The sequence below is a fragment of the Coturnix japonica genome, chromosome 1 (genome assembly GCF_001577835.2).
Source record: "Coturnix japonica isolate 7356 chromosome 1, Coturnix japonica 2.1, whole genome shotgun sequence".
NCBI classification, from domain to species: domain Eukaryota; kingdom Metazoa; phylum Chordata; class Aves; order Galliformes; family Phasianidae; genus Coturnix; species Coturnix japonica.
Genome location: NC_029516.1, coordinates 94640206 through 94701153, shown reverse-complemented (window position 1 = coordinate 94701153; position 60948 = coordinate 94640206). Strand labels below are relative to the sequence as shown.

The window sequence follows — 60948 nt, the reverse complement described above, 5'->3', positions numbered from 1 at the left end:
AGCATTACTTGGAAGACAGAGGTTTTGGTGTGGGAATTTCCAAAGGTCAGGAGTAGGAGGTTAAAACATATTGGGAAGCACATTAGCTGATGGGATATTAAGCATTATTTCTGGTGATGGAAGGCATGCAGTGCTGGGAGGTGACCTTAAAAGCACTTGTAGAAAACATGAGTATCCCACAACTGTTAGATGTAAATAGCTCCCTTTTTTTCTTGGAGCCCCCTCATTTTGTGGGCACATCCAGGCCATGACCACATTGAAGGGACAGGTAGAGAATCTCTGGCTTCCCTCCTGACCAGAAGGGGGACTCCCCCAGCTCATTGCACAAGGGCAGCCTGCTGACCCAACTGACCTAGCACAACTCTATTCAGGGTTAATTGAACCAGTTCATCCTGATGTCGATTAATTTCTAAATCCAGCATGAGGGAGTGGGGAAGGATCATGAAGCTCCAACCAGCCCCCCCACCACAGGCAGGGCCAACAACCGCCACATTTAATCCAGACCAGGCTGTCCAGGGCCCCATCCAACCTGGCCATAAAACCACCAGCCATGTGGTGTTCAGGCTGGAATCAAAGGCAGACACACAGTTTGTCACCTGGACAGTGTTATGAGATCTGAATACCAACACAATGGGGTCCTTCTGGGGGCCAGCAGAGCCCACTCATGTCCTGCTGTAATTAGATACTTACAAACATCCTTTGGGGACCTTGGGGGAAAACAGTTAAATAAAGCCAGGAAACTACATTGACTTATGTCTTCCAGGTTACTCTTGGAAGTTCTTTAGAGCTGAGGGCTGCAATGCTGATATGGCAGAACTTTGATGCATTAATGAAAACTGATTAAATTTCAGGCGTCCCTGTATGAGGAAGTACTTGCAAGTGAGAAGATGCACAGTATGGGCAGAAATGGGCATCATTTTCTTCCTAGAAGTAAGACCTGAGATCTTAAAAGTGTTCTGTGAAAAGTTTGGTTGAGGAAAATGCTTCATTCCAAGTGCTGGATAATTCTTTTTTATGCAAACAGCAGGTCTTCAGCATTAAACATTTATGGTAGAGAGCATCCTGAAGTACAGCTGATATGGCAATTGCTGATAAGGCAGGCTGAAGGCACAAGGGGAGCCCAGCTTGCTTCCGAAGATGCATACAGACCTCTCATATCTGATTTAGACTTTGCACAGTTTCTCTGCAGTGCGAACAGAGGGTTTCTATGCTTAGAGAAATGGCACTGCTGTATGCATGGGCAATGGCATCCCCATGTGGCCTTTGCCACAGGGGCACAAGGAGCCATTGGCCTCAGGTTAAATCACTGCTGGGGATCAACACAAGCCGGGTGGCTGATTATCATCTCCTGAAGACATTGCAGGCAGAGAGAAAACAGAGTAAAGGTGAGGCAGAATCAGATATCTGATACTGCTGCTGCCGGCAGCATGACTGCAGGCAGCCAGATTTTCCGTTCAGTGTGGTACAGTATGAAGAGCGAGCGGGGGATGAGGGAAAATTGGTCATACCAGAGAAGTGAATAATTGCTTAGGAGCTTATTTAAAAAAAAAAAAGAAAAGAAAAAAGAAGCAACAGCACAGTTTGCGAGGAAGACAAGGGCGGAACTTTGCTATGACTCAGCCAAAAACTCAATGGAACTGAGAGGGAGAGGCATGCAGCTCCTTCCATAACACATTAACATAGGCAAGAATGGCAGAAGCAGCCAGGGTGAGGAGTAACCTATCCAGTATAGCATGCTGTGGGGTGCTCTGTGCATTAACTGCATCAATGCCAGAACAAGATGAAAAAAATATGTACATAAAAAATACACAGTTCCAGTCTTGCAGTATGGGCTACAGTGCCAACATGCAGCTGTTTTCTGAGGCTTCAGTCATAGAATCAGGGCCTGTACGCATATGCATGTATATACAGTACACACATGTACAGGGAGAACCAATGTAGAGAAATCTTCTTGAGCTTTCTAAGGAAATATCTAAGTTTATGTAAAGAAGGCATCATCATTCCCATGGGGGAGAAGACATAAAATGCCACTAAAATCTTCAGCTTCCCAGCTATGATCTTTCCTGTATGTGTGTTTTACTTCAGTGCAGAGATAGGACGTAACTGTACGTTCAGCCTGATCTTTATCGTATGTGGGAAGGAAGAGACGCTCTGCTGTAGCTTTGTGGCTATGGAGCTGTAAGATCACTCCTATTCGTTTTCTTCCTCCTACACGTCTTTACTATACTTAAAAAGTTGTGTAAGTGCACAGAGCCGGGAACACAAAGATGTCATAGAATCATTTGAGCTGAAGGTTCTTTTAAAGGCCATCTGAGCCTACTCCCCTCCTGCAGTGAGCAGGGACACCCACAGCTCCATCAGGTGCTCAGAGCCCCATCCAGCCTGACCTTGAGTGTCTCTAGGGATGGGGCATCCACCACCTCTCTGGGCAACCTGTTCCACTGCCTTACCACCCTTATGGCAAAAAACTTCCTTATATCAAATCTGAATGTCCTCTCTTTTAGATTGAAACCTAATTTCCCCCTGTCCTATCATAACAGACCCTCCCTAAAGGACAGCAGAGATGGCTGGAGGGTATCACCTTAAATTCCACAAGGGCACAAACAAGAATAGTTCACCTACTATAAATTTTTCTGGGAAGTTTTTGCATCCATTTTACATCCAGTGTAAAAGACATTTTGGCTGAAAAGTGCTAATAGGCACATCCCTCTCTTGGGATTTTAGGCTGAATCCTAAGGCGAGATCTTCTCCAATATGCATAGGTGACAATTCCACTCGAACATCCAGATGCTTGGGATCTAACGTAAGACCAGCAGAGGGAGCACAAATCATTAGGTACCAACGCTGCTCACGGGGAGAAATGCCAGGATAAATAATCACTTCCTTGTAGTTGGATGATAAAACCTGGCAGCTTTGGTAATTAAATAGCACTCAATGAAAGGGAATACAGTAACTAGAACCTAAGCAGAGCTGACATCACCACCATTTTCTTTTTAAAAAAACCACAAACATTACTCAAAAAACCCTAAAAACAAAATCCATCCCAGAAGCAGAAACCATGGGAAAGTCACAGCATGACCTGGCATGCAGAAATGGTTACCAGATGCTTGGTTCCTTCCAACTAAAAATCCCATGAGAGGAAGCTTCTGCTGCACTGTCCGTCCTCATTCCAGACTATATTCCAAGTAAACCAGACCATATTCCAAGTATTCCACAGTGTCAACACTGGGTAAGTGCTTCAGGTCTCAAATCCCGTTGTTTTTGCTGAACTTGCCTACATGTGTCAGTGCTGACAAATCCTTCTCTGGAGTCTCCATAAAGTATTTGGCTATTAACAGGGCTGTCTCTGATCCCACTGAATAATTCCAGTGGAGATGGTCAAATGCAATTCCTCTTGGGATTTCTTCCAGACTAAAGATTTAATGATAGTTTTCTCTTGGAAATGTTTTGGACAAGGAAAGAGGACAAACAGTGCCTTATTCCTTAGAAAGAGTTTGGAAACTGGGAGAAAAACCAAACAGAAACCCATCTGAACACAGCTCCTCTCTGCATTTGTGATCAACTCAGCTTAGAAGCAAAGCTGCAGAAATTCCACCAGTTTATTTTCCAATACTTCTGGATGCACACAAAAACAAGAAAGGGAATGAGTCAGACACATAAGAACTTAATTTTTCCTGCTTATTAGATATTGCATAAGCAGAGTGAGCGTTTCCATAATAAAGTTTTGTTTGGACTGCTTCTGGAAACATTAGAAAGACCTGATGCATCTTAGAAGTACTCATCCTTTATAAACGTGTGTACGTAGGCATGTCTCAACATAAACGTACACATCCATCACAGTTCATTTTCTTCTATATTCTCACAATGTTGAACGTAAAGCAGGAACAGTTGCATAAACAAGTCGCATTCTCACAGAGGAAGAGCAAATTTGACTCCGAAGCAAAATTACTTTGAATAGACTGCAGAAAGAGTTAACTTGATACTGCCCTTCATCTGCTACCTTCACAGCCATTCACAGAGAGGAGGCTCTTACCAAAGACCACTAAGGAGGTCTCTAAAAGGAGGTCTCCTCTAAGAGGAGGAGGTGGTGGAGTCACCGACCATGGACGTGTTCAAGGAATGTTTGGATGTTGTGTTGAGGGATATGATTTAACTGGGAAGTATTGGTGATGGTTGGACTGGATGATCTTCTAGGTCTTTTCCAACCTTGATAATTCTGTGATTCTGTAAGGGTGGGATGCTGACATTCCCATTTGCCACTTTAAGCTCTGACTCAGACAGTGGAATTGGCACTTCCATTCTGAACCGCCTAAACAATGCAAGGTTCCCACAGAAGTTCTCATTCAGCTTCTATGTGTTTTTCTGGAAGGACAATAACAGAGAATCATGGGGATTTCCAACATCCTGTAGCTTCAATGCCGCTATTTGGAAACAGACAGAACCGAGGATGGGTTAAAGAAGTAAATGTGCAAAATTTATTAAGTTCTTCAATGAACACTGGCACATGAAAGTTATAAAATTACAACACATTTTTGAAATTAAAAAAATGATAATTAAAAAATAGAAAATCACCAGCAGCTGCTTGCTGTAATACACAATGGCACACATGTAACTCAAACCTGCTTCATTCTACGTCCATTCTGCCATAAAAAATGATCTATAAAAAATAGAAATACTTTGAAAGAAGGAAGTGGTATGCAAACAATAAGTGCAGCATCCTTACAGTCTGTACAAAGAGATTGCTGTTGGCAAGAAAAGACTGACCTGGATAAGCTTTGAAGGACGGTGTCCTCGCCACACTGTTAGAAGGCGTTTTCGAAATACGACTTGGATATTTCTACATACAGAATAAAGATTTGCAAATCCCATTCAGTTACAAGAGTTCTAAACTTCTGGTTGCATATCCATGAGAGAGAGGAGGAAGAAAAGAGCAGGATATTCCTCTCAATACACCTTATCATCAAAGTAATTTTTGAAGTATTTTTCCAAGTATTATTTGGTTATTTTATGTATTCATTGGCTGCCACCCTGAAAGGCAGCACAATGCAATTTGACCATACCTCTATTTACAAAGCGCTTCCACTGTGACAACTGTATTTTCCACAGCGGAGTGCCTTCTCCCACCTGGTACTTGCCCATGTTACTCAGTGCTGTGGGAGACGAGCACCCCGATACACAGCTTCACACGCATGGAAGCGGGCACTGGGAGCACCTGGCAGCCATTTCACAAGGATGCTCGGAGGAGTTGCCTCATTGATTGTCTGCTGTCTTCTTTTCATACTTTGCTCTGGACCTACTGACTTAAAAGACACTGTCTCCAAGGGGGCTGGAAGTTGACAGAGAAGTGCCTGAAATGGTATCTGGCATCAACTTTCTTCTGCCTGTGTAAAAATAATCTAAGGACTCTATCAAAGTACACATTGACACTCAAAATAAACCTGTAAGAGAGAAATCCTTCTCGTGCAACACAGTAGGCTTTCACCAAGGTTATCATGTTCAAGTATACGAAGCATACAGATCTCGTCTGTATTCAGATAGTATTCCTTTTATCATCAGTCATCATCATCGTTCAGTCAACATGGTGTAAGCTACCAGAACTCCAGTGTGCTCTAACTGCAGTTAGCTGGCAGCAGAGAAGGTATGTAACTTTTCAGTAACAAAGTGCAGATTGGGAAACTTCGGAACAAAGATCCCAAAGTCATACAGTCTTCATATGGCCGAAGAGTTTCATAATATAAAAAAATTCAAGTGTTTATTATGCCCCTGCTGGTCCCATATTTGCATTTGGCTTTCATAGAAGTTATAGTATTTCTTTTCCTAGCGTTTCTTCTGACCCTTTGCTCTGTGAGGTATTATCATCGTAAGAATAATTCCCCGAATCTCGACTGCCGTGTTTAAAATGTCTGTCGTCTTTAAGATCAATTTGATTTACTTCTTCTGTGATGCTGCTCTCAATTATGTAACAAATTTCTACTGGTTCCTCTGCAGTAGGCACATACGGACTGCTAAAGAGCTGCCCTCCAAAGCCCTGCAAAAACAGAAGCACAAAGAAAGATGAACATTCACCTATAAAATAACGGTATTAATTATGTTATCAGTATTCTACTGAACAGAAGAGCTAAAACGCTGCCTTACAAATTTAGTTCAGATTAGCCACTGTAAACAATGAGACTAGTGTTAGTTTTCATCTGTATTCAGAAAGCTCTTCACATTACATGTCATAAGAGCCTCAACAAGAAGGAGATACGTTAGGAAGGCCACACAGCCTTCAAGTCAATGGTCTGAGAAACACTGAAGAAAGCTGTGTGAGGAATAGTTCTGGACATGCTTCAAAATATAGAATCACGATTCTGTGATTTACCCACATTCCAAAATGTAGCCACATTTACATGTGACCCCGTGTACTCTAGAATGGGATTAAGTACAATGCAAAGCAGAGCTCGCAAACTGCACAATGACCCTTTTTGAGACTTGAACCATAAGGTCATCATGTCAGGAGATGACAGACATTTGCTACATCAAAATTTCCTCCAAAGATTGGACTTGCATTTTTACTTCCTTTGACTTTTAAAGGGTGGGCAACAACAACAGTTCTTTGATCGCGTAGCCTCTCAGAGGATACAAACACGTGGAAGATGTGTCAGAAATGTAATATGACTTTCATAGAATACACAAAGCTGAAGGATACTTCCAATGTCCAACTCTCACCAGCTTCCTAAGCCGGATTTGGTTTCTCTTTATTTTAGTAATGTTTCATTCAATTCTCTTCCACAAAGATTCCCTTGATCCAAATAACCCATAATAATTCAGAGCCTTGTCTGTGCCAAACAATCCCAGCTCTCAGCATTTCCTCACAGGAGAGGTGCTTCAGGCCTCTGACCTGGCCCTCCTCTAGAGGTGCTCCAACAGCTCCATGGCCCTCCTGCATTGGGAGCCCCAGAGCTGAATGCAGTACTGCAGGTAGAGCCTTATGAGCACTAAAGGAGGCAGTCAACTCCCTCAACATGCTGACTAGGCCTTTTTTGAGGCAGTCCAGGGTTATGACTGCTTTGCTGGGCTGCAAACACACATTGCCGGCTCACAACCAGTATCCCCAGGTCCTTCATTGCAGAGGTGCTCTCAGTCAATTCCCCTCTTGAAGATGCTCATGATTTCCTCCCAAAGAAACACTCAGAGAAACTAGTGAGGTGTAACAACAAAAAACAAACAAACTAGAAGCAATAAAAATCAAGTTCTATGCAGCAAGAAAACAGTCTCAAGCTGGTAAATGAAAGGATGTGAGTAAGACACTGTAACCACCACGTGATATGCATAATTCTAGAAATTGATACTGCCCAATTTTTCCCTTGGGCATTCCTGCATTTTATTAGAAAGGACACAAATCGTCTGTAAGAATACAAGACAACAGAATCACTTCTCTTTTCCCATAATATTTTTTGCTCATTTTTCTAAAAATGCATCTGTTTAATAAATAAGAAAAGTCTCATCTTACCTCTATGTTCAAAGGAGTCCGGCATGAAGGAAAGAACATGTACTTGATTTTATTATAGGCTTGATACAGGAAAAAAATAAGCAGCGATGCCACTATCAAGACAGCAATCAGCGCAACTGCAAATGTTGCTAAAATGATCAGAGGTAAGCTTTTACCTAGAGAAGGAAAAAGAAACAACCAACAAACGCAACATTTAGTCTAGGTATTAATGAACTGTCATGATGAAAACAGATGTTCTCCAAATCTGCTGCAGTGCTTATCGTCGAATTTCACATTCCCACACCCCTATAGTCAGGCACGATGATCATTATGAAAACGACGTCATTCTAATACCTTCAGTAATTTAATTAAAATCAAAGCACAAGAGATTCGTCAAATATGAGAGCACAGGCATCTGCATACAGGATCAGAACCAAAATCCAATGATTCCCTCACTACCTGACAGCAGGACAGAAAGGCTGCCCACAGACAGTTATCATGAAGCACCTGATGTACATAAATCTGGTACTCTGCTGGCTCTAGCCACAGGCAACATAACATGAAACAAATGGGAATACAGGAGTAAAAGTTTCCATGTTACAGAAATTTCCATGGGTTGTGGAAGAAGAATGGACAATTAAAAGAGTGAAGTTGGCCGATGAATTTTTAGCCAGGAAATTATTAGACTGGCCAGGCTTGAAAGACCTCTAGGAGCACAAAAGATTTTCTTTGACAGGAAAAGAACTGCAGTTCTAAGATTCAGATGACTGTGGCCCAGGCAGCAGAGAGGAAAAAAGAGATCTAGCAAGCAACTTATCCATTCCTTTCAGATGAGTATCTAGGAATAAATCAATCAAAAAACATGCTCCACAATCTAGACACCAGCTTGACTTTTTACACTGTCAGTATAGAAACCTCTTTAAGTATAGAAACCTATATACGTATAGAAAGATGAGATAAATCTCACTTCAATGCTCAAACACAGTCCTGTACTCCTGTTTCAACTCAAGAACCTTAGAAAGGCTTCTAACAGGCAAGGCTTAGTTCTAAGGCTTAAATTTTGAACCTCGTGGTAGAAGCACAGAAAGCAGAACGCAGCTTTGGATAGCAAAATACTGTCATCAAATAAACCCTTCAACTGAATAGTTATAGGGTGTTCAGTGATTAAGTTCAGGAGTTCTGCAAGCTTCCTTTTCACCTCCTCTATTCTACTTTGCAATGTACTCTCTGCCTTGATCAAACAAACCAACTGAAGGGAAACTGAACACACTATAATAACAGGAAACACTTTACAAATAATCTAGAGGAGAGAATCAGGTCTTTTTAATCTCTATTTCCAGTTAGTACAAATGATCAGAGAACAAAAGCATTCCACACAGATATAAAAACATCTGGGAATCCATGTGACTTTCTATCCTAATATGGAGGCTGGAGCATACTTCTTGGTCTTAAATAGGTTTAAGCATAATAGAGTAATATGGGGAAATCTAATCTTTAACCAGTCGAACAATTAAAGAATTTATTTTTGAAAATAGAAAAAGGTAACAATTATTTTTAGGCTTAATGAAGACAGGAAGTGAGGATTATATGAATCAATAAATCACAGAAGTTTATTATGTGAGAAAATAATAGTATGATTATTAAATTTTCTTAGTTTTAAGTCAATTTAGACAATTCTTGATTTTTTCTAGCACTAAAAGCTCTTACTAAAAGATAACCAGCCAAATTAAATTCAACAATCTAACATGCCCTGATGTTGACTGAATACAAACCATTCTCAAACCTATTTTCATTTTGCACAGAATGTGCAAACAAGTCAGTAAAGAGTCAGGGTGTTTTCAGAAGTGTCTCTTCACACTTTAGAATAGGATTTCTTTTTAATTTAGTTAATTAAAAAATAATTAAGACGATTCAAGAATACAATGTTCTTAAAAATGTAGTACCTAGGGATTGCCTGCACCCTCCTAACCACATTAAGGAAGTAATGAATATTAAAGTCTGCTCCTAACAAGTTGAAATTAAGTTTAATTCATAATCATTACACTGACTATTCTGAGGCAGTTTCTAAAGTCAGATGTACCATGGAATAACCACACTGCAGTTTTGTCCAGGTCAGAACAGAAGTCGTATCAGTACAGCAATGAGATAGAACAAGCAGCAGTGGCGGACTGCTGATAAGACCTCCGCCCTAATGGGTGCTGACTCGGTAAGGCCATTATGCCATGACGCAAATACTTCCTAACTAGTGAAGACTGCAAAGGCCTGTGAAGTGTTAATAGTTTCGATTTCATATGTGTAACAAGTCCCAAGTTCATCCTACCTCCAGGTGTTCCTACGCATTCCTCTTTGCTGAAATCACTGCTTTTGTTGTAAGCTTTTGAGAATGCTTGTACTTTCACACAGTACAGAGTCGAGGGTGTCAGATCAGAGATTGTCGCTATTGTCTGTTTTGTTTCTTTCGTTTTTACTTCCTGAAAAAGAGCAAAGTAAGGTTCACCTTCATATTACAAGAATCACTCAGCCAATCGAGAGTCTCTGCCTCTGCTGAAGAAGTAATTCTGTAAGTAGCTGGACATCATTCTGCACTCAGACTGAATAAAACAGAAGAACCACGTAACTCTAAAGCAAGCCCATTCAGAAAACATTTGTTACCAAGAAGATACCATTTTCACCATACCAACATTTTGCAATTAAAAACTGACATACTCTGTGCAAAATCAAACTCCTTCCAGTTACTATTTTCCTTCTCCAACAAGTTTATATACACACATTTACCCATTATGATAAAAAACATTTTGCTCTAAGAAGCATTTAAAGACTATGGAGAAATGTATTAATACATGAACTGGAAACATTCAAGGCTTCATTATTTTATGACACGTGGAGGTATAAAACTGAAAATACAGAAATAAGCATTTGAGAGGCAGGAATCTTTATGAAACTCAGAGTGTAGCTCTACAAAATCATTAGAAGCATAGAATTACCCAGGTTGGAAAAAGCCTTGAAGATCATCAAATCCAACCACAGCCTAACCATAGTACCTTAACTCTAACAACCCTCTGCTAAATCATATCCCTGAGCACCACATCCAAGCGGCTCTTAAACACATCCAGGGATGGTGATTCAACAACCTCCCTGGGGAGCCTATTCCAGTTCTTAACTATCCTTTCTGTAAAGAAGTGTTTCCTAACATCTAACCTAAACTTGCCCTGGTGCAACTTGAGGCCATTTCCCCTCGTCCTGTCATCTGTCACCAGTAAGAAGAGACCTGCCCCACTCTCACTGTAAGCACCTTTCAGGTACTGGAAGAGGGCGATAAGGTCTCCCCTCAGCCTACTATTCCCCAGACTAAACTATTACATGGCCACGTGAATGAACAAAGATCAAAATCTCCTCAAGGTGTAGTGCTAGACTTTGTAAAAGAATCTTTCACAAAAATGGGCAAACAAACAGGCAGAATGACTGGCACACCGTGTACGTGCCTCTTCCAAAAATAAGCTTCTTGAGGAGAACTTAAACGTAGTATTTATGGCATAGCAAACTGCACATACTGTTTTAAGCACCTGATGACTTCGTACCTCGTTATCTGATGAATTCTTCCAATACAGAATGTTGTAAGATAAATCGTAAAGGTCACTCATGATTTCATTCGCAGGTCCTCCTGGAGGAGTAATCTTGATATGCAGCAAAACATCACTGATGTCCACCTTTACATCAGGAGGGCCAATTTCATCTTCAGACATCAAACGAAAAAAAAAAAGTTAAAAATAAGATTGACAGAGTAGAAACAACAACATTGAATAAAACACTGCCATTTAAATCTACGAAAATATTTTAAAATGTGTATTTAAAACCCTGACTCGACTAGTAGCTTTACCTATTTGTATCTGCATATACAAGGGCAGCTCTGAAAGTGATGCCTCCTATTTTGTTATGTCGACCCACAACATCAGAGGCGGATGTTGGTGGTGTGGCAGTAGAGACTGAACCTTCCCACCAATATCCCATTTCATTTTTTTGATGTGTGACAGATGGCAGCAGAGAGGCAAACTGACACAATGGTGTTTGACACGGAAGTGCACATAAAGCAAAGGTGTGTCGCTGAATTCCTCTGGATGGAAAAAATAGCACGCAATGACATTCACTGACACTTGCTGAATGGAAACCAAAGAGTGGATGTGAGTACAGCGAGGCAATGGGTGGTGCATTTTAGAAGAGGTAACGGGAGAGATAAGGCACATTCTGGACAGCCATGCATAGCTGTCACACCACAAAGTGAAGTGTGTCTCAATTAGCTCATCCATCATCAGTACCTAAAGGGGAGCTACAGGAAAGAAGGGGACAGAGTCTCTAGCATGATCTGTGGTGATAGAACAAGGGGAAATGGTTCCAGGCTCAAAGAGAGTAGACTTAGGTTAGATATAAGGAAAAAATCCTTTACAGTGAGGGTGGTGAGGCACAGGAACAGGCTGCCCAGTGATGTGGTTGATACCCTGTCCCTGGACACTTTCAAGATAAAGCTGAATAAGACCCTGGGCAACCTGATCTCTTCAGGCCAATGCAGGATGGACCACATGGGCAACATTTTCCTAGCAATGATACCATCACAGCAGCTGTGAAACTGCGGGTCACATTAGCCACCTCCATTGCTGTAGATATTTATAAACGCAGCATGCAAACGCTTGTTCATCACCAATGGAAAATTATAGCTAACCATAGTGACTATGTTGAAAAATATTGTTTTCTAGCTGAGAATCTGCTCTAACAAACAGTGTTACTCTCATCTTTTTATCTGTGTTAGTTTCCATGGAATTAAATAGGAGGCATCGCATCCAGAGCAACTCACATAGCATGAAGTACAAGTTGGCTGAGAAATGAAAAAAATGAAGAAAGAATCTCTCCTTACTTGTTACCAGAGGATCTACTTTTATGTCTTTAGACAAACATGTTTTATTATATTCATTCATGGCCTGCACACGGAAGTAATGAGATGCTGAAGTAGGTTGGATGACAGATGACAAATTGCATTTCATGTCAGCGATGTTCTCACATCCTGATACCTTCTGCCACTTTGAGGAGTAATCATCATAAAGGTTCTTTAGGAACCCACTGCAAGAGATATTTTAATGTTTTTTATGATGTTGGGCCAACAAATTTTAAAAAACAAACAAACAAGAAAACTATTTCATCTATTTATAACTGAAACAATGAAGGCAAGTATATCAGGAAGTAAAAACGAGTGCCTTACTCAGTACTCACTAGAAAAAATACATTTCTACAATTCACATTCAGATTTTTCAACGAGTTCTACAAAGTTATTTTTATGTCACATCAAAGGAATTCCAAAATGCTGCTGCTCTTGGAGTTCTCTCTCATCGTTTTGATGCCAGTCACAGTATTTGTTCCACACACGACTAGCCATTAAGATGCAAGCATATAGCCATGGCATTTTTCTTTTTCAAATGGTGGAATCTGAACAGAAGTAATCAAATATGTTGACAGCCGAAACCTTGAACAACAGCATTTTGCTCATGACTTCTCATTATCTAATTTCCTCACATTTATAAAGGTACAAGGAAATGCAAACTTTGTATCTTAAAAAAATGCTACTTAGAATATACAGAGAAGTCAATTATATCACACGCAATCCTTTTAAAAGGCACTAGATGCATTCAGTGTTTCATAGAATGTGTTAAAACACATTTACAAAGTATTTAACTTCTAGCAAGCATTTATAAATGACAGCATACGATATTTAGAGCTACACTACAGGTTGATAGAGATATGGAAATTGCTTAACTCACGTGAGATACTGCACCGTATAGTTCACGTGTTCTTTATAGTGATTATTCCAAAGCAGATAGAATTTCATGTTCAAAGCAAAAACTCTCACATTCGTTGGACAAAGAAGGTCATTCACTGCTCAAAACAAAAAGCAGAAGTTACTGGGTAGTAATAACCTTTATATAACATACAGCAATTTCTCACACAAATGGTCACGGTACACATTCAGGAACTTTGCAGAACAGTTAAAGAAAACAATCAAAATCATGTTTGAATAAAAAAGATGACAAACTGAAATGCTGTATATACAACAGAATGTAAGCCTTTAGCAATAAAAGCATTAGTTAAATTCGCTACAGTTAAAATTAAGGACAGATGCATAGAGATTTGTAGAAATAAACTTAGTCCAGCAGTGACTTGCCTTGGAAACTACATAAAATATACACAAATAAACACAAAGCAGTTTTGATGTACCATCCACTCAATCTAGCATTTAATTTTTTACATTCCCACACTGTAATTTTTCCCGAAATAAATATTTAGGAATACTTAAAGACTCTTGAACAGCACTCAGAAAAATTTAAATGTAGACATGCAAAACAAGCTATTAATTGCAAGCAAGTTGCACAAAGCAATCCTTCAGAATAAGCAAGAATGAAGTCCAAAAAGCTTGCATAAAAGACATTCTTCTAAGCTTGGCTCCACTTCACATGCACTTATTTATTACCTAATACAAAAAGTATTTTGTCAACACACGCTTCCCCTTCCTCTTGATTCAAAGTCACAAATGCAAAAAAAATCTAGTTTTCCAATACAGTGAAAATAGTTTTTACAGTCCAAATTACTGGACAGAATTTGCCTCCAAGTGAAAACATCTGTGCACTATAAAAACTTCCAAGATCAACAGGCAACATTTTATATTGATTTAAAATATAACATTCTAAATAACTGTATTGATTGCTGCTATGCCAAAGTAGGAACTTGTTTGAACTAAGATGACTTCACACTTTACCTTTACGAGTGGTTTTAATGCAATGAATTGGACTGAACAGGCCTTCTTGATAGTCCAGAGGAATAGTTGCTTGAACTTTCAAACAATAGGTAGTCTCTGGAGCAAGACCTTCTATTACATCAATAGGTAAAATCTTTAGAATTCTGACCTGTAAGAGAGATTTGTGCATAGCATATGAAGATAACGGCCCTACAAGACGAGCTGATTTTTAAGTATCCTTCCCCCCCACCGGGTTTCAGCCTATTTGTATAATGTCACAGAACCATAGAGTGGCTTGGGTTGGAAGGGACCTTTAGGATCACCTCATTCCAACCCCCTGCTATAGGCAGGGACACCTCCCTCTAGACCAGGCTGCTCACAACCCCATCCAGCCTGCCCTTGAATGCCTCCAGGGAGGGGGCATCCACAACCTCACTGGGCAACCAATGCCTGTTCCATGGTCTCATCACCTTCACAGTAAAGAATTTCTTCCTAATATCTAGTCTAAATCTACCGTCTTCCAATTTAAAGCCATTTCTCCTTGTCCAGTCACCGCAGGCCTTTATAAAAAGTCCCTCCCCAGCTCTCCCTAAGCAGTGCCAAAGTAAAGAACAAAGGACAATATGTATAGGCTGATTCAGCACTGAAAGGAAGTTTTTAACTTTGCTCCTTTATGCATGAAACTAAATTTCCAGTTTTAGGAATGCAACACAGCTCTATATGAAACCCAACTTACTGCACTTGAATTCCTCAGTCCACTGAACAAACACTTCCTCCTCTTCCCACATGGCTGAGCAGACATGTCAGACACACAGCTTGTACTTGAATTATAAGAACTCCAGAAGATCAAATTAACCTCTTATCTCGCTCTTCCCCTTTATCTCCTATATCCTACAGTAAGTGTTTCTTCCCACTGCCTTGAACTTTCTTTCCTTTCCCTGTTCTTGCTGGCTGACAGTGGATCCTGCTCCAGCTCATGTGAGTTTCCATCCCTCATGCATTAAAAACTAGCTCCAGGATTTAAGAGAAATACAGCAGTTCTCATAAAATATCTGAAGCAGTCCTCTAGAAATACGAACAAACTAACTAAAAACAACAACTTTTCAGCCACATTGCAACAGTTATACAGTCGTGTAACGAAACAAGCTATATAATTAAACAATTCAAGTTTAGAGCATTAAACAATTAACGCAAAGGTCCAGCAGTTATGGTCAAGAAAAATCAGAATGTAATCATACCTCTTCTGCATTAGATGAATTTTCCCAGATAACTACATTGTATTTAAAAAGCAGAGGATTTAGCCATATTTTCCGGACCTGATTTGCTTCTGGAGGAGAAACCTTAATTTTAATGTCTCCATTTATGGACTGCAACGCTATTTCAGGGGGACCAATCAGAGCTGCGAATGTGAAAACACATGGTAAACGTTTAGAGGGAAACAAACTAACATTTAAGTTACATTAATAATACATAGCTACTGTGACTTAGTATCTTTCAACTCATTCAAGGCTGTAACAAAACTACAGGAATTGGATCTTAGTTTTAATTCTTCTCAGGCAGTAACTCATAGAAATCTAACTTAAAATATATGACAATGTTGCCTGAAATTAAAATGCAATATTACTGATGAATGTCTTCCATAAAGGAATGAAAAAGCTGGATTGGATATTAAAATAAGCAGGGCAAGAAATGTAGCTCAAACAAATCAATCCAATAGTACTGCCCACTAGCCTTCCTTCATTATTCTATAATGAAAAGTCAAGAGGTCAGCAGAAGACCTCCAGGAAAGTCCATTTCAGGGAGGCTTTATGGAATCTAGAAAGACAGAGTGATAGAGTAATCCCTCAGAAGAACAGCACCACTACCAATATTTTTCCCTTTCCAGAAATCGCCTATAAATACCTTACATTACTTTAAGGTTGAGAAAGTCTCTAATTTATGCTGTTGTAAGCAGTAGAAACTACGTATAAGCCACAGTAAAGTGCAGAAGGACACTTAACTAGATATGTTGCAATATGTAAGGAGCTCATACCTATTTCATATGGAACCATTTCAAAAATGCTAGACCATGGTGACTTGTCTTCCCTTCGTTCAGCCCTAATGCGCAGGTGATGCACATCATAGTATGCAGTTATTGCTGAAGAAAAGTCACATTCTGTGTGACTGACATTCTGACAACCAGATAATTCCCTCCATTCCGGTTCATTTGTTTGTAGATCATCAAAGCTGCAAGAAGAGAATAAAAATAAAATAAAATAAAATAAAATAAAATAAAATAAAATAAAATAAAATAAAATAAAATAAAATAAAATAAAATAAAATAAAATCTAAGTCCTCAGTTTTCCTCACCTTCTTCTAAACGCTAGTTGGCATTAGTTTGCCCAGCATTTAGCACCAATTACACTGGTGCTGGTGATATCTGTTTAGTCAGCCTTGATATCACCATTTAATTCAAGCTTCAAGTTGATATCAGCACTTTAATCTACCACATTATTAGTTCAACCTTTTTACCCAATCGTATCAGACTTCGTAGACTGTTAGTTAACCACTTGGTTTATTCAAAGTGTGAACACAGTGGCTGAGAACAGCAACAAAGAACAGTCAAAATCCAGGATAATAAGCCCTCTCAAATGTAGTTTGCATGTGTTGACACAACCTAGCTCAAAAAAGCCAGAGAAGAATCAATACATTTAAAAACTAACTTTCCAAGTGTACCACTTTATTACCCAGCATTGAGAATTACTACAAAGTGTGCTCTGTGTTTATAACACCTCTCTATCAGAAACAATCTAATTTTACACATGAACTAGAAATTGAAGGACAACTCTTGGATTCTACGTCAAGAAATATCTTCCTTGAAGTTTTATGTGGCAGCATCAAGAGGCATAAATCAATCTGTAAACCAATTTACTCTTCCACACAACTACAGGTCTGATATCTGTGGCTTGGAATGAAGTTACTACTTACCACTGGTATTGTGCTGAAAATGTCACATTGGTACCATCCCCAGTGTAGTTCCACCTTAGGGTGAAATTAGTATTTACAGCATAAACCTCAATATCCTGAGGACTCTTCAGATTAGTCTGGCCTATAAAAAAAAGACAGTATCAAGCTACATAAAGATTGCGATAAATAATTTTGACATAATTTAAGGAGAAAATACTTTTGTTAAAAAGAGTACAGAGAAATAATTATCCTCCTATCTCCCTTTTAAAAGCATGCACAGTTGTAACATTCAGCACAAGAAGTTCACTGCTATGGGTGATCATAAGCAATCTGAATGCATTTATGCCTTATTTTATTGGTTAGATCCCACATCTGGAGCTCAGCTGCAAACCACTCGGGATTGACCTAATGCTCTCATTTCACAGCTGTGGAACAGACAGTACGTCAGACTTTGTGCCACACATTACTGCCAACAAATCAATGCACAGCCTTGAACATAAATCCCATCCAGCGTGTTTTCCTCACATAGAATTACCTTAAATGAGATTTTCACTTGTTGTATCACAACAAGACTGCTAAAGAGTCTGTCCCCTACTTTCTTGCAGCCCCTGTACCACAGGCTATGCTTTTACCCTATCTAAAAGTGGAATATAAGAGCATTAAATACATTCAGTAGTTTTGCAGAAGCTCACAATCTTTTTCCACTGTTGGATAAAAGAAGTATCAAATAATCTCCTTTAAAAGCAGCAGGATGGGTAAGGAAGCTCACTGCAATGAGGATATTTGCTTACTTACACAACCTTCTCTCCCTTTCCCCTCACCTCCCATAGGTTCTGTTGTAAGAGAAAAAGTTCAAAAGCTTTTCCAACCATAATGTAGGCAGTGAAGGCTGGTATGACATGGGAAATGGACTTAAGACTATCACAAAAGTTGCCAAGCAATACTTCCTCACAGGAACTGCTGCATTTTGAGGCCTATTTGAATAAGCATGTTCACAGCAGAAGCCATTCTGGTATACATTCTCCAAATCCGGAAGAGAAGGAAATCACTCTGAACTCCATCACAAGCCTTTCTGATGGCTAGACAGTGAATTCAGAAGGAATAGCTTTAGTAACAGGCCCAAAAGCAGACTGTCATGAGCCTCAGGTTTGATTGCCCCTTTTCTCTGAGAACACACAAGCTGGAACAACACTGAGCCCAGCCTGACACTGCTTCTTCTGTAACCCTCACAAACTGCTAAAATCAGGCACTAAGAGCTGCTTTCAGGGGCCAAGAAGCATCAAAACATGCAGCTCTGCTCTGCCCAAATGAAACTGCCGCTTCATCGAGCACTTTGTCTGTGTGGCTTCCTCCCTCAGGACTGCACGTGCTCAGCTCTTGCCTGGTTTATGAAATGAGTCAAACACACAAACTCAGTGCTACAAGCTGCTGTCCCATTAAGCTGAAGGTATCACCACATAGTTGCTGCTGTTTTCTTTCCTGTTCCGCTGCCAGCTGCTGCTGTAAACCAACACTAAACCAGATGGCTTTTTGATTTCAATAGATGCAAAATGTAAATACAGAAGCAAAACACCCACAACCACATAGCACTTATAGATCTGTCCTGAATGTGATTAGGCATCTTCCTCCACTCCCTGGCTGGAAAAAAAACAAACAGATTACTGCTTTATAAAGCTCTCCTGATCCTTAGGGACAACCCTGGGAATTCAATCTAACACCTTCATGAGGAAATCAAATTTCTTACATGAGCTTAAATAACTATTTATTGAAGGTTCCAAGCCCCAGCCATCCTTCTCACTCCATCTCCTGATTTCTTTGTCCCTTGTATGTCAAACTTGCTAGTTTTCTGAATAATTGCCATTCTTGTTTTATGCATTCTCTCCAAATAAACTCTCTTGGAACAATGTAACTCACCGGTCACAGTGCTCCAGCTGAGTTCTATAAATGGAGTTCAGCCTTACAGAAAACATGACCCAACCTTTTCATTCTACTTAGCACTGCTACACCCCAACACTCTTCCGGTTTTCCCCAGTACTTCATGTTGATTTAACATTGTTCTCAATAACACAGATGTGCATAGGCGATACCGCCTAACCTCACACACAGTAATTCCCATTTCCAGTGTTTTGTACTTGCTTCCCTAAATCATTTTCCTAAATTCAAACGAAGAACAACAACCATGCAGTCAAGGAGTGAACTCAGCAGCAGTTAATTCCCAGAGAAGCTTCATGATTTAGCTAGAAACCCAATGTGCAAGGTAATACTTACTCCAAAGGCTCCACTTTCTTTGGCTGGCTCAATGACAAAAAGAATGCACCTCTCCCCAGACCCTCTGATCCTTCACAACCAAATCAGTTCAACTTACATTCCTTATATTCAACTCAGGTTGAATAAATCAACCAAAAAACACCCTCTAAAGGTCATCACAGAATTGTTTGAGTTGGAAGGAACCTTTCAGAAGATATTTGGTCCAACCCCCCACTGCAGTGAGCAGGGACACCCACAGCTCCATCAGGTGCTCAGAGCCCCGTTCAGCCTGACCTTGAGTGTCTGCAGGGATGGGGCACCCACTGCCTCACCACTCTTATGGCAAAAAAACTTCTAATCTATATATCCCTTCTTTTAGTTTGAAATCATTTCTTCTTGTCCTATCGCAACAAACTCTGCTACAGTGTCTGTCCCTTTCTTTCTTACAGACCCTGTAGGTCAGAAACACGGAAACTGTCTCAGCCTTTCAGCGCAGACCCCAGGAAACAGCCTCCGGTCTCCTGTCATGTTACTACCCATGAGATCACCCCCTGAAATCCAGCAGCGCTGCTCCCCCTCTGTTCCCTACTTGAACTTCAGGCTCCGAGGCGCCTTCGCAGTAAGTTAACGGGATCCCAAAGCCCGTTTCCCACAGACAACACCGCCTCACCCTCCACCCCGCCTCCCCCAAAGCCCAGCGACGGCAACCCCCCTCCACTACCGTGCTGCACCGTGCTCACCTACACAGAGCGGGATCACCACAACCAGCACACAGCGCAGCACAGCCGCTACCCGCCCCATAACACACACCATACCGGCCATCAGCCCGCCGCTCCTCTCAGCCCTACCGGAAGCCTGTGGTAAGTGCGCATGCGGCCTGCCGGGATGGGAGCGGTGACGTGAGGGAGTGTCGTAAGGTTTGGGTGAGGCGGGCTGTACCTCAGTCATATAACGAGTGAGATACTATGAAATCAGTATCGTCAGAAATATAAAAACTAGGTTAATAATAAAAAGCCGGTGCCATTTTTTGGTCTAGCTGTGCTTATGAAATCTAGATGCTGTTGTTCCCTGCAAATCAAAGAGCCATAGAATGAGTTGGAAAGGCACTTGAAAACCATCCAGTTCCAACTGGCTGCCATGGGCAAGGCTGCCATCCACTGGGTTATTGAATGAGTGTATAGTGTTAGCCAGTACCACTCATAGGAGCTATCATGGTCACCATATGGCGTGGTGAGCTGCGAGGAGAAACAGTGTTCTAATGGAAGTAACAGAGAAGGACGTGATCTATCAGATATCATCAGCTTCACCACAACTTCCTGAGTAATTCCATGTAAACAGGCGCTCTTTCATACAAGGTCCTCTTCATGTAGCTGAAGAAGAAGGAATCAGTGGAAGACAGCTGCTGTCTGATGGGGTCAGACTGAGCCTGTATCACACAGCTCCTCCCTGTCACGGGGTGGATGTTACTGCATATCAACAGCAGCCCTGACCACAGGGAGTTGTTCAGCTCTTTCCCAGGAGTGCTGATTTTGCTGTATGCATACAGATCATTTGTACAATGTGGGCACACGAAGTTCAGTGTTAGTGGAAGCTCAGCCTTTTCTGACACACATGCACTTATGGAGAGAGTTATACAGACACCTCTGTTCTTCTTTTGTGCATACTGCCTGCTGCTGTGCAGGCAGCTGCTGTCAGAATGGTTCATGCAGCTTCCTACAGCTTCCTGCACAACCAAACACTCTTGAAACATGATGAGTCTGGTTAAAAGCATCCATAAAGCAGAACTATTTAGGTCTGCTCAGCTGCGGAAGCCTTACCAGAAAAAGAAACAAAAACATTTCCTTCTGCAATCAACAGTGGGCAACTACTGAGATAAGTGACAGGTTATGATCTAGCCTGGAGGAGATAAGTGCATGGATATCACATGTTGCTTAGGATAATGTAGATCTTTTCTGACCTTGACCCGGATTTACCTTTTTGATGATTTGATATCTTGTGTGGAGACAGTTTATAGGAAACAATTTTTATGGCACCTTGTATCAGTCACATTTCACAGTAACCACCTTGCAGTCAAAGATCATAAAATGAATTACAGCAGGCTCACTAGTTTCTTACTGTTGGAAATAGTGAGCAGTCTAATATAAAAGCTACAACATTCACAGTTTATGTTCCAGTAAGTTTGAATGCAACTTTCTCACAGGTGTCACAGAAGAAAGAAACAGAAACCGGTGTTGATAAAATCTGTTCTATGAGAAGCTCTATCTCCAGTACGCAGGCAGCCAAACAGAAGGGAAGACAATGGTCATGAATGCCGGTCCTAAAACACATGTGCTATGGAGGAAACCAAGCCGGTCAGGCTCCACTGAATTTATTTCTGTTGGCGGACAGGCAAAGAAGAGATCATTCCCTTGTTTCTTCTCATGTCAGCTCTGGAACAGGATAAAAGAAGCAAATACAGCATTTCATCTTGCTTGAATTGTGTAGAAACATGAGACAAGGAAGGGAGGACTTAGGAAGTCAGCTGCATGTAGTAGAGCTCTGGGGCAGGCTCTTTTGTATCTCTCCCTTTCTCGATGTACTTTTGCTTTTAGAGTCAGGTTTTCTGCCACTTCTCAGGCAGCATCTCCCACACCTTTTCTGTTCTAATCATTAGAAATCTTTTCCTCGTATCTGCCTTGTTTCAGTCTTGTAACTGCTCTCATGTCTGTCATGGACATAGAGATTATTCATTTCCTGTTTTCAGAAGTCTCTCACATATTTGAAGACTGTCATGTCAGCATAAGTCTTCTTTTTGTCAGACCACATTGTGCTGGCTCTTTTCACCATCCTTCACAGAGCATGCTTCTTGTTCTCCTGATTTTTCCCAGCTCTGGGTATAGCTCTCCAGCTCTCACTGGTGCTAGACAGTAGGGAACGTCGTCTCACAAATTACGTGTGCTGTTCTGTGGTCTGTACATTCTCTGTGGCATTTGCCTCTTTCACATCAGTGCTTTGTTGACTCACTTGTAGCCTGACCCAATATAAACTCTGTTTTCACCTTCTTCCACCTAAATTAATTTTCCTAATCTGTGACAGCATCTTGTAAGATGTGGAAAGTCTTACTGAAGTCAGAATATAACCTACTGCTTCTGCCTTGAGCAGAAGTTTGCTGGTGCTGAAAGGAATGAAATCATTTTCCTTTTGTTAGTGCATTGATATTCTCTGGCTGAATGCTAGTTTCTCAACATCATTTTGAAAGCTAAAAGCATAATGGATGAGGTACACACTCAAAAAGCCTGCCTGCTGCCTTCCCAGCACAGCACTCACACATTCAGACCCTATTTCTACTTTTCTTTGAGTGCTGTGCTTACATTAAACCCTTGATCACCCCCCAAAGAAGTAGACTTTTCACCCCCTTCCAGACAGTGGTATGAATTATAGCAGGGCAATAGTTCAGAGGTTTTTCATGAGTAAACTTTTCACAAGTTCTCTCTCTGTGATGCAACTTCTTCCATCACGTGTTACCAGCGACTTGCTTTTAGACTTTGCTGGCATTGAGACCTGGCTGTTTCACATCAGGAAAGGCTATATGCAGTTATATATATATATATATATATATATATATGCAGTTCAAATTTTCCACAATATTTCCATATCCCTTCACACTCACGAAGTTGCAGGATGACTCATAGATTCAGCTCTTGCCCTTCTCTTCTGACCCTCCTCACATACTGAAATCTACAAGGAGAAGGTTGGTTTTGGGGCAGGTGTAATTTTGTGTATCAAAGCTGCTTAGTATTTTAAGTGCATGACAAAGCTCAGGTAAATAAAAACACAGGTATCTGATCAGAAGACTGCATTTTTTTTTTAGGTTTCATAGGTTTTGAAGGGCAGAGGCATCATGATTTGCAACAGCCAGCCTCCAGAATATGAGGTTTGCTGTCAACCTGTTTTTTTTTAACAGTCCTTGAAGACCTACCAAGTGTCTTTACAACACCTAGCCATAATATATCTCCAGCTTCCTTCTTTATAGATAATATAATGATCAACAAGTTGTGCTTGATTAGGATGAGATTCAGAGCCTCATTGTATCAACAGTTACATCAGCATGCCTGAAAATCTAACCGACGTGCAGAGCTCCAGCTGTGATTTACATGGTGTCACCCAAACAGATCTGTAAAGTCCCTGTTTCAATAACCAGCAGTCTGGTCTTACAAGGTGCAATGTAAATAACAGGAGCTGGAAGAAGGGAGTAGAAATGAGAGATGATATATGAGTTACACAGCGTCTGTCAATGGGAAGATGGAAGAGCTGAGGTGTTGAACATTCTTTGGTCTAGTGGTTTTACCAGCGTGTAGTCCTAGCACCAGTGAATGCATGTAAATGCTGCTGCAGCCAGGACTTCCTCTGTAAGGCTTCCCCAACATCATCTCACTTTCTTTTTGATATCAGTATCTTTCTGTATCTTCAACCCTTTGCAGTAATTACTTGAAAGCACTGATATTAACTCAAGGGAATACAAGGGAAAAATAGGAAAAGATTCTGTATTAGGAGTACAAGTGGGTAAGTTCCAGTATATTGACACACCTGATGGTTTTTCAGAGTGCTTCCTGTACCAGTTGTAAAAGAAATAGCTATTTTCACCTTTCTTTCCCATGATAGTGCAATTTAAGGGAAGAAAGTGTGAGTGAAAGCTGAAGGCATGACTGGTTTAGCTTGGCTTTAGTCAGGCTAATTATAAATGAGGTGAACAAACGTGCCAGAGGTGAGAAGTCAGAAGTGAAAAATTGGCTTTCCCTTTTTGAAGTGCTGTGAATTCTTCACATCCTGCTTGCACAGCTCTGTATTTATCCTTTGTATTGTGTGGCTGAAATTTAACTAAAATGTCCTTTGATGTGCACAGGAAGAATGTGGCTTACCCCAGCAGATCCCTCGACTTGTAATCAGTGTTATCTGCCAGAGCTGCACTTGTGAACACTCCACCTTTATCACAGGTGAATTCCCAGTGAGCGCTGTGTGTGGGAGCTGTGAAGTAACAATTAGCACAGCCTACTTAGCCATAAACCCTGGTATGGTGTCAGAAGAAGAATTTAGCAAAGAAACTAGAAGTCATCTTTCTGGAACTCCCCATGAACCAAAGAGATGTAGAATTGAGGAATTTATTCCTATTGCATGTTAAGCAGGGCGCAGCTGGACTATGAATATACTTTTCATTTGGGAGTTAATCACATTAAGGATTTTGATGGTGATACAGACAGCGAGTGAAAGGCAGTCCCATGGGAACTTAAAGCAACTGTTTCTTTGAGGACAGCGTGCTCCATATCAAAGCAAAGTTAACCAAGGTTATCAAGACGACGCTTCCTTTCTCCACTTTGAATTCATTGAAAGAGGAACAATCCCTCTCCTCGTGATACAACAACAACTGGTGTCAGCAGAGACACAAGGGGAAAAACTTCCTCTTTTTAAATGAGGAAAGCCAAACTCTCAAGATTTCAGAGGCAACGTTCTTGAACAGATTCTTGCTGCCTTAATCTAAAGGGACTGTATTTCCGAATAGCCGAGGTTTTTATTTTTCAATTGAGCTTACCAATGAATCTGTGATCAAGTGGCAAACCACAGTGCGTTATCTGTACCATCATCATAATTGTGTTTTCAGCCACTTCTGATAGATGAGAACTTCATTTTCTTCCATGAAAGTCAGCAGTCAGAGAGAGAAAGGGCCTTCCCTGACAGCCTGAGCAAAGGGCAGGGAAATGCCAGTCTTCCTCTGACATCAGCTGGCCAGCCCACTGCTGACATATGCTTTGGTCATAAGAGTGATGCTATGTCATTTTTGCTTTTAAGAAAGCCAAAAAAAACAACCCCAAACAACCCAACCCAACAATGTACAGAAGTTGAAGAAGCTGTTAATATGGAAGAATAGGGAGCATTGCTGCATTTTTACAGAGGCGAGGTGTGCCAGGCGTGCCATGCAAAACACCTGAAAAAACATAGCAAAAATGCCTTCTCATGTTTCCATATCCCCAATGGTTAATTAAAACAAAAGATGATGGAAATTAGGAAGCGCAGGAAAACCTAATCCAAACGACATGGAACTACTCTGTACAAGGAATCAGCGCCTGTTCACATGGCTCTTTCTGCAACAGTTCCTGCAGTGCGTGCTAACAAATCTCAAGACAGTAACCCCAAATGTTGTAATTTCCATGTGAAGTTACACAATTTCATTTGTAACAAATCACTTCTGCTGGCTGCATTTTTTGTCGTCAATTGAATGCAATAACACTTATACAAAAAAATAATAACGTCATCACTCAAAGGGTTAGAGCGCAACACAAAGGTCATTCTTGGTGATACCGTGACAGTGGTGGGGACACAACCTTGGCACAAATGAACAGGTCTATAAATGTCAGATAGCATTATGTAGCATCACAACCAGCTGCCTTTCATTTTATATATTAAAATGAGTGTATGTATCAGTAGGTAAATGAAATGAACCATAGAATCAATCACAAGGTTGGAAAGGACCTACAAGATCATCAGTCCAATCGTCCTCCCATTACTGTTGCTACCACAAGCCACTAAACCATATCTCAGAGCTCCTCATCCAGATATGAACTTTTAAATCTCTCTTAACTATAAAGTTTTCCATGGAGTTCAGTTGATTCCGGATGAGGTCAGCAAACTTCAGTAAGCCATGGAAAGTTCCTTAGCAAGGATGAATACGACCTTGCAATGCAAATCACACTGATCATTCATGTTTGGTTTATTACAATGGTACATTACTCGCTGTGAGTAACTCCACAGTTTTGCATCAGGTTAAAAAAAAACAAAACAAAAACAAAAAAACCCCAAACAATTAAAAGATTACGTTGCTATGGATATCTTAAATATACACACTTTCTCATTAGAAAAATAAGTCTGGTTGGCTCTTTCTTTGCAAAATGTGATCTGTAAAAACCTTATATAGCATGCCATTGTAACTAGCTGCTGTAATAAATAGTTCATCCAAGTTAAATTAGCTAGTATCCCATTTCTGATATTTCCTTTTTAAATTAATGGCATAATATAGCCAGAGTATTGCTACAACTCGCCAGCGAGCCACTAAAAACTGTGGCAAAAAATTATGTATCATTTACTTTCACAGCCATCAGCAAGTGTCTTGGACTTTAAAAAACAACGTCAGAAGTCTGTGCTCAGAGTTTCAAGTATGAATTTCCCTAAGAATGTAGCAATAAGAGAAACTTAACAGCCTTTGCTTTTCTTTCAGTCTACTGAAGTGTGAGGAGTGTTTAGTCCCTTTCCAAAGGTGGTACTATTTCTGAATCAGAAACTTCTTGTTCGGAGTCCTGATGGTGCTCTGTTGTTTCACTGGCCTCTTCCACAGTCTCATCACTTTGACTTTTAGGTTCTTCTGAAATGACAGTGAGCCAATCATGAATATGATGCTCTTCTTCTGGAACTGGAGAAAAAAACTGCGAACTACTAGGAGGCTTGCTCAAAAACTGTGAAGGAAAGAAGAAATGAGAGGTAAGTTGCATTGGTCATCCAATCTTGCTTGCTTAGTTTTATATTGTTTTCTACACAAGCTGACTTTCTTAATCCATAGAAGTCCTTTAGAATGCTGACAACAGAGTAACCCCTTTCCACCCTGCAAACCTGAAGTGCCCTTATTTGTAAGAACCAACCTCGGGGCAACCAACCTTAACGGAACATAAACTTACTTTCTTTATAAAAGACAACTTCCTAGGTCTTGTTTGAGAAGAAAAATAACAATGAGTTTGCTGTAGGTAGAAGAGTCTACAGAGAGATTTGTAGAATAGCTTCAAGAGATGAGAATCATCCAATCCACCTCAGAGAGATGTTAGCTTGATACACTGAATAGTGTTGTTTTAAATGTCAACATAAAACATAACTATTGGGTAAAGGATAGGGAGGTAGATCTACAGATGGCTATGACTTCGCAGCAGCTCAGCTCCAGGTTCAGCAACTGCTGAGTGCTGAGCATATGCTTAACTTAAAGTACAAGGTGATTGCTAAGCCTGCAACAAAGCTTTAGCGTACTAAATCCTGAAGAAGGAAAAATGGAAGGCTGAGGAAAAGACTTCAGGAAATTTAGAGCAAGTTAGCAACTTTTGCAACATGTAACACTCTGCATAACCGTGTTCCTTAGAAAAGATTCTGGTATAGCATAATTGATTTTAAGTTGCTGCATGGGTAACAAGGTGTTGCTCCCCAGAAGCAATGGCTTATTTTATCCCAAGTCTTCAGGTTTCACTAAATTCTTTGCTTGAGTTGAGTTTTAGTACATTTGTGTAAGAACCATTTCAGAACAGGTGTACAATCTGAAGTGTAAAATGAGATAGTGGAGACAGATCTCAGCTGCTCGCCATCTTAAAAGAGGAACCATGGGTTAACACCTGCTATTCTCTGACTTCAAAACACAAGACAACAGCCTGTTTCTAAGCCATAGAAAGCCTCATATTACAGATTATGTAACTGCTTTAGGAATAAAAGTCTATGCCCATTTTTTTAGTTGTCCAGCTTTTAAGTGTTTTGGACTATTCTGATGCAGAGCAATCCAGAATTACAGTATTTTAAAGTTTATTTTACACCAGCATTCTTCAAAAGGAAGTCTGATTTCAGCACTGTGCTTATATCTATGCAGAACTCAATGAAGAAAATGTGGTAAAGTTAATGCAAAGTTTATAACCTTGAAGTGTCAGAAACTAAACACTAAATGAACCCATTTCCACCACCGTGCTCCTGCTGAAAAGTACCTTCTTTTGTCAGCTTTTCCCACCAAAGCTCACAGCTTCATCACTTACACTTAGTTGAATAAATTGTCTTTAGTTCACGTATGGCAGAAGAGCAAGAGCTACCACACACAACAGATATATAGTAGCAGACCACACAACGGGCTCTTCAGAGCACCTACCAATAACCATCACTGATCTTTATCATCTACAAGCCTCCCAGATAGCTGACAAACAGAAGCAAAAGAAGAGTGCAAAATAAAATGGAAAAGTTTGGCTGCAGAGAAGCTTTGAGAAGCAGAAAGTCGTATTGAGAAGGCCGATTTTAGTTATTAAGTAGGGAACAAACCTCTTTCAAGTGTTGCGGTAAAATATAGGAAGGGCAGAAAACATCCTTGGTGAATCGGTATAGACACCAAAAGGAAAAGAAACAAACAGGAACAGATATCATAACAGCCAGCATTGATCCTAGAAGAACAGTCACAACTATCCACACAGGAGTTACACCTGCAAAGAGACAAATACATTAAAACTGGAATTACAAATTCTATACACGCTCATCAAATAATCACCTTCCCAATGGAATCATAAAAACACCCAACCTGCCAGGATTACAAAACTGTAACTGCAAACATGAGTCTTTTTATTCCAGGTGTAAAATACATCTTAGCTCTTGTGTTTCCAGTCTTAATAGGCTGAAAAGGTTCTCAGTAAAGTGCATATAGAAACTATTAGCTTTAGAAATTTACAGTTACACTGCTACATGATTCTACATGCAACACTAAGCAGAAGGCAAGTGTAATCATCCCCTGGATGATATGTAAAAAGAAAGCTCTTGTATGCATTTTTTGGTATTTCTGGGGTTGATACATGATACTACCAGAGTATAAGGTTTCATTTTCCTCTTAAGGATATGTGAAGCAGTGGCAGCAAAGTAAAGACACAGGACAAAAGTCTGTAGGTTTCCAAAATACTGAGACTTTGAATTTGTGTCCATTTATGGATTTCACAACAGGTGATGGGAACGATGCAGCCATACAACACTGAAAATATTTTAAGTAAGGATTGCTAAGTGTTGCTTTAGCCACAGATGACCAAGCAATCCCGCTGCCTAACACCGTCTGCAATTCAACTGCAGTGCAGGTAGATAACACATAGCAAAAATATTTAGGAAATTTTTAAGAGGAACAGGTTAGCTTCCCAAAGATGCCTTCATCTCCTCATTAACTTGTGTCTCTGACTGAAGAGAATGTATAAGTTACTTCATTATGTCTATGAAAAAGACATTATGTAGTGCTCCATCCTCCATTTTAACTGATCGTTTATCCTAAATCTCCCTGCTGAGATGGCAGGGTTCAACAATATGGATTGCTGGACTCCATGGGCAGCAGCTAAAGTGGCACGGTTGGAAATGAATGTGGTTTTGGTGCCTAATGGCCTTAAAAATGAAAAGCAATTTGTTTTTATAATCAATTAATAACTACCGTGCTTTACACAGAAAAAAGCACCGTGACATCATGGTACACATTGGCACCACCATCACAAATGGAGCAGACTGCAATTTGGAGTCCAATTCCTTTCTCAGATTTATGGAACAAAAGCTTTAGTACAAGAGTGAGTACAGCTAATGGTAACTGGAATTCAGAAACACAGTGGTGATGAGTGAAGAGCCTGTATTTCATTTAACTCTTACTTTCAAAGTCTGAGCAATGCAGAAGCCTCTGCAGCAAAGTGACTGTGATCAGAGCCACACTGAATTGTAGCGTTCAGTTAGTTTCTAACCCCTCAGTTCCAAGAGTGCATATGTCACCAAATAATACTAAACTTATCAAGGAAAAAGTTTTTGGAAGGTTTACACATTACGCTGATTTTCACTTTGGATGCGTTTTGACATTTTCTAATTGAACACCATGTTTATAACATTCTGATGCTCCAGACCTTACCATTATGGGTAGTCTGCTCACAAAGCTCTTGACTCAGTTCTCCTGTTTTGTTCCACTCAGGAATAACCCCTTGCACTTGAATACAATACGTCGTCCATGGCTCCAACTGAGATAATATTTCAGAGTTATGCTTAGTATCTATGTGTATTACCTAATAAAAGAGAAGGATACAAAATAAATGCAAAGCATGAGTCCAGTGAATGTACAAAGTAATTTAAATGGCCGTAGGACAAATCCTAGCAGTTACAGCTGCAATGTGAATCGGGCTTTTAAAGGCAGAATGAAACACTTTACCAGTGTCAAATAACTGGTAACTCTCACTGATTTCATCTCTGGTTGGAGTGTGAGATCACTCAGACCACCGTCTTTGTCTGCCTCTAGCTGCATTAGTGAAGCTGTGGCCTAAAGAGCCCTACAGAGACATGATTAACAGGATGCTTGCAGAGAGAAAGAATTGCGTTCTTTCTTTTCCTGTAATAGAATTTATGACCCTAAATAATTAACAAATCATTTATGATCTTTCACCAGGCATTCTCTAAGAAAAGGCCTTTTGAGTCTAGGTTGGATGTTAGGGGGAAGTTCTTCACTAGGAGAGTGGTTAGGCCCTGGAACAGGCTGCCCAGGGAGGTTGTGGATGCCCCGTCCTTGGAGGTGTTCAAGGCCAGGTTGGACGGGGCCCTGGGCAACCTGATCTAGTAAATGTGTATGTTTGGTGGCCCTGCCAGGCAGGGGGGTTGGAACTACATGATCCTTGAGGTCCCTTCCAACCCGGGTCATTCTGTGATTCTGTGAGTTGAGTGACAAACCAGCCTGGGAAAAGGCTGTCTATGTCTATCAGAGAAAGCAGGCAAATAGAAAGCAACGAGGTAAAAAAGAGACTGCAGGAACAGAAGGCCCCAGCCATGGTGTTACTGAAGGCTCAGTGTTCCACTAAGAGCACAAACACCAGAACGGCACAAGATTTGAATCTATGTCAGCTTATCACCACATTCATAGATACCACTGATGTCACAGCTTCTATGTTTACCCTTGACTGTGTGTGTGAAATGCACAGACTTGGTGGGAAGACTGCACCACAAATCAAATCATCACTTCTTGAGGGAATTAAGTCTTATAATGTACTAGTTCTTTCTAATTAAAGAAGGAGCAAATCATCTCTGCACTATTGTTTAGCTACACAACTATCTGCCATTTTGCTCTGAATACCAGTTGCACTCACTAATTAGTACTGATATATTTTTATGCCAGTACAGTTATTTTGTTGAAACTTCATATCAACACAGCATTTTACCATGAAAACCCTATATCAAAGTCACAGAGTCACAACATCCTGGAGGCAGAAATTACCTTCTCATTGCTGCCTTTCTTCCAGTACAGTATTCTGTAATTCCATGAGCCATAATATTGCTTCAGAGACCACTTGTCATGCTCACGGTCAGCAGCAGGGCCTGTGAAGTCCACGTGCAAAGTCCCTGACTCAGACTTCACATTCACACTGGGTGGCCCAATGACCGCTATAGGGAAGAGACCAAAGAGCAGAATTCAGTTTTACGTTGTTTCTGTTTTGAATTTTTATATAACCTGTGACAATTCATGCTCTAAATCTTTTGTATTAGAAGAAAGTAATTTTCTGTCCCGAGTCAGGCATAAATAAACCCTTTCTTAGTAGAAAGGCTCTTCAAAGAGATTTGTTTTTGCAGATCATACGCTCAATTCGCTCAGTTCTCTTTTTCCAGCTGTGGGCACCCCTTGGAGAGGAAGGACTATTTCCATGCGTTATTACTCACTTCTCCTCCTGAGCTGCACTGTTGCAACATCTGTTACCTGAGGTGACCTTCCAGTGAAGCATCTCACTGTGATTGTTTTGACGAACTGAAACACTTTAATTACTTCTGTACATCTTGACTGAGCTCTTTATGTTAAATATTTTTTATATATATATATACACTTTAATATTATTACATATTTTATATGCGGCCCCACGACAATTGCTCTTCACTCAGTGCAGCTCAAGCAAGCTAAGAGCTCGGACACCCACATTAATTTGCAGTGTTGTAGTTTGTTTATTGTGCTGTGTTCCAGCACTTCAGTTCAGGGTAGATTAAGTTACATCAATATTGTGCTTTTGGAGAGATAACTAATAGAAATGTTTAGAACAAGGCTGTAAGATTACTCTGAAATTCAATGAAGCCTTGTCTAGTATTACATGTGAAGTTGGTGGCCCTGCCTGTGGTGGGAGGTGTGGAGCTTCATGATCCTTGAGGCCTTTTCCAACCCAGGCCATTTTGTGATTCTGTGATCTTAGAGGTCTTCTCCAACCTTAAAGGACCCTGTGATTAATATCTCTCACTAAGGGCTGTATTACTTCACTAACAGAAAGACAGTATTGTACATTTAAGATCATTTCTTGATGAAAAATCAAACTTTTGCTGTGAATGCCTCCTTTTAAAAATAGAACAAAATAAAACCTCCCCCAAAAAGGTTTTGAGTCCCACTGCTAATAGGTAAAACAGTGAATCTCCAACATTTTCTGAGAGCAACTTCCCTCTTCAAAAAATGAAAGTGTTACAAGCAACATCTTATTTTTCAACATAATTACATTTAAAATTGATTTCTACACTACAGCTTTTCTTGTGGAGCCACATTCTATAGGTGTATCAACAGCAGATGACATTTTCATGGCAGATTAAAAGAAGGCTTACTGTCAGCCATTGGCTTAAACCTGACAACCGCCCAGTCCGAGTGCTCATCTTCCACCTCCACCCTGACTCGTAGCATGTAGGCTCCATAAACAGACAGAGAAGAGACGTCGCACTCTGTGACATTCAAGTTGGTTTTCACATTGTTAAAGTTCTGCTTAGGGAAAATGCTGTATGGAAGAAGGGGGAAAAGGGAAAAAAGTAAATGATGGGTGAATTATAAAATGGACAAAATATTTTTCCTGACAGAGAACAGGGACAGTGACGTATCTGCTTCTTAATACACCCAGTTATGACTCACAGGCAAGGAAAGGTAGATCAAGTTAGATTATCTCTAGCATATACATGCACATTAAGTACTTTAAAATTACATATACATTCATTATAGTCTTGGAGATTAGAATTATGAGTCAGAAAACAGAGGCCCTTCTCTTGGCAGTGGTTACAAAGATGTGATTCAACAGACACTAGGTATTAGACCAGACTGCAAGTATTGGACAATACCTCTATGTGTGTCTTTGCTCTCTAACTGATTCTGCTGGACCCCTCAGACATACATCTAAGAGAGAGCTGGGGAAACACAGCCTAAGAGCTGACTGGGGACTGTGTAATATGAGATTATGCTGCTGGGGGTGAGAGATCAGAGAAGGCTCCTCAGCAGGATTACAGCTGTCAAACAACAGGTGATGGCTGTGCAGGCAGTGAAGAACATACACACAGCTCATTCATAACAGCCAACTCCAAAATGTGTTTCCAGTTCTGAAAAAGCCAGCCTTACCTTTTGGCCTGGACGGTGTAACTTAGATTGCCTTTGTGAACCCCAGGTGGGTCCCATAGTAAAACACTCCTAAAATTTACTGAATTTATCCTTGCATTTCGAGGCTTGGGCACTATTCCAGACACTGGGGGAGCAATCAGCAACAGACATTTTAGTATGCCTTCCTCATAAATAACATAAATACAACCCTCCCTTCCAATCCCAGCCTTTAAAATGTTTTCTTAAAGAGACTTTAGCATGTGCTAAACAAGTAATAAACCCCTGATACATATCATTAGTCTCAAGATTGCTCAACAAAAACAAATCAGCTGGCATCAATGACTTCCAGTAAGTACTGCCTTCACAATAACATCACTTCCAAGCAATGACTGTTCCCACTTATGATATGTTGCCTATTAAGCTGCCTGCACAAGCTTTCACTGACTGCCAATGCAATCTGTTTCTCAGCGGTGCTGCTGTAGTACTATGGCTAAACATGGATGAGGGGATGATTTGTTTTTTCATGCTGAAGGGGACCACAAACCACAGATCCAGAATGCATTGGGTTGGAGAAGACCTCAAAGCCCACCCACACCAACCCTGCCCTGGGCAGGGCTGTCCCCACCAGCTCAGGCTGCCCAGGGCCCCATCCAACCTGGCCCTGACAGAAGAGCTTCTCTGTACAGAACCAAAAGAATGAATAGAAACCCTACAGATATCATCACTGCGTGGATTAGTGCTGATGCCTATAATGCTTTGTTCATCCCTTTTAATAGTCACCCTTTGGAAAAAGGGAGATAAACGAGAAGTAGCCTTGAAGACAAGAGATGTATGAAGTCTGCCATACAGATAAAGGTGGTATTAATCTGCATTCTTCATAAGCGACGAGAACAAAACTGAAATTAAGTAAAGGAAGTCCTCAAGCAGCACCGTCCGTAGTCCATTACAGCTACGACTTCATCATTATAAAGCAACAGCTGATACCGAAAGGAAATCGAAAAGACCTTGCCCCGCACCGCAGCACACCTGCACCTCGTAAACAAGCCTCACCCCACCGCTGCTCCAATAGCTGAGGAGCGGATCCCCAGCAGCCCGGCTCCCCACACAGGCCGGCTCCCACCGCAGCGGCCCGGCCCGGGGCACGCCGCCTGTCCGGCCTCCAGCACTCACCGCACAGCAGCACGCAGCCCCACAGGGCGCCCCGCACGGCGGCTGCCATGGCGGCTCCCCCCCGCCGTCAGCCGCCGCCTCACGGAGTCGGGCGCTGCCCCAGCAGCGGGGCTGCCCCGCAGCCCTTCCGCACTGCTGCGGGCCGGGGCGGGGCGGCGTGGGGAAGGCGGAACAGCTGTCCTGAGGGAAATTCCCTCTCACAGCGGCACCAGGGCTTGAGGTGAAACGCAAGCGGCACCTGGCGTTCCCCTGGCCTCGCTGTATGGAGGGGCAAAGTCGGTTTGTGTAGATCTGCAACTTACTCACTTGGCATGATCCCACCTGGCGAGGAATTGTACCTGCTCATTTACTTCTTCAGAACTACACGGTATATTTTAGTAGCGTATTTTTAGAAATACAGCTGTTGAGTTGTTGTATTATGTGATTAGTTCTTGCTTGCAAAACTGTGATAGCTTTTAGATGTTGCACTGTGGACTAGAAAGCAGGTTGTAAGGCTGTTCTGTTTTAATGAGAACTTTGGCAAAAGAAACACAGCAATGAGAAGACAAAAGTAGGCTAACAAACATCAAGAGGAGCCGCACAAGGCCAAACTGCCTCATCCATGAGTACAGCGGGATGCAACAAGCAGACGTCAAGATACTCCCCTCTATCCTCCTTATCTTCTACACCCCAGTATATATCATTAAAAGACAGGTTGCCAAACTTATCTCTATCCAAGGATGAGCAGATGTCCAGAAATAATGGCTGAATGGGCAAGTGTTACGATTTTGGTACCCATAAATTACTTATAATAGGCATTCTCCTACTGAGCATGCATCAATGAAGAAAGTTCATCTGGAGAACAAGTGAGGAAGACCACTGGATGAAGTAAAAGACTGTCAATTGGACTGCCATGATGCTAACAGTACATTAGACAAGGGGGTTGGAGCTTCATGAGGTCCCTTCCAACCCGGGCCATTCGTTGATTCAGTGATGTCATCTTTGAAGTGCTTATGGTGGAAATGTCCCCAGTGCCTCTCAGCACCACCAATACAGAATTCCTGACTGGATGCAGCAGTCTCTTAAATGTGGTACAGCACCACAGAGATCGCCCTCAGCTCCCCCAGTCAAAAGAATGACTGTCAGACACACCACCTGCCAGAAAGTGCTGAGAGAAGTGCTGAGCCCATCAGCAGGAAGAGAGAAGAGTTTCTTACCTGGCGAAGTGACACCTACAAATGTAACTTAACAATTGCATGAAGGAATTGCTGTTAAGAATTCACAGACAGAAGTATGAAAAAATTGCTTTTTATCAAGTGTTGGAAGTACAACTTTGTACTCCAGTCATTTTGAAATGTCATATAAACATTAAAAAGTAGTACGCAAATACACAACATTGTATTAAAAAGGTATACATATAATGCCTTGATTCACAGTAAGAACTCTCGAGTGTTCTTTTCTGGGCATTTTCACTTCCCTTCCCCACCCCTCCGTCATTTCATTTGATCAGCTTTCTCTGTGCAAATATAGAAATCAGTTCACTGAGTTGAACCCAGTGAACACAGTCCTTCTAGCTGTGACCCACCCAGCAACAGGTTTCAGAGTAACCCACCAACAGAGCTAAAGAACGGTAGCAGAGCCCTTTCACACTAAAAAACAGGCAGGTTAAAAGGCAGCCCGCTCAAATCTCCCAGCTCTATGAGCTACCTCCTCACTTGGGTTTATAGAAAGTATTTACTATGTTACAGCTAAAAGGTACAATATGGTATTTAACTTCATAACAAAATAACACCTCCCTTTTTCTGCTACATCCTAACAGCGCTCTTCATTCTTCTGTAGGTAACATAACCTGATTAATACCTGGAAAGGTCATAGAAATATTTGTTACAAATAAGTCCTGTGTATTTCTGGTACATGGGTATATGTTTTCAGAATGTTAAAAAGAAATAAAAATGACAAAAAGATCAGATCTGTCTATTCAGTCCAGAAATGGCTAAGCTGGATGATATCTATTGGTATGCTACAAATTATTAGTGGTTCTGTTATTCATCTTCGTATGTATTCACTTTTTGGGTCCATTTCTGAATCTGATGAGTCACTCTCAGTGGAAGAACGAGATGAAATTTGCCACACATCAGAGCTGTTTAGACAATGTGGTTTCTGTGCGCTTTCTGTGTCGTCGAGGAGTTTTGGTTCAACAGCGTGTGTGCATTGCCAGTCAACGGCATCTTCTTGGGAAGAGAGGAGAGCTGCAGAACTATCTGCAGTCTCTTCAGAGATTCCCAGAAGCACAGACTTTAAGTTTATGGTAAAGCAAACATTGTTCCTTGATCTATGAGAATAGGTGCAATTTTCCTCAGACAAAGGACTGAGTAACTCACTATCCGTGTCTTTCTCTTCTTCAGCATCCATCTCGTTTTCTTCAAAGACTTCTGGGTCATCATCTGGATTTTGACTCACCCGGCTGCTACTGTCATCACATGTACTGCTCGTAGAGTGCTGCACAAATACATGAGATGTATCAGAAGATTGAGGTGCTCTACGTACGATATCACGCCTTGTGTAGTCATGATCACTTATGGCATCGCTTTCACTGTCATCGCTGTCATCTTCGTTGCTGACAGCCCCAACAGATCCTTCCACCTTTTTTTTAACCTCTTTATAAATGATCTCTACAGAGGCTATTTCTTCAGATTCAAATGTACATGGTAAATAGGTAAACGTCTTCATCAATACCTAAAAGAACAAAGCGGATCAAAAAACAACAGACTATAAGCCAAACTGGTACACTCACACAGGAAAGTCTGAAAAAATACCCCAACCATGAGGCTGTCAAACAAATGATTCTCTTTGTGCCACACTGTCAGCTTTTCTGCAGAGGTCAAGGCATCTAGGACTTTTCCCTTTTCTCCACTCCTGTAACGTGACAGCCCTCACTTCAAGTCAAGGCACACAGCATCAGACTGTACCCTACCTTAGCTATGGACTTATACAAAACCCTGTCACTGACCGAACTGACTGAAAATAGCTTAGCATTTGGAGGTGATGCAGGTACTGCTTTGTGTTTGACAAACCTCCTCCTTGGGTAAGTTTTCTTCCAGAGCTATTCCTATAGATCCTTCTTTTTGTTTGTCCGTTTGTTTTGGTGTAATTGTCCTGGCTCAGATATACTACAAGAAATGAATATGCTGAACAAAGGACTTACATATACTAGATAATTTTCAAAGGCTAGAAAAGTCTCTTTATGCAGGGTGCTCTGCTGGGGAATCCAGCCTGCTCCTGTGCACCACAAGGTGCTTGTTTAAGTGTGTGTGATTTAGTAGCCTATAGACTATCTATGATACAAACAAACAGCAAACTTAAACACTATACAGACATACATTACTTGTACCTAATACATATACTTAGAAATTTTATATGGCAAGCTTCCTGCTTCCAAGCAGGAAGGTTAAATATGAAAATTACATACCAAGGTATCTGGAAGTGATATCTTTCGAAGTATACAACCTCCTAGATGCAGACATTTCAGGATAGCAGCTAAAATAAATGAGAAACATACAGCACCTGCAATTGTGATGCTGTGATAATCTGCAAGTGAAAACAAACAAACAAACAAGCATGAATGAAGTTTTCAATTATCACATTTCACATTCAGAACAGCTACTCAGAATAATTTTGGATAGAAGGGACACCTACAGGTCAAGACAACAGCAAATTTCAAGTTAGAATCAGAAACTAAAGAAAGAAATTACACCAATCTTTGATAACTACAGTTAGTGAGGATTCCAGTCGTTCATGGGATTAGCAATAGATCTGTAACCCCAAATGGATGAGGTTTTATATTTCACTTATGAATCCCCATAATGTTTATCACTTTTGTAATTACTTTCTCTCTCAGTATTTTTAGAATCAACTTGTAAACCTTCTTAAGTACAAAGAAACCACTGGTACCTAATGGAAACAGAAGGCAATTTCTGCATCACAGCACAGTTACCTTTCTCAGCTACGGAGTCTGCAATTGCACATTTCCAGGCTGATGGGGTGGAATGTTTATTTAGAGATGCAGTGATCATAACAGACACACAGTAATTTCTATTCGGATACAATTCTTCAATGACTGTACTAAAAGACTCTTCGGTGATTTTCTCGGGTGGCCTCTGTTATGAAAGAGAGTGTTTTAAAGTTAACTGTTGACCTAAAAAGAGGGAGTGTGGCACATGAAACTGGAAAAGCTGACATAGTAACTCAGTGTTTTACCTGGACAATTGCTTCATTACTTGTTCTAGCTGTCAAGACGCCTACTTTACACCTACAATATTTCCCATGCAGGCAGTCATCTCTCTGACTAGCCTATTTAGGCCAGTGCTATGCCAGCCCCAGTGCTAACGCCTCCCTTTTTAACCTAAGTTCGGCATAAGTGTCAATTTCAGTTTACTGTTTTTGGTTACAAGGAATGGATTATTTCCTCTGTTTCAAATACAACAAATTTACACACTCAGAGACTGCAGCCTCTCACTGAGCTTTGCCTGCAAAGACCAAGCCATCCCCCATTATACCAGCATCTCCTTATGGGTCATAAGCTAGGCCTTTCAACTGAGGATACAGGACAAATAGGATTCCTTCCTAGGTCTGCGACTCTGCAGTATAATGAAGTCAAGATTATGTTTTCTTCTAAGTATTTTCTGTTCACTTGTGTGAATCTGCTGACCATTAGAGCTATTTTATGCTTTCTATATTTCTTGTCTAAAGAAAGAAATAGAAACAAAAGTTCTTTACCTTATGTTCTTCGTCAACTGTTTTCAGTATTATTTCATAACTGAGATAGTTATATATGTCAAATAAAGACAGCAACTTCCCATTTTTTCTTAAGTGAGTGGATGGCAGCTTCATGGTGATATTTATGCAGCATAGACAGGAACTGACATTAACTTCTGGGGGTCCCAAGTATGCTATTCAAAAAAAGAAAGAAGGAAAAGAGAACGTGGAAAAAATATAGAGTGTGTACTCAGTACCTACGCTATCTCACTTAAAATAAAAGAAAGAAAAAGATAGTTTGTAATGCCTTATTGTAAAGCTAGCAGAACTTTTACACCTAATTGGAACAAAATCCAAAATGAACTTACTATCAGAGAGTGGTGAAAAGCGAAGGAAAGAGGAATTGAATATTTCAGTTCCTACGAAGCTCTGAACAAATGCAAAATAATCATCAGACTCAACTTCAAAATCCTCAGTCAGGTTACAGAAGGGCTGTGCAATTCGTGAGCACTGTTTTGCAATCTTCCATTTCCTGTAAATCAAAACAAAGAGTAATTAAAAATCTACAGCAATCAGTTTGGATCCTCTGTTATATGAAGGCATCTTTGTGGAGTGGAAAAAGCAGAAGGAAAAAAATAACAAGGCTGAGTATTTTGAACTGATAAACATGAGAAGAAAAAAAAAGTGTGTCTTATATGAAGCAAGACTTGCCTGTGGTTATTGTACAGTACACGATAGTAGGTTGGTACAGTTGGATCACTTTGTGCCTGCCAGGACAAAATGTGCTGAAAGTTGTTGGATGTCATTTGTAGATTAGAAAGTGGCCCCCTCCGAGTCTCTTCTAGAAAAGGAAGGAAAAAAAAAAGAAAACACACAATAACCATCATCATCATCAATATGAATGACACAATTTGAGATTGCAACAAATCTAATCAATAAACCTGATTAGAGAAGACCAATATTTGCCCCCAGGTGAAGCAACCATATAGCAGAATAACAAGTTCAGCACAACAGCAACAAAGCAAAGGACTGTCCCCCTGCGTTTCATGTAAGTTCTTTCTTCAAGAAGAATGAAGCTGTAAAATGCTGCTTGGTGAGGACATGCAAGTCTTCTGAACAGTATTAGGAAAGGTGTTGGAAAGACAATAGAAGCATCTTACCAGGCAAGCTGCCGCAACAAGTTGCACACAGAATGCTGACGAATGCTGGAAAATTAAACTATGTATTAGTGGATAATTAGTTTACTATTGGCAATATTAATCCACTATGGTCAGAGACAAAACTCAGTATTCCTTTGGTGGAAGTGTTTCCACAGTCCTTTGACTTAACTTTGTATGTGATGGGGTTCTTTGTTCCACAACTTCTTCCACCTGCTTTTCTCAGTTTACTTCCTTCCTTCCCTTCTATCAGAGTACAGGACGTCACCTTCTCCAACCACTGTAGTTAATTCATACAATTCCTGGCTCCTAGGAGCTGGGGTTATTTAACTAGCTGTGGTTCGTGCTTCAATTGATCCTCAACAAAAGAGATTCAAGACTCAGTTCTAACAAATCTACTTAAGATGCTCTTATCAAATGGTGTCTTTAAGGATTCTAATAGCTTAAGGCCGATTTATCCATAAAACACCATGTTAAGTCAGAATCTTACAACCCTTCTGAAATAAAATGAAGAACATTAAGGACTCATCTTCAGTAATGAAAGGACAGATGTATTTTGCTAAATGTGGGGAATCCTCAAGCCTGTACATATAACTTTGGCATCAGACGTCTGTTTTCAGTCACCTAATTCATGTAACTCACTCTCTAGTTCAGTGGCCTCTCCTTCCCAAATAAGAGCTTGTGCCCTGTTTCTATAACACTACCCTGTGTTTCCAACTCTTTCTACACAATTCTGTTCTCTGCCCGCAAAAGAAAATAAAAACCACAAAAGAAAAGAAAAAAATAAATCAGAAAATGCTGAAACATTTTTTCTCTTCTGTCACAAGGCACAGTTAAAACCATATTCAGCCATTCAACCAGGCCTACTCTCAGAGCAATCTCCTGAACCCAGTCTTCTTGCAGACTCTGACATTCCAGACTACCACATCCTCTTGTATAAGCTCTGCAAAAAGTCATCCTCTCATCTAGATTCTCAAAACCATCACAACATTCCCAAAATATCACTAGCGTGATACCTTGGTTGAACTGTGTTGACTAATACTTTAACATGTATCTTATGCCAACTGCATCCTGGCTTGTATCAGAAACAGTGTTGCTAACAGGAGCAGGGAAGTAACTGTACTTCTCTATTCAGCACTGGAGAAGCCACACCTACATACTGTATTCAGTTTGGGGCCCCTCGCTGCAAGAAAGACATGGAGGTCCTGGAGAGTGTCCAGAGAAGGGCAGTGAAGCTGTGAGGGGCCTGGAGCACAGGCCTTATGAGGAGTGGCTGAGGGAGCTGGGATTGTTCAGCCTGGAGAAGAGGAGGCTCAAGTGAGACCTCACTGCTCTCTACAGCCACCTGAAGGGAGGCTGTGGTGAGATGGGGATGGCCCTCTTCTGTCATGTAACAGTGACAGGACTAGAAGGAATTGCTTCAAGCTGCACATTAGGAAATACTTCTTGGTCAGGCAGTGGAATGGGCTGCCCAGGGAGGTAGTGGAGTCACCAGCCCTAGAAGAATGTGTAATTAAAACTAGAACAATTCATTTCTTCCAAGCTAGCAACAAATCACCTGTCTGGAAAAAGCAACCTGCAGGTATGAATAATAAGGCAATACTTTAATTTTTGTTATTTGTTACCTGAACACAAGCTCAGATTTGTGTTCACACAGCCTTTAGCACACTGAGAACACAGCATCAGTATGCAGGCTCTAGTAATGACACACTTCCAATGAGTACCCTCTTTGGATTAGGAAATGCAAACAGTCATTTGCCTTTCTTCCTTATCCCAGACACCTCATGTCAGCTGTCTTGCTGAAGGAATTCCTGTTGACACAGATGTTTTCCTTTTCTCTCTGTACTTGTGATGTTTGAATACCTCACCCCTTTCAAAACAAACCCAGTTCCTCTAGAATTCAAGCTGCTTCAGTAACTTTGTTTCAACAAACATGATTAACAAAGGTAGTTGGAAACCCCCCATCACTTACTACTTGATTCTTTATAAAAGGGAAACAAAAAGGAAAACATAAGTATTAGAACTCTTTCCCACTCCCATCACATAATAGCCAACAAACTACATTACACTTGCTAACTCCGTGACCTTATAAGGAGTCCTTAGGAAAAAAATAAGGACATGAAAAATAATGTAGTCAATAAAAGCTCACTATTATATATTTAGAGATTCAGTACGCTGTTTCAAAGCAATATTTTTCTAAGGGGAAAATCTGGTTTATTTATAGAATGGTATATGCAGAATATAACATACTAGATATTTGATTCTGTCAGTCAAATTCTAGAGATAATAACATCAAGGCATCTTACTTCAGTAACTCAGGAGGAGTCATAGTGAAAAGCCAGCAGTTCTACCTCTCTCCCAGTGTACAAGTAGAGGAAACTTACCAAGCTGATAAAAACGCAGGGGTCCACCCATCAGTGTTTCCACAGTGATAAGGAAATACATCCTGACTGTAAAATGAACATTTTGCTCCTGTACCTGCAAATATATTTAAAACAGTCACACTCAGCAGACAGTGTTGGTGTATGACTTGTAAGTAAAATGAGGCCCGTGTACAAAGAATTATGCACTGGAGGAAGAGGCACTGGCACTGAAACAATCGCTGCTATCATCAAGGTGGTGTTCCTTAGGACAACCAATTTTCCCATCCTCTCCTCAAAAGGAAAGGGCTCCTATGATTTCAAAGAAAATAAATACCTCCAGCACCGTATGACTATTTGTGCAAAACAAATAGTTCAGTAGAGTAGCTAGAATTTAATACTGTGGCCAAGTAGACCATGCTCTAACTCAACATGCTATTTTAAAGGATTCTTGGTTTTCCTTTTCTTTTCTAATTCGCCTACCTGAGGTGCAACTCTTCCTCTGCTCAAAGGTTTAGTGTGATTACAGGAAGTCACTGGTTAAGTGTCAAGAACCTTAATCTGTGCAACTGATAATCATAATTACAAAGCAATAAACTCTTTCATCGCTGAAGCGAAAGCTCTTTTTCATTTCAGCTTGGTTCATTTCATTTATTTGACTTTCCCATTCAGATCAAGCTTACAGATTTCAGAAGTAGAAAAAATATCTTTTCTGCTTTCAACAAGCTGAGCTAACCAGCTTCATCCAGAAGCTACACAGAAAACAATGTTACCTTCACAGTAACTTTAAGGAATTATGCCATCACTAGCCCACCACAGACCCTTGCAGTATATACCGTCATAAATAACTATCATACTCTTGAATATTTCTTACATATTCTAAAGCTCAGCACCTTAGAACACATAAGAAAACTGCGTCTTGAGTCTGCACAGCTGCTTAAATCTATATGGCCTTGGCAAACTAATCAATTGTAGTGGAAATTCAAAGGGAAAACCATTTCTATCAGAACTGTTACTAGTTTTTGTCACTCCTTACAGCCTCAGCAACCCTGAGAGAGAAGCCAGGGAAACACCTGTGACTCCAGCCCCCCACTCACCTCATAGGCCAGCTCCAACACAGTAACTGGGTTGGGTACTCCTGGGTGCTGCTTGAAGTCTCCAGCACATTGTAAACTCAGCTTCACAATTTCACCTCATTTGCAGAGGCGGTTCATCTTTAACTTGAGCTCAGGCTAGGCTGTCTTGGATTGACTGCTGCCAATCAAGGGAAAATAAATAAATGAATAATGATGATAGCAATTTCTGAAGTTTTGAAAAATCACTGGCTTGTATTTCAGAAATGCCTCATGCCATGGAATTAGGAAAACACAACATATTATTTGAAACAAGCAGACTGCATGCTTATTTATAGAAATCTATGTATTTCAATACTGATGGGCAGATGGACACGGAAGAGATACCTTCTGTATGGAAGTCAGCAAAGGAACGTTACACGGGCAGTATGATATATGAGCCAGTTTTATTACAGAAACCACAGAAGCGAAAGAACTGCTCAATCTGAATAAAAGAAAGCTCAGGGGACACCTCATTCTCTCTACAACCACCTGAAAGGCAGTTGTGGTGAGGCGGGGGTCAGTCTCTTCTCCCAGAATGAGTAGTAATTGGGTATTTGGAACAATTTCTTCTCATCAAGAGCAGTGCTGCAGCGGCACAGGCTGCCCAGGGAGGTGGTGCAGTCACCATCCCTGGAGGTGTTCAAGAGCCGTGTGGATGTGGCACTGAGGGACGTGGGCAGTGGGCATGGTGGGGGTGGGCTGATGGTTGGACTGGGTGATCTGAGAGGTCTTTGCCAACCTTCATGATTCTATGCTCTATGCTGCACAGGTGTGGCATCAACTCAAGTAGTGTGTGCAGTTTTGGGCACTGCAGTACAAAAAGGACACACGAAATTATTAGAGAGCATCCAAGGAACGACTACAAAGATGGTGAGAGGCTTGGAAGGGATAAGAGTGGTCCCTCGGTGTGTCCAGCGCAGAGCAGAGGAGCTGATGGAGGCCTGATGGCGGCTGCAGCTCCTCACAGGGAGCGGAGGGGCAGCGCTGAGCTCTGCTCTGTGTGACAGCGACAGGGCCCGAGGGAACGGCATGGAGATGTGCCAGGGGAGGGGCAGCTGGGGGTCAGGGAAAGGGGCTGCACCACAGGGCGGTGGGCATGGAACGGGATGCACAGGGCTGTGGGCACGGCCCCCAGTGCTGGAGTTCAAGGCGCGTTTGAACAACGTCAGATATGGGATCTGAACGCTGGTGATGCTGCGTGGAGCCCGGAGTTGGGCTCGATGATCCCCAGCGCACAGCCTGCCCTGCAACAAGCTGCTGGGGACGCGGATCTCGACCAATAGGGCGCAAACAGAAAGAAGCGGCCTTTCCAGGAAACACCCGCCCCCAAACCGCACGCGGCCGAGCGAGCCCCGCAGACTCCCCTCCCCACGGCAGAGGCTGGGACGGGACACCACATGCGTTACCCCCAATGCTCGCGCTGTTCCCCCTGCCCCCCCCAGCAGCGCGACTCCGACAGCCAGACCAGAGCCAGCCGTCCCGGCCCCGCCTCTGTCGGGGATCTCCGCGGCCGTACCTCGCGGCGGGTGCCATCCTTACGGTGTACGGAGACCGCGCCCGGCGGCTCCCCGCAGCTCCCTGCCGGCCTCAATCGGAGCCGCGCGTCGAAGCGCCCCGCGGCTCCGCGAAGGGCGAAATGGAGCAGGGGTATACGCCGCACAGCGAGCGCGGCCGGGTCCGCCCCGCCGGAGCGACGCCTGGGGGGCGGCACAGACAGCGCGCTGCCGCCCGCCGGGCTGCCGGCCTCCTCGCTGCCGGACGCTCCGCCCTGCAGCACGGTTGGTTCCTTGGTTCGGCCTTGAATACGTCCGCCAAACGCGTCGCCTCTCCGCTCGTTTCGGTTTCTACACGCAAACGCGTCAGCCATCGCTTTGATTTCTGTGTTTATTTATTTGTTAATCATGAGAGAAGCGTTCTCAGAGAGCTGCCAAAGCCCCTGCCGCTGCCCTTCCTCATGCGTGGCTTCTTTGCCTTTGCGTGCTGCTGCGCCCATCCTTTAACGGGTACGCACATGGGTGAGGTGTCTTCCGGGCGAGTGTGTCCTGACGGCCAAATATATTACATATAACTCTTACCGAGAGTTGTAGGGGTTATTCTTGAGAAGATCTTTGTACTTAGGAGGGCAGTGAGGTGCTGGCACAGCTGCCCATAGAAGCTGTGGTGTCCCATCCCTGCAGGTGCTCATGGCCGGGTTGGATGGGGCCCTGGGCAGTCTGAGCTGGTGGGGGCAGCCCTGCCCACAGCAGATGAATTTATCCCATGGGACAAGTGTTATATATGGCATAATTACTTGATTTTGGATGTCCATTTTTGAAGGGCTCTTGGCGCTGGCCAGGTATTCAAAGTTGAAAAACTCCAGTTCTTCAGAGAGGTTACTTGGAAGCAGCCTCAGGAAAGAAAACTAAAGGACAGAATGAATTTTTTGTCCCAGTCTATTCTGCCCTCATGAGGTCCCACCTGGAGTACTGCGTCCAGGTCTGAGGCCCCCAATACAGGAAAGATGTGGAGCCTTCTGGTCCAGAGGAGGGTCACAAAGATGATCAGAGGGCTGGAGCACCTCCCCTATGAAGATAGGCTGAGGGAGCTGGGCTTGTCTATCCTGAAGAATACTTCAAGGAGAGCTCATTGTAGCCTTCCAGTATTTAAAAGGGGATTATACAGACATTTTACAAGGATTGACAGTGATAGAATAAGAGGGAATGCTTTCAAGCTCAAGGACAGAAGGTTCAGATTGGATGCCAGGGAGAAGTTCCTCACAGTGAGGGTGGTGAGGTGCTGGAGCAAGCTGCCCAGAGAGGCTGCGGATGCTCCATTCCTGGAGGTGTTCAAGACCAGGCTGAATGGAGCCCTGGGCAGCCTGGTCTAATACCAGATCTGGAGGTTGGTGGCCCTACTTCTGGCAGAGTAATTGGAACTTGGGGACCCTTCCAGCCCAAACCATTCTATGATTCTATGATCTTGTAATATTTTGTTCACTGCTTTATCAGCGCTATCTGTACAGAACCCTCTTTCTAATTTCCTATTGTCTTTGCAGAAGCTTCCTGAACCTGCAGCTCTTTCCCACACGTGACATGAATTTACTGGGTGGGTTTCTTGGTCTCTCAGCACTTTATGCTGAAGACTCTAAAATTCATATACAGTTTTTCCCCCTCTATTTATTTCCTTTTCTACCCCCCTCCCTCCCCCTTTTTATTTTTTCCCTGACAATTTCTTGTCTCTCCTCTTCTTCTGAAAACTTGGTGAATCCAAAATTGGGAAATACATCTCCTTAACAAAAAAATAGTGCTCAGTCTAGTACAAAAATGCGTATACTCACACATAGGATCAGAAAGACACAAAAACCATGCAAGGTTTAAGAAGCAATTTTTAAGTCTTTCCCGACTAAACAAATTGGAATGTTGTCTTGTTTGGCCTGAAGGTGATGCTATTTCTCTAGGAAAAAGTGTTGGAAAAGATAACGGAGTACTTCAGAAGTGCTTCCAGAAGCACCTCCGCTAAAATTAGATATAGACCTATGTAGGTTTTCAGACTTAATAAGATTCTAAAGCTGTGTTTCATGAGCAATTTGGAAGGTTGAGACTTCTCTTAGCACAACTCAAATGTATCATTGAACCTGCCAACGTATGATGGACAAACACACTTAAACTAACAGAGATTTCCTTTTTTCTCCTTTTCATTTTTCTTCCCCTCTCCCTTTCCCTTTCCATTCTCTATTACATGAAGAATTGCAAGTGGGAGCATGCTGTCCCTCCTTTGAAAGGGGCGTGTTGAAAAGAAATGGTGACTCCCTGCTCTCTACTCCATACCTTTCACTTCAGATTCTGTCCTGTATGCTTTTTCTGAAAGGAAATGAAGAACTTCAGTTCTTGGAAGCACTTGCTCAGCTTTTATAGGGAGTTGAATGTGTTTTCTAAACTATGGCTCGCGTTTGAAAACAGAGAACCTTTACTTCTGGCTGGCTAATCAGTGTTGGGAGCTCCCACATTGGCTGTGTTGACAAAAGTGTGGTTAAACTGTGTAACTTTAGAAGACAGATAAGAAAGCACTGCTTAGCAGTGCTTGCACGTGACCCCGTGCTTTGGCTACAGGCTTCTGCTGTGTTAAATGAGATGAGACCCTGTGAAGTGAATTGTGGTAGAAACCAGCAGAGAAGGGAAGCAGTGGGAAGGAGAACTGAAACACTCGGAAGTTACAAGTAAAATACTACAAAAATAGGTCATTTCCAGGATATTTTCTTATGTTTAGAGTGATTTTTACGATGGGCTCTTCCAGCACCTAAAGACAATTCTGTATCATCACCCAACAGCACCGAATATAATGAAATCAGCCATGGGAACCTTCATACAGAGCTCCATTGAAACATTCATTTCTAGCCACAGAGTAAGCCATGAAAGAAATTCTGGTACTGTTTGCATGTAAAATACATGTGGCAAATTGGAGTTCACAGTTTTCTCAGACAAATACAAACATAGAAACACGTAATGAGTGTTACTCAAAGCAGAGCATGTATCAGCTGGGATTTGACCGTCTGCAAGTTTAAATTCAGCAGTGTCCCTAGAGGTTAATCAGCGTTGATGGCAATTATTCTTGGTTTACACACCAAACAAAATGAATGTTTATCGTTTCCCTGTTTTGCTTTGTCTCCTGGCTAAGTAACACGGATGTAACATGAAAGTATCAAAACAGTGCAGAGTTGGTGTTGGGGCTGCAGCAGGCTGACAGAGCAGTTACCTTCTATGGTTCTGTGATTCTATGGTTTGTTTGGTGTCAGTAACCATCTCCACTGCCTTAATCCTCAGGGAGAAGGAGGATGTGTAGCAGCTGTCCGTGCTGCACAAGAATGAAGAATCACTACCACCTTGATTGGAAGAACAGTTCAGACCATATCTTGGGATTTTATTTCTGTTTTCCCTTTGGTAAACTTCAACCTCAGGCGTGCCTGGGGCTTAGGTCCATGGGACTATTGTGGTAGGTGCTGCATCCAGCAATGCACACAGAGCACAGTATAGTTGCTAAATAGGGGCAATTAAACTTAGAAATTCCTGTAGCCATGCAGGCATTGACATCCATCTTTGGTCTTTCTTACACAAATTAACTGAGTGAAATAAAGAAGATTGTTAAATAATTACACACGTGAATGTGAGTAAAGAGTCTAAAAAGGCTGGGAAAATTGTGTTAAATTTTCCATTGCCCAGCTGTGGGTTTTTCAGCACTCACATCCTGTCAGAATCTGGACGTTTAATAGCAAATGCCTGTCCCACCTGTTAGTGTGATGCAGAGATTTTCTCTCTTCCCCCAGTTTTTGAACCAGATAAATGCTCACTTTTCCCTCATGGCTGTGTCTGACCAGAAGAGAACAGAGAAAGGGGATGGAGGCAGAAGTTGCACATCTCTGAGGGACTGCAGTCCTCTACTCTGTGTGCTGGGTAAACATGGGCTTCACACATGTGGGCTGAGGTTTCTGCTTCTGTGTTGTCTTGTCCTTCAGAGACCTGTGGTTTCAGCAGTTCAGCCTCGCTGCTTTGCAGTTTCCCTTCCCTCAACACTTTCCTTCTTGTAAGTAATCACTTAATGGCATGGCAGAGCCCAGGAAAATCACTGTTGATATTATAATAACGTAATCTGCAGCTCTGACTGCTATTCTTTTGTTTGGGGAAATAACATGTAGTTTTGCCAAATCTACAATTGGAATGGGAAACACATAAAGCTCCAGTCACTTCATCTTACAGTTTGGAACACCCTGTATTAAAGGCACTGGATTTGTGGCAAGGATGTGTTGTTAATTATCATTAGACCTCTGCTTTTGATTAATGCTGCTAATTAGTTTCTGTCCTTGACTTTTTCCAATTAAGGAGTAGATGCCTTGGTGCTAAACACCTGGGCATATTGTCTAATTATATGAAAGAAACACGTATTCTTTCTGTAGGTGATTATTTTAACTTTCAGTGGTAGTTTTGTACTTAACAGAGGTGGCTCTGTCTCTCTGAACAACGGCACAGGAAGCTTCAAGACACCAGAAAAAAAAACGTGCAGAATGAACAGAGCGCTGGGTGCGAGCTGCTTCCTGCTGGGTATTTTCTTGACATGCACATGAGAGAAAGAATCACACTTCTAATTCTTGCAGATGTAGGGCTCTGGAAGGAGGAAATAGAACAAAATAAAAACCAAAGGAAGGAAATCACATTCAGATGCAGCTGCCTGAATACATCCAAGGGCCTGACACAGCCTGGCTGATGCCAGTATTTGAAGACTCTCTTCTTTCTTATGATAGAGGGTTAGAAGAAGCAGACCCATGTGCAATGGGTTCCAGGGAGACCTCAGGAGAAGGAAAAGGACTGGCTTTGAGGAAACAGCCTGCAGTTCCCTGGTCTCCTTCATGAATGAGCTGCCCAAACCCACCTGAATGTGGCAGCAGTATCTACCAGGGAGACCTGTCTTTATTTTGTGGATCTGGCTGATACTGTACTGGCCACCACGACCCTGTATGGGTTTGACTCCATTACTCCCCTCTGGGATGGGCTAGGTGCAGTTCCTGCCACTCTTTTACTTGCTGCTGTGGCTGGAGATGCTGCTCATACTCTACAGAAATAGAGGGGCTCCTTTTCAGAAGACAGGACTCTGAAGCCACAGGTTTGAAGCCACAGGTTTGGTTCTGTTGTTAGTGTCATAAGGCACATCTTGGGTGAGGCTGAGCCCACATGGTGCAGGTAGTGTGTAAGGCATCCCACAGCCTGCTTATCCAAGTCAGCTCCCAGCCTGCTTTGTGTAAATATAGAAGATAAAGCTTCAGACTCAGCAAGTTTATTTTCTAAATCAAAAAGCTAGGGACTGCCGTATCTGAGCTAAGGAGACACAGGTTATCCTTACTTTGATTTTAGGAAAAACAAAACATAATAAGAAAACAAAATAACACCACCATTATATATATACATATGTCAACCACCAACAACCAAAGCCAGAAGTAGGCACTGAGTTTTGCTTGTGTTGTTGAGGATGGAGAAGGGGCTCACAGATGTCAGTGAGGGATGGGAGGGGAATTGGAGGGAGGACTGTAGCACAGGGAGCCAGAAAGAGATTGAGAAGAATGGAGAGCATTAATGTCACATTTCTGGGACTGAAGAGCTTACTGGTGTACAGGAGGGAAGGCAGAGGATTATTATGTGTGCTGAGGTGAGGCTTCTTTTTTTGCTGTGGGACTTCTGAAGCAGCGGAAGCAGGGTAGGCAGCAAGGCTACGAGGAGGGGAAATCAGTGTCTTGCCACTCAGAGCCATGACATCCTTAATATCTTTTGTCTCAGGGGTAAGGCGCTTTAACTGTGCCAGGCTTTCAGGACTGAGGATGTAAATTCCTTTTCTCTTCATTATCACAGCTTCCCCTACTTCCCCTTCTTATATGTATTGTGTATATGGAGGTGTTAGAGGGTGCTCAGGTCCCAGAGGGAGCTGATGGGAGTCTGATATGGGGCAAGTAACAGTTAATCTCAACTGTGCTTGAAAGTTTCTTGTCCTGTTCTTCTTTTCTGAAATAAATGATGGGGAGCTACATAAGCACTGGTAACAATGCTTTGTCTCCTATTATTAAGTATTTTTTCAGTCACTGAAAATGCTGGCGCATATTGTGAAAAAGTAGTTTCAGAACGCTGCACATCACATTTTATTTATGTATTTACTTATTTGTTAGTTTATTTTTGAGAAAATCAATGAGGTGTGGTCTTTCTACTTGTAATAGTTACTAGAATTTGAGGGAAAAAGGCCTTATTTTAGAAAATGTTCTTTTCACCAGTTGCCTTTTATTGTCCCGACTATTTCTGGTATGAATTTCTTTTTCCTTTTTCTTTTTTCCTTTCTTGAAGGAAAACAGGCCTTAATTCAGAATAGAAGGGAAGAAATAGCTTTCTCCTTACCACTTCTCTCTGTGTTTCATGCACAGCTAGAGACCAAGATCTCTTCAAAAACGTCTCTGACTTCAACTTGGAGGTATGGTTAAACTTCAGAAACTTTACGTTTCCCATGGATAAACGTAATAGCTTTGTGCCAACTTTAATCCACTGAATTTACCAGGAGCGTCCAATGCTGTTAATCTCAAATGCTCAGTGTCAAATCCCCCATATCCAGGATTTAACAATGAGACATCGAGGTGGAAGATAGGAGACAGAAGTACTCGTGTCATCATTTCAAACAAAATGACAGCTTACTAAGCCACTTACTTAACTTATAGAGTTATTTTGTCAGGTGGAAATGGAATATTGCTTTCCTCTGTGCTACAAATCATTTGATTGAAACAATCTGTTGTTATTTCTTTTTTTTTTTCTTTTTTTTTTTTCTCCCCTCAAAGATCACCACAATTCATTTTCTGCTCTATTTGTTCAGTGTGTACATTTCTCTGTGGCATAGAAAAGAGAGAGGTGGCGCTGGGTTTTGTTCCTTGCCAGCTCTGAGGTGGAATGAAATCCTTGAGCATTATGGGTCACTCACGAGAAAACTGCTGAGTGTTTAATTCATAACAGATCTTCAGTGAATCCACTCTAGAAGAAGGGTCAAAAGAAATGTTCTGTGACCTCCACACAGTCTGTCTGCAAGAATTGGCCCCATACACACATGAACGTTGCTACGATCTTTTGCTGGTACCCTCAGTGCTGAGAAGCAGGGAAAACCCAAAGCTTTTGGTGGCTTTTCCTCCAGCCCTCAAATGTGATCATAAGGGCTACACTGGCAAATTAGAGAGAACTGATGGTTGCATGCCTGGGAAAATGATTGTTGGTCGCAGGGTGACTCAACAAGTGTGATGTGATCTGCCCCAGATTAGGTTCAATCTAGGGGTTTGGAAGAGCAGCAAAACAACCTGCTGTCTTCCTGTTGGCTTAGCTGGTTAGTGCTGAAAGTCTCAGCTGATATCAGAGATTGTGAGAGAGTCTGTGAATGCACAAGAGAGGGAAAATCCTGGGGGTCTTTGTCTAGGGTGTCTAAATGCGTTCCCTGAGAATTCACTGAAATCACTATTCCAATGTTTTTATGTTCTAGTAAAAATGACTGAGCTTTATCTACCCCCCAATCTTGTAAAGCCATGTGTGATTTCATGGGCTTGCATATCAGGCAGTAACAATACTAAAGAGAGAAGGTTAGCCCAATTAGCCCAGCTGTTCCTGAAGATGGAGCAAGTAGATGAAACACTGCTGCTCCATTGCTGATGCAGGGCAGTGCCTGGACTTCACAGTGCTAGTAAATTTACACAGTGCTTTGAGGATACCCACTATATTAGCTCAGGGTGAGCAGATTTCTGATGTGCTGTTCCCAGTGCTTTTGAAAAGTCCCCTCGATACTTGGTACATTTAGTGCTATTTCAAGGCCTCTTTGGATGGAAATTCCCATCATGTACATATCTTGCGTCTGTCACACAAGCAATGCTCAGTCCTCAAGGCTTCTTTTGGCTACCAGGCAAAGAACTGCCCTGTCACTGTATGTGATATTTTTGCAGCCTTTGGTGCATTATTCCAGCTGGGTTATCTCTATTCTACTACTACTCCTGCTCAAAAATGCTTCAGCTGGTGATAGACTTTCACTTTTGTCCTATCAAATGAAGCCAACTGACTACCTGATCAAGAATGACATAAAAAACACATTCTATTAAGTTTTCTGGGCTACTAACCATGGAAATGTTAGCACACTGCGCTCTCATTACCATACACAAGGGAATTCAATGTATATTTCCAGGGAGGGGTAATCAGAAGTTTGTGCACAAATCCCCATGAACAATGCTGTGGGATTTGTGCAGACCTCTGAGCTGTCCCCCTTAGTGTATGTGGGAGCATTAACTCGTCATGGATGAATGTGTTATTGACTCTGAGTAAACAGCTCTTTCTAAAGACTCTATACGGTGTTATCGGTCAGTAATACACAGTAAATAGATGGAGAATTACGCTGTGACGGCTTGAACAAAAGAGAGAGAGGGGTGCAGATAATGAATCATTAATAATCCTGAGTTTTTGTGTTGCTCTTTATAAGTCGCCTGAGGGAAGGAAGTGACAGGGCTCCAAACTCCACTATGTGGCACCGACAGCAGACTAAAATACAGTTTCTTTTCCATCAAAATGTGGCTCCACTCTGGTGTTACCAGACCCAGGGTGATCTGCCCAGGGCTTCCAACCACAGTCGTTTGCTATGAACTTGGCTGAAATGCAAGGCTAGTAGAAGAGATCTGAAAGGGTCTCAGAGATAATACAGGTTCTCCTTTCATGGATTTATAATAATAATTATTATTTTTAATATTTTGGCTGATAACAACCTACCAGAATGTGTTTGGCCTACAAATACTGGGTTTGCTTTGCTTAGACAAAGAGCAACTTCATACTGCCCTGCTGTCCATTCCTACATAATGGAAAAGAGAGCTCTGATCAGCTGTATATAGCAGAGGAGGGAATATTCTTGTCCATCAAAATGATATGAAAAAACAGAAGTGGATTAACTTTTATCCAGTATATTAACAATTTCCTGATTTGTTTCAATAGAAAACCCCAGATATTCAGATATTGCTGATACCTTCTTAAATGAGAAAGGTAGCTCATAACCCAATAGTGTGATTTCTTTAGAAAAAAAGAACAAAAAACTGACTGCCTTAAATGACTTTGCTCACTTATGACTGTAGCTGAGCCATCCATGAGAAACATGTATTCTGAAATCATGTACGTTCACGCACTGCACAGGTTAATCCAATAACTACAGAAACTGGTTTTGTTTTGGCTGTGCGGATGCAGGCTTTTCATATTGCTATACAGAGTCTATAGGAAAAGATGCACTCTGACAATTATTGTTTGGGGAACAAAGGCTTCCTGCTGCTTCTGAAGGTGCCACATCAAATGGGATGTGCCCCATTGAATGCGACCAGACGTGGCAGGGAGAAACAGCCCCCACCGAGATGGGCATATGGCCCTGGTGGGACAGCGGCACCTGGTAGGGTGAGGATAGAGAACTGAACCTGCAGTCTGATCTGTGTGCAAGTTAAGCTATAGAGGGCCCGGAACAGCATGGCAAGTACGTTGCTGGCTGAACATAAAGCATAACCAAAGCTGAATCTGCAATCTTTTGTTTTTCAACTTTTTTAAAGTGTACAGTTTAAATCTCCGCTCCAGTTGTGGCACTTCAGCTGGGCCGCTGGCCTCGTTGCCTTCTTGGAAGGTAACTCCTTAATTCCTTTGAAGTGTTTTCTTTGAGTTTCCCTGTTGACTTTTCCTATTGCCGCAACACATACTTGATAACCAGAAACATCTACTATTATGAATGAGGCACACAGGGACTCGCAGTGGTTTTTATCCAAGTGGAAAGAGCTGCTATGGAGGAATCATGTGGGTTGGAAAATGAAGAGGAAATTGTTAATTGGTTAAGTGAGAAAGCATCAAGAACGCCTTTGCATCCATTCCCTTCACCTCTCCCCAGCTGCCTTTGAGTGCTTCCGAATTAACTTTGCAGCTCTTAACTTCTGATAAAACTGTGAAAATAGATGGCACTAGGTCCTGTGGGTGACCGCATCTGAGCAGCTGGGGAGTGGCCATCTTGCTGGCAGACGTTCAGGGCTGGTGTGTGGGATCCAGGCAGGAGTGAGCCACATCCCCTCAGCATCCTGAGCAGGAACGTCCTTGGCCTTTGGGGTCACCACCTTGCCTCCCAAACACCGGCCCTAGGCTGTGGTGTCAGCAGCCATGATATGGAGGAGCAGTGGGGAGAGCAAAGGAAAAGTGACATCTTTGGCTCGCCTGCTCCCTCTGAGCTGCTGTGCTGAGCCCAGGGCTTTTCCTGACTGTGCTTGGCTGCCTGCACAATTGCTTCATGCCATTCCAGCGAGGCCTCGGCACCACGCCTCAGGCTGTGGCTGTTGTGTTGTTGTGTTGGTTAATTAAGGCTGGCTGCCTAGGAAGGCCCATCTGTTCCCAGGTAAATTGTGCTGCTATTTTTCCCTTTGGCAAGCATACAAAAAGCTCCCATCAGTTTGTCCAAAGGATGGACGGGTAGTCCTGTGTGCCAGAGCCTGCATTCCTTCTCTGCTTGCCTGGAGTCACAACAGCAAACACGGTGTCACACTGAGATTGCCATGTGGTAGTATAAAAGACAGGGCAACACCCTCCCCTATGGCTGCCTGCTAAATGCTTGCAAAACATCCGCTCCTCTTGCTCTGCTACTGGCAGCTCCTGTGTCCTTTGCTTTCTCTGATGTCTCCTCTGGCTGTGGCTATATGGACACCTCCTCATCATGACTGCTCTCTGATCTGCTTCAGGTCTCTGATCATCCTCTGCCCAGAGCTCCAGAGAGCCTCACGGGAGGGGAAATCTTTACCTGGTCCACAAGTGTAACTGTGAGCTTGGCACATCACAGCTATTCACACACAGGTCACTGTTGCTGCAAGAATGATGCAGTTATCTTACCACCTTCTACCCTGGCATGTAAGAAATGGAGTTTCCTCCATTTCAGAGGCCAGTTATTATAAAGGCAGATAAACAAGTTACCCCAAATCTATGCTGTATTTTTCTGAATCCTGGAAAAATGCCTGGATTCCCAGCTGCCTTCACTCACAGGTTGGAGTCATGGTAGGAGATGTTAACATAACCATCATGGACAGGGCATCTGTCAGCTGCCCTTCAAGAGAACTGCTACAAGCTCACAATAAGCCCATGTTTCCTCTCTTAGATCCCTTCTCCCATCCTAACCATTACTGCTGTGAACAGCAGTAACTAGTGAAGGAGAGAGCCTTTATGGAGGAACAGCTTGCAAATTTGGTGATACTCAAGAAGGACTTCAGAGCAAAAATCCTCATTTAAAATTTGACTTGATAGTACATGGACACAAGGACCTGTTATCAAACCAAAATAATAAAAAGGAGCTAAGAAGACCAATCTAAGTCATATAGAAGTTGTTTAGGGAGGTAGGACTGACTGCATTTTCCCTGCTTTTCTTCTCCCTGCGAGTAAGTTGGAAACGAAGATAACAATTCTGTCAGAGGTGCTCAGATCACACTGGCAATAATCAGCACATGTTTTGAATGAATAAAATGAGGACATTCTTGCCAAGTAGTTTCACAAATGTTCAAATATAGTCAAACAAAGACTTAATCTAGGCTCAAAGACACGTATCTCAACAGATGTGTGTAAACTAAATCAAATCCCCTGGGAACAGTACTTAGGAGTTATTCTTAGGCACTAGAAGGACAGGGATGGTCCATCTGTGAATTTATTACAGGAGATGAGAAGCATCATATGAAAGTCATTTCTGGGCTGGAGGACAGCGTGGTTGATTTTTTAGGGAGTTGGAGGTCATTCTTAAAATCAATATTTAATTGGAATAGAACCCCTAAAAATTAGAACTGAAAATAACGTGTGAAGACATTGATTTACCAAGGTGTATCTGGTTAGGAGGAAGACGGGTAATTTTGCCACTTCATTCAGTGGGGCCAGAATTTTGTGGAGTATTTGGAATAATATACAGTTTTTTTTACCTGCCCTTCTGACATTTTCTCACTTGTCAGAGTAAATCTCTGGAATTTCAGGAGCAAAAATATCTTAGAAATGTCTGATTTAAAATATGAGAGATTTCTGTAGAAATCTATCCTGTCCTGCAAACAAGTCTTTTCTTCAGTATGCATGCAAATGAGCTTCATTCTGGGTGTAGGAAGGAAATATGAAATAGTTTACACACATCAGAGAAGTTTCGCATGTTGCGTAAATGTAAAAAGTACTATAATTTTAATCTGATTGAAAGAGAAAGTAAAAATAATCTCGTTGATACAATGTCAGTGTGTTCCTTGTGGAGGCTAAACCCATGCTAAGAGTCTGCCTACAGATACGTCCCAAGAAATGAAAACAAAAGTTCCATCCTGAGCAAAGCCAGACAGACAACCTTTGCCACCCAGAGATATGGGCAAGTGAATTGCAGCTTGCTTACTAAGGGAAGTCAGGAAGGCTGCAGAGAAATCAAGAGCGTGATTAGTCTGACTTTTAGTGCAAGTGAACCCATCCTTATGACAAGAGTGCACAAACTGACTGTGAGTAGCCAAGACAGCAAGTATCTGTGCTCAGCCTGAACAGAAGCTCCACTTACAGGTTAGGCAGAAAGGAGCTGCTGAAACTAATTTGTGTGGCAGTTGTTGGCTGTCACCTCCACATTACTGAGATAATTTCTGAGACACATTCACCTGTGGATTCACTTCTAGGAAATATGTCCATGCATTGTTTCAAATTACTGCGTTTCCATCCTCAAAAAGGACTGTTTCGTGTTTCTTCACACCTTCATTGCTAACAAGCAATGATTTCCAAAAATTCCTACTTTTGCATGCACTCATCCAGCTTGAAGTTTCTTTGCTAAATGTGGAATTTGGATCTGAAAACAAGCAGTAGTGGATATTGAGAGCAGAGATGGTGAGCAGGAAGCAGGATGTTGCTGAGCACACTCTGACAGCAAGCTGTGTTTGAGATCTCATCCTTGGAAGTGTTCGGCATTTCCTCCTCAGGTGGAGGAAAGGTTACAGGCAATCTTCCATTTCTGAAATCAGTGGTTAGATTCAACTGTCCAAGTTGATCCTTACAATCTGGAAGCTGTGGTCTCATTGCAGAACATGGGCTGGTTTCAGGAGAACATTACCAACCTTCGCAGTAACATCTGATGTCTCCTCCCAGTGCACACCACTGCTAAACTTCTGTGCAAAAATTAGGAGCAGGATGACTTCAAGAGATGATAAATACTTTAGAAGTTGTAAATGTTTTTCATACCCCTATTCTTAAGGGAATAATGTCTATTTACACCACTCAGGCATCTGTCCCCCCTAGGAGACTTCTAAATGACACTTTGCAGTAATCATACAAAGAATACAATCAAAGCTTTCAACAAAACTTTTATCTGTGTTTTCTTATGATAAACACAAACAACAGGGAATAAAAAAGATACCTTTTTTTTTCTCTCTGAAGAACTTGTTGACGGTGAAAGTGTTAATATATTTAGTTTGCTTTCTTCTTCACAAGATCGCTTTGTAAAACTGATGACTGTGAGTACTTGCCATGCTCATCGTAGTGTCCACAGGCCAGAGACCAGTCTGTGATTGTCTGTGTCACCTGAAGACTTGGACACTAGTTGCTTCCATAAGCTCCCAGATGCTCATCTTAGATGATCAGGATGCCTAACCATGGAGCTGCCTAAATGCCTACTTAGAAATGTGTCTAGTGCTGCTCTGATCCTGATGATGCTGTACCAAAATGTCTGTGCTCAATGTGACATGACCATCAGTCATTCCCTACTAGTCTTGCATTGTAACAATTGTACACCTGGCTTCCTCCAAACACAGCTACTATATTACTTGCAATGTTTTTTCTATAGTAGCCAGCAGTTTGGTTTATCTTCCACCTGTTCCCAAGGGAATTTGAACCTATGCCTTCCATCAGAGCGATGAATGCCCTCGGGACTATACTATAAGGCCTCCCAGGCTTCCAAGTCTGGGGCTGGATATGCAAAAGAAAAAGTGGGTGGTAATATATTTTGTTAAAGAGAAAGCATGTGACTGTTTAAAAGTGTATTCAGGCAGAAATAACCGAGCACTTAATTTTGTGACAAAAACTCAGTGCCTGAACGCCCTGAATATGGCCCTGTAAAAATATTAAAAACCAAGAAACCCTGGAGTTCTAGAGCTCATCCTTAATGTAGATTTGTGTGTCCTGCTGACTGACTTCAGAGAAAAAGCAGGATTCCTGGTCATAATTCTGTCTACAATGTGTTTAAAGCTATTTAGATACTTGTCAGCTGTTTGCATTCACATAGACAACCTCCTTAATTGCCTCTCCAGTGCTTGAAAACTCTGCTGAAGACTAGATTTTTCTCTGCCTGAGGATTACTCCTGTCTGTGCCCCCATCTTCAGAGGATAAACTGGAAGTGGTTTGCCACAGCTGTAAGAAGCAGGAGGGTGCATCCGGTATGAAGTGTATGAAACGTTATGGCTTTATTTTCTTGGCTGATGAAAAGAAGCCCGGGCCTGACCCTGCAAATTCTTCTTGTGGAGATGCAAAGTCGGGATAGGGCCTGCTCTGCTCCTCTCCAGAGAGGTGGAGAGAAAGCAGTGGTTGCCATGAAGGCAGTCACAGAGCAGCACAGGTGACATCTATTTAATAAAAATGAGGCTTTCAGTTCAGTACCCTTCAATACCAGAGCCTCTCCTCCTCCCCTTTGCTTTCCAGCAAGGAGATTTCAGCCTGGCTCCCCCGGTGTGGATAGGCTGATCACCATGGTGTTCACCGGATCCCTTTCGCCCTCACCCCAGCTCCCTGAAGCATGCGATGCCCCGCGGTGCCACTACCGGCACACATCGATGTGTGAAGGCCCGCAGCGGTGTGAGGGGTTGGGGCTGGGCCTGGCCGGCAGGCTGTGAGGGGCCTGGAGTAAACAGAGGCAGCTGGTGACACAGCATGGTGTGGCGGGCCCACGAAGTGTGGCAGATGCAGCTTCAGCTGTTATCGGGTGCCCAGCACCGGCCCCAGAGCCTGGGTCACATGAAGGAGCTGCCGCGATGGTGACATGGCGGTGTCAAACTGCCACTCTCCGCCTGAAGGCTGCCACACGGCTCTGTGGCAGCGCAGCCCCCGGTCCGCAGGCCAGGGGACAAAAAGATCACGTTTGTCAAGGATTGTGCTTTTACAGTGAGCTCGGCAGTTGCTGGTACGAGTGTCTGTAGAAACAGATGTAAAAAGACAGGGGGAAAATGGCAAATCTAGTATGATGTTCAAAGACTCTCTGGTAAGGATCTCACTCAGCCCAGACCTTTGCTGAAAACCTGGGCTTGTGTGAGCTGGGGAAGCTCACACTGCAACTGTACAATG

General features: G+C 42.0%; 3 protein-coding genes across 6 annotated transcripts; all 3 read right to left on the bottom strand.

Moving 5' to 3' along the window:
- Positions 1-4452: 4452 nt before the first annotated feature.
- On the bottom strand, positions 4453-20402 carry IFNAR1 (interferon alpha and beta receptor subunit 1). 2 transcript variants are annotated; one of them, XM_015881560.1, is made up of 11 exons: positions 20180-20402; positions 17214-17334; positions 16279-16472; positions 15485-15645; positions 14268-14415; positions 13276-13390; positions 12378-12580; positions 11050-11204; positions 9792-9942; positions 7493-7647; positions 4453-6028 (listed from the first exon to the last, which is right to left on the bottom strand). In XM_015881560.1, exons 1-11 carry the CDS (start codon positions 20385-20387, stop codon positions 5801-5803), a joined length of 1839 nt encoding a protein of 612 aa, XP_015737046.1. In that variant the 5' UTR covers positions 20388-20402; the 3' UTR covers positions 4453-5800. The 2 variants fall into 2 exon arrangements, with proteins under 2 accessions (XP_015737046.1, XP_015737056.1); XM_015881570.1 differs by having other exon boundaries at positions 20255-20402.
- Positions 20403-26157: 5755 nt separating this feature from the next.
- On the bottom strand, positions 26158-34935 carry IL10RB (interleukin 10 receptor subunit beta). Its single transcript, XM_015881533.1, has 7 exons — positions 34741-34935; positions 33592-33715; positions 32817-32983; positions 31462-31628; positions 30115-30265; positions 28521-28678; positions 26158-26920 (listed from the first exon to the last, which is right to left on the bottom strand). The coding sequence occupies exons 1-7, from the start codon at positions 34787-34789 to the stop codon at positions 26708-26710; spliced, it is 1029 nt and encodes a 342-aa protein (XP_015737019.1). The 5' UTR covers positions 34790-34935; the 3' UTR covers positions 26158-26707.
- A 1076-nt stretch (positions 34936-36011) lies between these two features.
- IFNAR2 (interferon alpha and beta receptor subunit 2) lies at positions 36012-45843 on the bottom strand. 3 transcript variants are annotated; one of them, XM_015881495.2, is made up of 10 exons: positions 45623-45843; positions 44089-44245; positions 43016-43109; positions 40635-40679; positions 40186-40315; positions 39843-40006; positions 39496-39668; positions 38714-38876; positions 38189-38307; positions 36012-37455 (listed from the first exon to the last, which is right to left on the bottom strand). In XM_015881495.2, the coding sequence occupies exons 3-10, from the start codon at positions 43074-43076 to the stop codon at positions 36766-36768; spliced, it is 1545 nt and encodes a 514-aa protein (XP_015736981.1). In that variant the 5' UTR covers positions 43077-43109; positions 44089-44245; positions 45623-45843; the 3' UTR covers positions 36012-36765. The 3 variants fall into 3 exon arrangements, with proteins under 3 accessions (XP_015736981.1, XP_015736990.1, XP_015736998.1); XM_015881504.2 differs by having other exon boundaries at positions 44089-44242; XM_015881512.2 differs by lacking the exon at positions 40635-40679.
- Between the last annotated feature and the right edge of the window lie 15105 nt (positions 45844-60948).

Coding starts and splice junctions, on each gene's coding strand:
- IFNAR1 (XM_015881560.1), bottom strand. CDS start 20,387: ATGACTGAGGTACAGCCCGCCTCACCCAAACCTTACGACACTCCCTCA. Junction 17,335..20,179: donor GGTGATCCCGCTCTGTGTAG/GTGAGCACGGTG, acceptor TTTTTTTTATAG/GCCAGACTAATCTGAAGAGT. Junction 14,416..15,484: donor ATTCATCTAATGCAGAAGAG/GTATGATTACAT, acceptor TCTCTCTTACAG/GTCAGAATTCTAAAGATTTT.
- IL10RB (XM_015881533.1), bottom strand. CDS start 34,789: ATGGCAGCCGCCGTGCGGGGCGCCCTGTGGGGCTGCGTGCTGCTGTGC. Junction 31,629..32,816: donor GTTTAAGCCAATGGCTGACA/GTAAGCCTTCTT, acceptor TCTTCCCTATAG/CGGTCATTGGGCCACCCAGT. Junction 28,679..30,114: donor TGAGCAGACTACCCATAATG/GTAAGGTCTGGA, acceptor GTCTCTTTGCAG/GTGTAACTCCTGTGTGGATA.
- IFNAR2 (XM_015881495.2), bottom strand. CDS start 43,076: ATGTATTTCCTTATCACTGTGGAAACACTGATGGGTGGACCCCTGCGT. Junction 40,680..43,015: donor CCTGCGTTTTTATCAGCTTG/GTAAGTTTCCTC, acceptor TTAATTTTCCAG/CATTCGTCAGCATTCTGTGT. Junction 40,007..40,185: donor GTACTGTACAATAACCACAG/GCAAGTCTTGCT, acceptor TTTGATTTACAG/GAAATGGAAGATTGCAAAAC.